General features: G+C 48.4%; 1 protein-coding gene and 1 long non-coding RNA gene across 3 annotated transcripts; both read right to left on the bottom strand.

Moving 5' to 3' along the window:
• SLC34A2 (solute carrier family 34 member 2) lies at positions 21,650–48,426 on the bottom strand. Of its 2 annotated transcripts, XM_005666562.3 has the most exons (13): positions 48,320–48,426; positions 35,896–35,977; positions 35,659–35,793; positions 34,067–34,195; positions 32,324–32,467; positions 30,872–30,983; positions 27,958–28,153; positions 27,158–27,253; positions 26,621–26,741; positions 24,719–24,886; positions 23,155–23,271; positions 22,938–23,062; positions 21,650–22,243 (listed from the first exon to the last, which is right to left on the bottom strand). In XM_005666562.3, exons 2-13 carry the CDS (start codon positions 35,972–35,974, stop codon positions 21,650–21,652), a joined length of 2,016 nt encoding a protein of 671 aa, XP_005666619.2. In that variant the 5' UTR covers positions 35,975–35,977; positions 48,320–48,426.
• On the bottom strand, positions 50,561–53,874 carry LOC102159780. Its single transcript, XR_002346592.1, has 2 exons — positions 52,092–53,874; positions 50,561–51,970 (listed from the first exon to the last, which is right to left on the bottom strand). It is a non-coding gene; the product is annotated as an uncharacterized LOC102159780 (long non-coding RNA).

The raw sequence follows: 58,130 nt of genomic DNA, 5'->3' as shown, positions 1-58,130 counted from the left end.
GGATGGAACCTGAATCCTCACAGACACTGTGTTGCATTTTCACTCGCTGAGCCACAACGGGAGCTCTGCAGCCTTCTTCCTCAGAAAGAGCGCTCTGAAGCTTATTACCAGCAGTGGAAGAAAGCAGATACTTGACTTCAATAACAGGATAATGGACTTGCAAACTACGCCTGGTAGAGATGAGTTTTATACAATATTTAGAATATCAAGGCATAGGTTTGAAGGACTAGCTCATAGATTTTTGTTGTTTGTTTAAATGGCCGCACTTGTGGTATATGGAAGCTCCGGGACCAGGGATCAAATCTGAGCCACTGCACTGGACAGGGGATAGAACCCAAGTCTCTGCACGCGATCTGAGCTGATGCAGTCAGATTCTTAATCCCCTGTGCCATGGCAGGAACTCCAGATTTTTCTATCTATGGTGTAGACACAGTATCCCTTCCATGTGTGACAAGCGTATAGTTGAAGGAATATAATAAGGGCAGTAAGAGAGAAATCCACTCCTTCCACCCTGAAGGATGGTGAGAAAGAGAAAGAAAAGAAAAACAGAGTCTGGGAGTTCCCGTTGTCGTGCAGTGGTTAACGAATCCGACTAGGAACCATGAGGTTTCGGGTTCGATCCCTGGCCTTGCTCAGCGGGTTAAGGATCCAGTGCTGCTATGAGCTATGGTGTAAGTTGCAGGTGTGGCTCAGATCCCGAGTTGCTGTGGCTCTGGCGCAGGCCAGCAGCTACAGCTCCGATTAGACCTAGCCTGGGAACTCCCAATATGCTGCAGGTGCTGCCCTAAAAAGACCAAAAGAAAGGGGGGGACAAAAAAAAAAAAAGAACAACAGAGTCTAGAGGAGGAGGATAGAGGCCATGGTTCTCCTTTTTTATACCCTCTCAAGGTCCCAAGAGGACTGATCCTCAAACTCCAACACCGAGGCATAGAGAGATCTACGCGGCTTCTGCTGGAAGGCCCCAGCCTTGCGGACCCCTCACCATGCCTGGGCTCAATCAGTGCCTCTGTTTGCCGTAGCCAAGGGGATGAGCCTGAGCTTGGCCTCACTGAGTCTTGCCAGCTTTCTGTGTGACCAGAAGGTGTCCAGAAACTTTGCGTGTCCCGAGGTGGAGACGTGGAAAGGCACTGAGGGTGCTGGCACTCAAGGCTTTAGCGGGGATGGCAGCCACGGGAATCTGTAAAGACCCGTGAGAGTGGAAGTGGAGCCCCTCAGGAAGAGGAGGCTGCAGAGGGTGCCCAAGACAAGGGAAGGGACCGCAGGTGTGCAGAGGCAGGTGTTTGCCTCAGAGACTGGTGCAGTGATTAGACAGGACGAAGGAAGACCTTATATGCCTCACCATAAGCATCCCACGGTGAAAGGAAAGGCAAAATGGAGTCATTATTGCTAAGAGAGCGCCCTGCAATGGAGCCGGGACATCGTTAAGGAAGCGTGACTCATGCACATCAGCCCACTTGGAATCTGATCTTTTGACCTGATGAAGTGACCTAGAAAAACTGGCAGAAATTCAAGATACTTATCAGATCCTTCCTAACCCTTAAATAACTCCTAACCGTCTATATATGTTTCAGACCTCTACCCTAAAATAATTTGTGATTCCTTAAGGACAAGTATTTCCTGACTCAAGATCAGATGCAGTCAAGATCAGATGCAGTTACAAGTCTCACCAGGCAACTTTTAAAAACTTCACGGCTTTTTTGTGTCTTTAACTCCCTCTTTCTCTTCCTCGGAACCCTCTGTCGCACTTATCCCAATCTGCGTCTCCTGAATTGTAATTCTTAAGGTCTGGAATAAACTCCTTTCTTATTTGCAGTCTCCCAAATTATTTTTTGGACCAATTCCACCAATTCCAACACTAATTCCATCTAACGGAAGAATAGTGTATGTATATGGAGCAGAACAGGGGGGCTTCTGAGAAAGCGGGCATTTTATCTAAAGAAACTAAACTACTCAGTGGCACTATATTGTTTTATTACCTTGGAATAAATAGTTTCCTGACCCCCCCCCCCACCTAGCCCACCAACACCCAGAGGACATATACCCAAAAGGAAGACTAGATTATCGACAAAATAAAATATATTTCCACATGAATGGAATATATTGGTAAACCACTACCGAGATTAGACAAGAGATGTTTCAAGGCATTCCGTGCTCGAGGGCAGGAGTAAATGTGAGATAGTCCCAGCGATGGGGCTGACTCTTGCTGGGATGGGCCCAACTGGGTGAGTCCGATAGGAGGGGGCATGTGGCTGAGGGGAACCTCCCGAGCAAGGCCTGCAGGTGAGGAGGGGCACTGGGGGCAGAGGCTCCTGCGAGGCCTGTGGTTCCCACCCTCACCCCCCACCCCTCCGTGGGTAACACAGCCTAGGGACTCAGCAATGAGTAAGCTCAGGAAAGGCAGGCTCTGAACAGACCTGGACTCGCTCTCGGGAGACTTTGCAAAGAGAAAGCCGGAGAATGGTAATGGGCCCTCAATAGGCTGGGAAGCTGAACATGGCAGTCCTTGACTTTAGAGGGTTCCTGGTGCTTGCAGAGTGGCACACAGCTTCGACGTGTCCCTGAGACAGACTGAGGTGATTTCTGTAGAGGGCATGTCGGAAGCACGCGAAACACCAAGGGTCGTTCTCTTAGGAGGTCGACCTAAGAAAACTAGGGACGCAGAACAAAGGCTAGTTGGCCCACCATAAGGAGAGCTCTTATTTTTTTTCTTAAGTGATTTTTATTGAAATATAGTTGATTTACAAGGTTGTGCCAATTTCTGCTATACAGCAAAGGGACCAAAGTGTATATATATATATATATATATATGTATATGCACATATATATGTGCACATTGTATATATGCATATATGTGCATATATATATGCACATTCTTTTCATTGTATTATCTTCCATCGTGGTCTAGCCCAAGAGACTGGATATAGTTCCTGTGCTGTGCAGCAGGACCTCATTGCTCATTCAGTCCAAAGGTAACAGTTTGCATCTGCTTGCCTCAAACTCCCAGTCCCTCCCACTGAGAGCTCCTATTTTCTAGTTTCCATTCACTCCAGGAGGAAAATGTACTTACTGGGTCCATCTTTGAGAATTAGCCAGGCTCACATTTCATGTCACCTCCTGAGGCGGAGCCACGCAGCTGGGCGGAACACCTTGCTGACAGGTCTCTGAATGGGAAAGGGTGTTGATCCTATGGGAGCAACAGGAATTCTCATTCAGTGCTAGTAGGAATGCAGAATGGTTCACCACTTTGGGAGACAGTTTGGCAGTTTCTTTTTCCTTCCTTTCTTTTTTTTTAATTTTTAAAAAAATTTTTATAGCTGCACCTGTGGCATATGGCAGTTCTCAGTTCCCAGGCTAGGGGTCAAATTGGAGCTGCAGCTGCCGGCCTGCACCACAGCCACAGCAACACCAGATCCGAGCTGTGTCTGGGACCTATACTGCAGCTTGTGGCAATGCCGCATCCTTAACCCACTGAGCAAGGCCAGGGACTGCACCTGAATCCTCACAGACACTATGCTGGGTCTTTAACCTCCTGAGCTACAGTGGGAACTCCAATTGTAGCATTGTTTACAATAGGCAAGATACAGAATTATGCGTTTGCTCAAACTCATCAAATGTACAAGCCAAGATCGAACCATAATGTAAACTATGGACTTGGGGTGATCATGCGGCAATGTAGCTTCATCAGTTATAACAAGCGTATCACTCTGATGGGAGCTATGGATAACAAGAAAGGCTCTGCATGTGTGGGGTGCTGGGGTGTATGGGAAAGCTCTGGAGCTTCTCTACAATTTTTCTGTGAGCCTGACATTGATCTAAAAAAATTAAGTCTTGGAATTCCTGCTGTGGCTCAGCAAGTTACAAACCCGACTAGTATCCATGAGGATTCGGGTTCAATCCCTGGTGCTTGCTCCGTGGGTTAAGGATCCAGCATTGCCGTGAGCTGTGGGGTAGGTTGAAGATGCAGCTCGGATCCTGCGTTGCTGTGTCTGCGGTGTAGGTCAGTGGCTGCAGCCCTGATTTGACCCCTAGCCTGGGAACTTCCATATGCTGCGGGTACAGGCCTAGAAAGCAATAAATAAATAAATAAATAAATAAAGTTTTTTTTTTTTTGTAAAGCTAACAGAGATCAGCACTAGTTTTAAATGAATAATGTTAACATTTGAAGAAGAGTCACAAATACAAGAAAAACATTACTCAGTAGGACTTAGGACACAGGAATTCTGGGAGGATTTAGTGTTATTAATTTCATCCCCAAAATGGTATCTTGTAGGACTCACAGGTCTGCAATTGCCCAGAGCAGGGACACCTGGCCTGTACTCCTTGCTGTGTAGCCCTGAGCAACCAGCAGGCTGTGGGGGCTCCCTTTACTGATCTAGCGGTTATCTCTGAGCTGTCTCCACAGCCTGATGGCCAATGACAGAGCGTTTTTCACTCCCACTGAGCATAGAGACATCTGCCCCTTCTCTTTTTCATTCTAGCTGCTCCATAATCAGCTTGAGTTTCCTCTCTTCCAGGAAGGAGAAGAGAATCAAGACATCCTGGCCACCCACCATTCACAGGGTACTTTCTACATATTATTTCTAAAAACAGGGATCCTGGTAGGATCCAGTCTACCCACTGGGACTGGTCAAAAGACATCTTATCTCTCAAAAAGCCAGCTGCAAATTCAGATTTGTGTGGAGGCTAGAATATCTTCTAGGAATATATCTTGATTTACTATTTGTGCCTGCTCAGACACACCTGATAGATTTGAGGGCCATAGGTTGGGACGGCCTGCTGGGAGCTGGGGGCGGGGAGGGAAATTGATCCTAAGGACCCCCAGACTCAGCAACAAGTCCTCAGGCAGGCTGGAGAGACCGAGGCTGAGTTTACAGGTGATGTCTTCTCTCTTTTTCTTTTTCTTTTTAGGGCCGCACCCGCGGCCTATGGAAATTCCTCAGCCAGGGGTCAAATCTGAGCTGCAGCTGCCAGCCACACCCACAGCCACAGCAAAATCAGATCCAAGCCGCATCTGTGACCTACACCAAAGCTTGTGGCAACGCCAGATCCTTATCCCACTGAGCAAGTCCAGGATAGAACCCTCATCCTCATGGACACTACGCCTGGTTCTTAACCCGCTGAGCTACAGCAGGAACTCCAGATGATTTCTTCTTAACGCTGCCATTCTAGAAATATTTCACATTTGAAAGAGCTGTTTTGGAGTTCCTACGTGGCACAGTGGAAATGAATCTGACTAGGCACCATGAGGTTGTGGGTTCGATCCCTGGCCTCGCTCAGTGGGTTAAGAATCCAGCGTTGCCATGAGCTGTGGTGTAGCTCGCAGACGCAGCTTGGATCTGGCGTTGCTGTGGCTGTGGCGTAGGCCCACGGCTGCAGCTCCGATTCAACCCCTAGCCTGGGAACTTTCTATGCCCCGAGAGTGGCTCCAAAAAGCCAAAAATAAATAAATAAATAAATAAAAAAGAGCTGTTTTACTAAATTCTGCCTCCTCAGGGTCCCAGCAGGCTGTAAAGGCCACTAATGGAGTATAAGTGCGGAGGTATCTCAGTCTCCTTATCAGAGCCGTTATCCCAGGTCGCAAATCCAGCTCCATGTGCCGCTGAAATACAGGGCTTGGTACTCTACAGATGTTTGTTAAGTGAGGAAATGAGTCAAGCCTTCCTGCATCATGAAGTTCAAATCCTCTGCTGTTTGTTACTGAGTCACCAAATGACCAGCCTGAGCTGATTGATCTTGAGGAACCCACAGAGTCGTAGCCTGGGAGAGTTGTGGGGACCAGGGGCTGGGGGGTGGGGGACACACCCCCACCCTGAGGAATATCGGGGCCACTTATGGACCCCTTCATTTCCTCATGAGAAGAGGGGCCCTTGCCAGTCAGGTTTCAATACTAAGGTAACCTCCGTTATGTATCCTTAGGATGTGGAAAGCTGAGACGTGAGGTTCGTATTTCACTTAATCCTCACGGTACCACTGCAGATAAGATACCCGATTTCCCCACTGTACAGACGAATAAACTCATTGCGATTATACCAAGGAACGAGAAACTTACTTCTTGCTCGGGCACCTGTGGGTTGGCTGTGGTTCGGCTGATCTAGACGGGGCTTGGCTCCAGGCTGTTGAGTGGGTGCAAGCATTCTCTACCTGTCTTTTATTCTTCTGGGATCCGCAGGCAACTGGGGCATTTTGAATGGGACCAGGATACGCAAGCCTGAAATCTACCACTTTGGCATAAGGAGTCTTGAGAATCAGCAGATACAGGAAGAATTCTCTGCTCTTTTCTGCTCAAAAGCAGGGCATACATTCCCCTTTGTGAAAGTGTCTCCTCTCCCGCACCAGGAAGAGGAGAGCAACTCTTTTCACTGAAGAGGGAGCGTCAGCCCTGAGATGAGTCTGCAGTAAAAAACATCTTTCTAGGAGTTCCCGTTGTGGCTCAGCAGATGAAGAGACTGACTAGTATCCATTAAGATGCAGGTTTGATACCGGGCCTCACTCAGTGGGTTCAGGATCCAGCATTGCTGGAAGCTGCAGTGTAGGTCTGTGGCTGTGGCATAAGCCAGCAGCTGCAGCTCCGATTGGACCCCTAGCCTGGGAAAGTCCATGTGCTGCAGGTGTGGCCCTTAAAAGGAAAAAGAAAATCTTTCTAAAATAACCCTTATATCCCATCAGTTTCCCATATATTTCCAGTTACTTTCTCTCCTTCATCATCCTTCAAATCCCCCCTTTCCCTTGTTAAAATGGCATATAAGCTTTTGAGTCTAATCACTTCTTTGTGTTTCTCTTTTTCAGTAAACTCTCTACAGTAGAAAAAGTATTTCTCTTGGAGTTCCTGTTGTGGCTCAACAGTAATGAACCCAACTAGTATCCAAGGGGATATGGTTTCGATCCCTGGCCTCTCTCAGTGGGTTAAGGATCGGGCATTGCCTCGAGCTGTGGTGTAGGTCACAGGCAAGGCTTGGATCCCAAGTTGCTATGGCTGTGGTGTAGGTCGGCAGCTACAGCTCCGATTCGACCCTTAGCCTGGGAACTTCCATATGCCATGAGGGCAGCCTTAAAAAGAATAAAGAAAGGATTAGTCTTTTCTCTTATTAATGTGTCTTTTATTGCTTTAATCTGCAGGCCCCTGTTCACCGTACTAAAGAGGTTAGAGGAAAAGTTTGTCTTCCCCAACCATCTCATGACGAAATGCTCAAAACCCAATGGGGCAAGTATATTTAAAGGCTTTATTCGCATCACCTCTGCTAATGTGCCATCAGCTAAGGCAAGTCATATGGGTTACCATGTGTGTAGAGAGAAGTTATGCCTCCTGTGAAGGTGGGAGGAAGCTTGCTGTCATTTTCCATTTGACACCAAAGCTGGAGCTGCTTTCTTGCCATCTTCATCAGCTTCCCCTTCCTGTGAGTTCCCCAGGCTCCTTGTCTTTCCCACTCAATGAAGCAATTAATTACATACTTTTGCCACATTGTTCAGGTCTTTGTACTTTGGTATTTGCTTCATTTCCCCAGTGAGAGTGTTCAGTTATTAAAGCAGGGCCATGTCAGGGTCACTCCTAGCCTCTGTACAATGCTGGTACAGAGAAGGAGCACAGTAAGTAGTTGTACAAGGACTGGCCAGGTCTATTGTTTCTATTTTTCCACCAAGAAGCCTGCAATAAGGGCCGTTGTGGGTATTCTGGCAGATTACATGAAAATGAGCCCAAAAGAGCTGAGCATGTAACTGTGGCCCCACAGGGCTGGAAGAATTTGACAGCTCTTCATTATTTCTGAGGATCTTCCACCAGCAGGTACAGCCGATTTAATCAGCACTCTATCCTCCTTGCAGACTTAATTAGCAGCTCTTGTCAAAACTCAGCCTCTTGTTAAAAGAAGACTTTAAAGAATTATTCCAAGCTTATCTCCTTATTTTCAGTTAAGTTTCATACAGACATGAGACCAGACTCTCACGTGCCTTTTTTAAAATTGAGCTATAATTGACATGTAACATTGTGAAGTTTAAGGTGTACAGCATGTCGATTTGATACAATTATATGTTGCTATATGGCTACTACCATACTGTGAGCTTCCATCACATCACGTAATTATCATTTCTTTTTGGTGGTGAGAACATTTAAGATCTAGTCTTTTGGTAACTTTCCAGTGTCAAGACGGTATTGTTAAAAATTAAAAATGGAACTGCCATGTGATCCAGTAATCCCACTTTTGGATACATATCCAAAGGAAAAGAAAACAGGATATGAAAAGATGTCCACCCTCTCGTGTTTATTGTTGCATCACTCACAATAGCCAAGGCATGGAGACAACCTACGTGTCCATCAATGGATAAATGGATAAAGAGACGTGGTATAAATATATCATGGAATATGACGCAGCTATGAGAAAGAAGGAAATCTGGCCATTTACATCCGTATGGATAGAACTTGAGGGCATTATATTAAATAAGTCAGACAGAGAAAAGCAAGTGAGATCATGTAGGTATGATCTCACTTACATGTGGCATCTAAAAAGGCCAGACTTACAGAGAGCAGAGTGGTGGGTTTAGGGACTGCAGGTGTGGGGACTGGGGAGATGTGGGTCAAAGGGTACCTATGGGCACTTAGAAGAGGAATGCATTCTGGGGACCTACTGCACAAAATCTCACTGTCTACAGTGAAGAAATGAAGAGTCAAAATGATTCAAGAATGCCCATCCTGGAGTTCCCGTCGTGGCGCAGTGGTTAACGAATCCGACGAGGAACCATGAGGTTACGGGTTCAATCCCTGGCCTTGCTCAGTGGGTTAAAGATCTGGCGTTGCCGTGAGCTGTGGTGTAGGTTGCAGACGCGGCTCGGATCCTGCGTTGCTGTGGCTCTGGTGTAGGCCAACGGCTACAGCTCCAATTTGACCCCTAGCCTGGGAACCTCCATATGCCGCGGGAGCGGCCCTAGGAAAGGCAATAATAATTAATACTTACTAAGCACTTACTATTTACCAGGATTATGCCTCCATAATCTTGTTTAATCTTTATCTTACCCAATCTTTTTTTTTTTTTTTTGGCTGCACTTGCAGCCTATGGAAGTGAACCTGCACCACAGCAGCAACCCGAGCCACAGCAGTGATACTCTGTCAGGTTCCTAACCCACTGAGCCACGTTGGGAACTCCTTTTTTAACTTTTTAACCCAAATATTAACACACTGTGTGTATAGTTACACATCTTGAGGGTTTTTTGACCCCTTTATATCTTGGAGAATATCAGTACTTAAGTAAAGATTTTTCTCATTTCATAGTATCCCATAGTCTGTATGTACAGTAATTTATATTTAACCAGTTTCTGATTAATACTGGGTTGTTTCTCATCTTTCTCTATTTCAATACTGCTCTGAGTAATCTTTTTCTTTTTATTTATTCTTTTTTTTTTTTTTTTTTGCTTTTTAGGGCTGTACCTGTGGCACATGGAGGTTCCCAGGCTAGGGGTCGAATTAGAGCTACAGCTGCCGGCCCACACCACAGCCACAGCAATGCAGGCTTTGAACCGTGTCTGTGACCTACACCACAGCTCATGGCAATGCCAGATCCTTAACCCACAGAGCGAGGCCAGGGATGGAACCTGCAACCTCATGGTTCCTAGTCGGATTCATTTCTGCTGCGCCACCACAGGAACTCCAATCCTGTTCTTTTATCTTTACACATGTGTGTATGTGTCTAGGGAATAAATTCCTAGATATGGAAATGCATGATCAAAGGATGCATGTGACTGTAATTAACAGATATTACCAAATTCCCTCCACAGGGATTGTAAAAATTTGCTCCTCATAGCATTGTAAGAGGGTCTGTTTCCTATGCTTTGGATAGTAAAGTAAATCAGATTTCCAGATTTTTACCATCCTGACTGGTGAAAAGTAGGATTGCAAAGTGAATTTAATTTGCATATCTGCTACTGTTAGTGAAGTTGAACTTCTGGTACAGAAATAATTAGATTTTCATTTTTTAATTATTTACTTTATTTATTTTTGCTTTATAGGGCTGCACCCACAGCATGTGGAAGTTCCCAGGGTAGGGGTTGCATGAGAGCCACAGCTGCAGGCTTACACCACAGCCACAGCAACAAAGGATCTGAGCCATGTCTGCAACCTACACCACGGCTCATGGCAACACTGGATCCTGAACCCACCGAGTGAGGCCAGGAATCAAACCCACATCCTCGTGGATCCTGGTCTGGTTCATTACCGCTGAGCCACAACAGGAGCGCCATATTTACCAGACTTTAAATGGCTGGATTGTGTTTCGTTATGTGTATGTATTTACTTGATTCCCTCGTACAGGATATTTATATCTGATTTGGGGTTATTGTAATAACTTCTGAGGAAAAAAAATCTTGTAGCCAAATCAGTAGTTTCCACATTAATTTCCTTGAAATAAATCCACAGACGTGAGACTGCCAAATCAAAGGGAACATTCAGTTTAAGACTTGCTGTACCGGGAGGTCCCATTGTGGCACAGAGGAAACAAATCCAACTAGGAACCATGAGGTTAAGTGTTCGATCCCTGGCTTCGCTCAGTGGGTTGAATATCCAGGGTTTCGGTGACCTGTGGTGTAGGCCAGCAGCTGTAGCTCTGATTGGACCCCTAGCCTGGGAACCTCCATATGCCGCAGGTGCAGCCCTAAAAAAGGCAAAAAAAAACTTGCTGTACAGGGCCGGCTCTGTTTAGCACCTCAGGGTGGGGTGAGCTTGACCATTCAGCTTAAGGTGCTTGGATTTTCAACAGGATTTTCGGCAGCTCTGGCCTGCAGGCTGAAGCTACACTTGAGGACTTAGTAACTGACTTGGCCTTTCCTGCGTGCTGCATTTTGTCTCTTGCTAACCAGACACTCCTGTGTCTTTAGCTCTCTCTCACCTTGAAGGATGAAAAGTAGAAGTGGTCGCAAGAGAAATGGTAGGTCTTTCTGGAGTCCTGTGAATTCTAGAGGTTCAGAATCTAAGAACGAGCTGGAATCTAGAACATCTAGAACCTGGAGGAAGAGCTGACAGGTCCAGATTAGAACCAGCTGTGAAGATCTCTTGGGGAGCTGTTTAGGGAAAAGAAAAAGATAAAACTGTCTGTTAAAATCATCAGTTTCAAATAAGGAAGTCACGAGTCTCTAGCAGGTGTCGAAACTCTACAAAATATTAGTTCTGATGGCATGTATTAGAGACCAGAGAGATACTCCAGTTGGATCAGGCAAAATATACATAGACAGGAGAAGCTCCAGCTAGATTAGTTGGGTTATCTCCCCACCCCCTTTTTTTTTTTGGCTTCTTTGGCCCATGGCATATGGAGGTTCCCAGGCTAGGGGTTAAATTGGAGCTGTAGCCACTGGCCTACACCACAGCCACAGCAATGCCAGATCTGAGCCACGTCTGTGACCTACACCACAGCTCACGGCAAAGCTGGATCCTTAACCCACTGAGCAAGGCCAGGAATTGAACCTGCATCCTCATGGATTCTAGTTAGATTCATTTCCGCTGCGCCACGATGGGAGCTCCTATTTTTCAGTTGTTATTTCCATTGAATTAAACTTTCTTTCCAACGATCTTTCAGTCTTTAAAAGAGAGCATGTAGGAGTTCCCGTCATGGTGCAGTGGTTAACGAATCTGACTAGGAATCATGAGGTTGTGGGTTCAATCCCTGGTCTTGCTCAGTGGGTTAGGGATCCAGTGTTGCTCAGTGGGTTAAGGATCCAGCGTTGCCATGAGCTGTGGTGTAGGTCCAGACTTGGCTTGGATCCCACATTGCTGTGGTTCTGGCGTAGGCTGGCAGCTACAGCTCCGATTCGATCCCTAGCCTGGGAACCTCCATATGCCATGGGAGTGGCCCTAGAAAAGGCAAAAAGCCAAAAAGCCAAAAAAAGAGTGTGTGGAGGATAATGTGAGAAAAAAATGTATATAAGTATGTGTGACTGGGTCACCTTGCTGTACAGTAGAAAATTGACAGAACACTGTAACCAGCTATAATGGAAAAAAATAAAAACCATTAAAAAGAGAGAGAGAGAGTGTGTGTGGATTTTGAGACCATGTAATCTGGGCTAAAGTCCTAGTTTTTACACTTTTAGAGATTTGCCTGGAGCAAGAGACTTCTTTGTGCCTCAGTTTTCCCACCTGTAAAGTGAGAATCCGAATACCTACTTCTCCCGCTGTGGCAAGGATTAAATGAAACAACAAAGGTTGTGAATCTGCGTATCTAGCATGAACTGAAGTTTCGCACTTGCCATCATCGTCTATAGGGATTAAGTCCTGAGCCGCTGCAGCTGCCGACCCGCAGCGCCCCCGAGCGGAGCTCAAGGTGGAGACCGGGAGCGAGGTGCTCTGTGCGCCGGGAAAACTGGAAGACCCGGTCTTCAGACAGTTCAGTTATTTTTAGGAGAAGATTTTATGTGCCCAATTCTTGCAGCTCCTCAGATCTAGAAAAACACTAAAATCCTTCATGATGAGGTCTGCTCCTTGTGACTGGTAATGACCTTCGCCAGACCAGCAACAAGCTTGTAAAATGTATGCAAGGCTGCATCCCCCTCCCCCTCCCCTTGGTCATATGCAGGGATATTATTTCCCCGTGCCTTTTGGGGGCGGTGATCCACAGTCATTTGCGAATGCAGCCACCTCCAACAGCCAGCGGTGAGCCCTGAAAACTCAGGATACTGGCCCTGATAGCTGAGGTGCATGTCAAAGGAAGGATTTCAGGGAGCCCAGACCTTTTTTGTTCCTTGTACCGGCTCTTTGTTGCAAAAAAACGCCTATACAGCCTCATCCCCCCCTCCGGCCCTCCTCCGAGCAAGTGGTTTCTCAGCTCTACCTGACATACTGTCTCCTGGGCTTAAGTCCTAATTTTGCCCCAAATAAAACTTAACTCTCAACTTCCAGGTTGTGCTTTTTTTTTTTTTGGTCTTTTTAGGGCTGCACCCAAGGCATATGGAGGTTCCTAGGCTAAGGGTCAAATCAGAGCTGTAGCTGCCGGCCAACACCACAGCCACAGCAACCTGGGATCCGAGCCACGTCTGCGACCTACACCACAGCTCACGGCAATGCCGGATCCTTGACCCACTGAGTGAGGCCAGGGATCGAACCCGCAACCTCATAGTTCCTAGTTGGATTCGTTTCCGCTGCACCATGACGGGAACTCCCACTAGCATTTTTTTCTAATGGAAAACAAAGTACAGGCAAGGATGTGGATGAGTTGGATGGCTTATACACTGTTGGTGGGAATGTAAAATAGCTCACCTGCTCTGGAGAACAGTGTGATAATTCCTCAAAATTTAAACATGGAATCAATCGCCTATGACCCACAGTTGTACTCCTAGGTTTATATCCTAAAGAATTAAAAGCAAGGACTCAAACACATAGATCCATGTTCTTAGCAGCAGGATTAACAATAACCAAGAGGAAGAACCAGTCCAAATGTCCATCAGTGAGTGAGGGGAGAAGCAAACTGCAGTCTATACAATGGAGCATGATTCAGCCGTGACAAGTAGGGATCCACACTTGCAAAGTGGATGAACCTCAGAAGCGTTACGCTTTGTGGAAAAAGCTGGAAACAGCAGAGTCACATATTATATGATCCACTTATATGAAAAAAAATCCAGAATAGATAAATCTGTAGAAAACACAGATAGATGACAGTTGGAGGCTGGAGAAGATGTAATGGGGAGGGAACTGATAAGACATTCTCCTTTGGGGTGGTGGCCGGCGCCGGAATGGGATAGAGGTGGTGGCTGCACAGTATTCTGGATGTGCTAAATGTCACTGAATTGTTCACTTTAAAATGGTTGATTTCAGAGTTCCCGTCGTGGCTCAGCAGTAACCAAACCTACCAAGTGTCCATGAGGACATAAGTTCCATTCCTGGCCTCGATCAGTGGGGTTAAATATCCAGTGTTGCCGTGAGCTGTGGTGTAGGTCACAGACACGGCTGGGATCTGGTGTGGTTGTGGCTGTGGCTGTGGTGTGGGCTGGCAGCTGTAGCTCTGATTTGACCCCTAGCCTGGGACCTTCCATAGCCCAGGGGTTCAGCCCTAAAAAGCAACAAAACAAAACAAAACCAAAAAACAAGAACCACAGGGCAAAGAGAAAGCCCCATGGGGAGGGATGGGGGATGGGCAGTGGTCCCCCCCCCCCCACTGGTACTCCCCACACGGCTGACTTTCTAATTGGCCTCCACCACATCCTTGATTCCTTTTATGATACATTAATCGCAAGCACCAGCCTAGGACCAGCCTGATGGGTCTCGCCTCGCTACATTAACTTGCTGATTTGAAAGGAGTTCTAAAATATTGGCCAGGACAGAAGCATGGGGAAATCGGAGGCCTCTCTCTGTCCTCTACTCACACCTCACCCCAGCTCTATACCCGCTGCATCACGGGTGGGCGATGAAGAGAAGCCTCTGCTCACGCTGGGTGTGAAGGGTCAAGACAGGTGTGTCTGCCTGGAGCACCTCTTCAGAGGAAGGTGCCTCGTCCCTGCCCTCTGCCATCCCCCAACATCCCAATATCCCCCCAGTGGATCCAGAGTTGCCTGGATAATCAGCCACGGAAATGGGTCAAGGTGAGGAAGAGTGACCTCAGCTAATGGGCATACGCTTCAGTTGCTTAGGACCACAACCAACCAAGAGAAGGCAGGGGGAATGACTCTCTTGCTGAGGCTGAGCTGAAGGGTAGGAGAAATTATAGATCCACTTTCTTTTTCTTACTTCCCCAGTCACCCCGAAGCATAGAGATTCCCCCAGCCAGGGATCAGAGCTGACCCGAAGTTGCAAATTATGCCACAGCGGCAGCAACACTAGCTCCTTAACCAACTGTGCCAGGCTGGCATTGAACCCGTGTCTCAGTGCTCCAGAGACGCCATCCATCCCATTGGGTCACAGCGGGATCTCCTGTAGATCCACTATCATGCTGAAAGATACCAGCCTATCAGGCGGCCTGTGTCTCTTCATTGTTGATGGCAGTCCCTATCCCTGGGCAGTCTGGGGCTTTGGGACACTGACATGCATCTCCTCCCTGGAACTCCCATCGCTGATGTCACTGTGACTCTAAACCACCCCTGGGCTCTCCCTCTTCCCCCAGCCCCTTCCGATTTCAGGGTACCTGGAGGGCTGCTTTGGAGCATGCTTGCTTTTTTTTTTTTCCTCCCTTTTCTTTATTCCTGTTTTCTTTATAGGGCCATGTGACCTATGGAAGTTCCCAGACTAGGGGTCAAATCAGAGCTGCAGCCATCAGCCTACGCCACACCCACAGCAACGCCAGATCTGAGCTGCATCTGCAAGCTACACCATGGCTCACGGCAACACCAGATCCTTAACCTACTGAGCAAGGCCAGGGATCGAACCTACAACCTCATGGTTCCTAGTCGGATTTGTTAACCACTGAGCCATGACAGGAACTCCTGAGTTGGGGTTTTAAAGGCCAGTATAGATTACAGAATGGGAGGGGGATATAATAATCATACCAAATCCTTACTGAACTATGTAACACGCGGTGTAGTTCAGCACTTCACGCTCGGTAGCACACGTCATCCCCAAACCCTATGAGACTGATAGATGAATATATTACCCCATTTGACAGATGAAGAAACTGAGACCTAGTAAGATTAAGGGATTGGTTTAGGAGGCTACAGCTACCTACGTGGAGGAATCCAGATGTAACCAGCTGTGAGACAGCAAAGTGAGGGATGAAGACGGTATGGATGGCAGAGCAATGGAAGGCAGAGAGGCACAGGATTTGATCTGTTTGGTGAAGGGGAAGCTGACAGGCTGCTGAGGGCAAGGCAGAGGAGGAAACTGAAGATCAGCTCCAGGGTTTCTGGCTTTCACCGCTAGGTGGGTGCCTGACAATTCTAACAGCCACAGGTCTTTGGGACAGTAGAAGCTGACATTGGAAAGAAAGCTCATTTCATTTTTTTTTTTTTTTTTTTTGCTTTCTTTCTTTCTTTTTTTTTTTTTTTGCTTTTTCGGGCCACACTCTCAGCATGTGGAAGTTCCCAGATTGGGGATTGAATCGGAGCTACAGCTGCCAGCCACAGCAATTCAGGATCCGAGTGGAATCTGCAACCTACACCACAGCTCACGGCAATGCTGGATCCTTAATCCACTGAGCGAGGTCAGGGCTCGAACCCGCATTCTCATGGATCCCAGTCGGGTTCATTAACCATTGAGCCACGAATGGGACTCCTAGAAAGTGCTCATTTCTGCTGAAGGAAATAGTTTCATGTGATTCATGTGGAAGCCCCAGTTCAAGAACGAAGGGATGAGAACCAGGAAGGGGTGAGGTGTTTTTACAGATCTATCAGGTCTTGGGGACCTTCCATCTGAAGCTACTCTAATTCTGAGATCTTCTTGGGCTGAAAATGGAAATGCGTGACTTCTCAGGGTCTCACTCTATCCCCCAAGATCAAGTCCGAATTCCCAGAGAGCATGCACGCCCGGTATCTGAGCCATCTTATCTGCCCTTCCGAGTTCTTCTCACACGCTTCCCCTTGTAGCCCAACCTGCTGCCCGGCAGGCAATTCCTCCAACAAGTTCTATTCTTCTTCCTAGTCTTTGTCCCTTTTTCTTGGAAAGCACCTCCCTTGGCCCCTCCTCCCTTCCTCAGGCTCTTTCACCCCTCAGATGACAGATAACTTCCACTTCAGTGCTGTGTTTATATGTCACCCCTTCTGGGATGTCACCCCTGCTGGGAAGCTTCCTCCCACCCACCCCCACCCAAACCCCAGCCCTAAGGCTTTGGATCTTCTCACCTACTTGCTGCATACTTCTCAGAATCAACAAAATTGTGTGTATTTAAGCCTCATCATGCACCAAGCACTATAATTAAGAATCTCCGTATTTCCCTACCTAAGAGGGGCATTTACGCCCCAGAAGGCACATGAAATGTTCTTAGGTGGACTTGAATTTTTACAGCTATGCATTTGTTTTGATGTTCATTAGAGGAAAAAAAAAAATAGGACTCTCACATCAAAACCACGATTTCACAAATATCACGGCTTCGTAAGCCAAACAGGTGGCAATGTTAATGAAATAATTATAGAGGCTGCAGAGAGATGGAGCAAACACTGTAAAGGAGAGACGGCTAACTCCTGAAGGTTTGGGGGCATCTCCGGTCATCCTGACAACCACCTGTGAAATCCATACCCTCACATTTCAGAAGTCGCCGCCCAAAGAGGCTTAGTAACTTGCCTTAGGTCACGGTCTTAAGGAGAGGCGAGAATGTGCTTTGGGGTTGGATTGATTTCTCCCGCCCTGGCAAAGCTCACACCCTGGCTTTGTCTAAGTGTCTGTTCCTCTCTCTGGGCAGCTCGAGTTCCTTGGAAGCAGGAAGGAGGCTTCACCTTGTCGCATTCCCAAGGCCAGCTCTCGCCCAAAGCACAGTAGAATTTACTAAGATTCTGGGCAAAGAACCAAAGGCTGCAGCAGTGACAGCTAGGCACAGTATGCAAAGCACCGGCACAAGTCACAAGCTTTTTCACTTAATTATCCCCACACTTTTTTTTTTTTTTTTTTTTTGGTTTGGTTTTGCTTTTTAGGGCTGCACCTTGGGCATATGGAGGTTCCTAGGCTAGGGGTCCAACTGGAGCTGTAACTGCTGACCACGGCCACAGCAATGCCGGATCCTTAACCCGCTGAGCGAGGCCAGGAATCGAACCCACATCCTCATGGATACTAGCTGGGTTTTTAAACTGCTGAGCCTCAACGGGGACTCCTCAATGGTCTTTTTAAAAAGCATGTTCTCTTCTCTTCTAATTACAGCTTTGTCAGGTCCTGTAGGGCTGCTGTGTGCTATGCTCATCCCTGCTGTTTTCTGTTTTCTTAAAGTTGCATTTTGGTTTCATTTTGACAAAAGAATACCTAGGAAAGAATTCCTATATTTTCATAGAGATAGGTCTTTCTGTTGATCCTAGTTGTAGTATTAATATTGATTTGAGTGCTCGGCATAATTTGTGCTTTGGGGAACTTATTAAAATGTTTTTGTTGAGCATATATAATTACTTTCAAAATTATCTGTGAGTACTAGAAGAGCTTATGTTTGTAGAAAAATATTTATCTATTAAATTGATCTTATTGGTTATAAAATTCAGACTTTTAGGGAGTTCCCACAGTGGTGCTGCAGGAACAGATCTGACCAGTATCCATGAGGATGCAGGTTCGATCCCTGGCCTTGCTCAGTGGATTAAGGATCAGGTGTTGCCATGAGCTGTAGTGTAGGTCGCAGACACAGCTTGAATCTGGCATAGCGGTGTATAGCCTGGCGGCTACAGCTCCGATAGGACCCCTAGCCTGGGAACTTCCATATGCCAAGGGTTTGGCCCAAAAAAGAAAGAAAAGAGCATAAAAACCCTTGTGAAGCGATGCCCACTACCGCGTTTTGGATTGGGACTAGAAAGTGAGTCACTCGTTAGAGGACAACATAATAGTTTGTTTCCTAAAATGCCAACAAGCGTGGGCAGTGTATCCAGTACGACTGCCATGCACATTCCCTCAATACACTTTGAGGCGTAACTCATGCCACGTAGAGTAAACCACGCCCCGGGGCTAAATGTTTACATACATTACCTTGTTTGAATAACATTTGGAAGCCAAGGGTTTCTGTCTCCTATTCCAGGTGAGGAAATTGACATTGAGAAAAGCTAATCGATGTTTTTGTAAGTGACAGAGCCAGGAATGGAACCCAACTTTTCAAATGATCCCAAACCCAAAAGAAGCGGAGTGTCCGTCGTGGCTCAGTGGTTAACGAATCCGACTAGGAACCATGAGGTTGCGGGGTCGATCCCTGGCCTTGCTCAGTGGGCTAAGGATCCAGCATTGCAGTGAGCTGTGGTGTAGGTTGCAGATGCGGCTTGGATCCTGCATTGCTTCTGATGTGGTGCAGGCCGGCGCTGTAGCTCCTATTCAACGCCTAACCTGGGAACCTCCATATACCCCGGGTGTGGCCCTAAAAAGACCAAAAAAAAAAAAAAAAAAAATCATAAAATTCATGTCACTGTTTTTGGCTGTGCCCATGGTACGGGGAAGTTCCTGGGCCAGTGATCAAACCCAATATGAGCCACAGCAATGACAGCACCCGATTCTTAACTCACTGAGCTACCAGGGAATTCTGCTTAAATTTTAAAATTTCAACTTAGAATAGTATTAAATAGCAGGTTTTGTTTGTTTTGCATTTTAGGGCCACACTTGGGGCATATGGAACTTCTCAGGCTAGGGCTTAAATTGGAGCTACAGCTGCTGGCTACACCACAGCCACAGCAACACAGGATCTGAGTCGATTTTGCAGCTTACACCAGAGCTCACAGCAATGTCAGATCCTTAACCCACTGAGTGAGGCCAGGGATCGAACCCACAACCTCATGGTTCCTAGTCGGATTCACTTCCGCTGAGCCACAATGGAAACTCCACGGACTTTTTTAAAGGACAAGAGACTGTGGAAGAAGGCAAAACTTGATACTTTTAGCACCTATAATGGGCACCTTCCCCACTTTTTGAATGAGGGGCTCCTCAAATTATGTAGCTGGTGCTGCTGGTGAGTAGTATCCTTAAGTGAGGGAAAAGACCTTGAAATTTCAGGAAAAGGGAGTTCCCGTCGTGGCTCAGTGGTTAACGAATCCGAATAGGAACCATGAGGTTGCGGGTTCAATCCCTGGCCTTGCTCAGTGGGCTAAGGATCCAGCATTGCTGTGAGCTGTGGTGTAGGTTGCAGATGCGGCTGGGATCCTGTGTTGCTGTGGCTCTGGCGTAGGCCAGCAGCTACAGCTCCGATTCGACCCCTAACCTGGGAACCTCCATATGCCGTGGGAGCGGCCCAAAAAAATGGCAAAAAAAAAAAATTTAGGAAACAGATCCAGAAGGCTGTTATTTCGGCAATTAAGTTTTTGTCACTAGAGGCAACCCACACTTTGTTGAGCTTATCTTTATTTTTCACTTCCCACAACCAGTAAAAAAATACAATAAATGCGGGTACGAAGATATAATTTTTAAAAATCAAGAGTACAAAGAGGGCTATAGCCCTGCCCAGGTTTAACTTACATATTTACAGGCTGTGTGGCATGGGTGTGGCTGCAGAAGCAGAATTACAAAATATACAAAGGTGGTCTTTCTCTTAGAAGGTCCGGGAAGGGTCAGTATCCCCAGCTGTTAAAGTGATGGAGAAGCTAGGAGGGGGGAGCACAGGGGCTTGGAGCACGGCTGCTCTGACCCTTTCCCAGACTCGGCTGAAGCTCACTCTCTTGGGAGAACTGGGTTTGAGGGGGAGCACACCCCTTGGGCCCAGACTCTGCCGTAACCTGATGGCCATGGGGCTGTGAGCAGTCCAGCTGTACCCCGGTTACCACCCTCAGTGAAAAGTTTGGAGCTTTGAAGGCATGGAGAGGACAGAAAATCAAAATTCATCTACCAGTGGGAATCTGGCGAATGTCTGGAAAGAGGTTCTGGCTAGATGGATGGATGGAAGGACAGCTCGGTGGATGTAGGATGGGAGGTGATCACCAAGAGCTGACCCAGACAGGCATCCAGCACAGGGAGGGGAGGGGCAGAGGGAGGCTAGAGCTGTCCCATGTTCAAGTGCTCAGTGGAGGGGACCCAGAGAACCTGCATGTCTTATTCCAAGATTCAACAGGGACGACTGTTATCCTAGCACTAAAAAAAGTGTAGCTCCAGGCTCTTTTAGCCAAAAAGTCTGCCAATCTGGCTTATAAATTAGCCAGATTGGAGTTCCCGTCGGGGCGCAGTGGAAACAAATCCGCCTAGGAACCATGAGGTTGCGGGTTCGATCCCTGGCCTTGCTCAGTGGGTTAAGGATCCAGCGTTGCCATGAACTGTGGTGTAGGTCACAGACACGGCTCGGATCCTGCGTTGCTGTGGCTGTGGTGTAAGCCGGAAGCTGTAGCTCCGATTGGACCCCTAGCCTGGGAACCTCTATATGCCCCAGGTGCAGCCCCCAAAAGCAAAAAAAAACAAAAAACAAAACAAACAAACAAAAAAAAACCCACAAAAAACAAAACACCCTTGGCGGCAAGTGAACCATCTTCCCTAAAGGTTGGTTATTCCCTGGTCTCAGCCTCCATCCATCTGCCCGCTCAGGGTCATCAGGGGTCAGGACCACTCTCTTTTAGGAAGCTGGAAGCACCAGGTGAGCCACTTGGTCTCTTCCGAGTCCAGTGACACCATTTCCCTTGAGCTGGGCTGTTCTGGGGCCAGGACAGCAGGGAGCAAGTACTCTTGGTTGAAGCCAGTGTTTGCTAAGACAGATGACTGAGCTGTATTGCAATAAAGAAAAGAATGTGTGTATGCATGCACCTTTGAGAACCTTCCCTTGGGGCTTTTCCTTTGGAAGAGGATGCATTGAGTCTGGGAAAAAATGTCCTATTGACCAACCCGGTGCGTGTGTGCAGGGGCAGGTGTGATTGCCTCTCTGGCCGGGTTTCACTGTCTAATTCTCTTTCGGTGTGTTCTGCACTTTCCCGGGTGTGGGGGACCCAGGGAGCAGGGGACTGAGGTGCAACTACTGCTCAGGCTGGTACACAGGGCTAAGGGAGTGAGAGTCAGGGTGGATGTCATTTCTCAGTGGGGGGGAACCCCCCTACCCGGTGGAAGGCACACAGAAGCCAGAGGGAGCATGAGGGTGTGGGCTGTGGGGACCTCCTCTGGTCTCTGGGCAGCCCCTTCCTACAAGGGTGTGATGTTGCAAACAGTCTCGGACCTGGGGGCCCCGTCCTGGGCTTCTTTGTCCATGGCCGGGTTATCAAAAGCCTTGGGGGACTTAACGGTGACGTCCTGCACCTCCTCCAGGTCTTCACAGCACTTGCAGCAAGGACAGCACTTGGAGCAGCCACACAGCATACAGCAGACGCGGCAGCAGCAGCAGCAGCGCTTCCCACAGCACCTGCCGAGCGCAGTTATCACCTTGTCCCAGGGCTCCAGCGAGCGCATCCACAAGGGGAGGAATTTCCAGTTCTGGAGCTTCTGGGGCAGGGCGCGTGGGCACCGGGACTGCAGGAGCTTAATGAATAACACCAGGAGGATGAGGAAGACGATGGGCACCCCCACGCCCACCAGCACCGGCCAACCAGCCTGCGAGAGGCCAAACACCGTCAGCGGGGTGAGGAAGAAGAAGAAGCCCAGGTAGACGATGGCGAACCAGCGGTAATTGGATGAGATGTTGCCCAGCCACTTGGCCAGGAAGACGGGCAGCCGGGCAAAGGGGATTGGGTACCACAGCACGATGCCTGTGACGTTGAAGAAGAAGTGGCACAGGGCGATCTGAAACGCAAGAGGTTGGACAGAGAGGTGAACGGTCTGTTGTATAGCGGGGTCAGGGAGCAAAAGGTCTCATAGCTTAGCCCAGAGAGGGAGCCCCATTATCTCAGGGCCTGTGCGTCTGGGCAAGGATGGTGACTGGCTGAATCAGGGCCCGAAGTCCTTTAGGCCAAATTTAACAGTGAACTTCAGGAGTTCCCGGCGTGGCTCAGGGGAAACCAAATCTCACTAGCATCCATGAGGACAAAGGTTCGATCCCTGGCCTTGCTCAGTGGGTTAAGGCTCCGGCATTGCCATGAGCTGTGGTGTAGGTCACCGATGCAGCTCTGATCCGGTGTTGCTGTGGCCGTGGTGTAGGCCAGTGGCTGTAGCTTGGACTTGACCCTTAGCCTGGGAATCTCCATATGTCACCAGTGTGGCCCTAAAAAGTAAAAAACAAAAAAACCCACAAAACACAAAAAAACGGCCACCCCACCTTGGTTCAAACAACCACTGGTGACAGGGGTCTGAGACCACTTAAGGAACAGATGGCTTTGACTATTCAGGTAAGTCTCTCTGGGGCTTCTCCACATAACGGTGTGGACATAAGAAAAGCTTGGCTTGGTTTCTTGGCTTCTAGAAACCACCTGCTTGCAAGACCCTGCATGGGGTTGGATCCCAGCCCACAGAGCCCCTGCCCAATGCAGCATGTCCTGACCTGGAGGGCGCTCTTCAAGGTATCTCCTGGGCTGGCCAGGGCGGCCAGGATGGCGGTGGTGGTGGTGCCGATGTTGGCACCCAGCATGAGTGGATACATCCTCTCGATGGATATCACACCGATACCTGCGGAGGGACAACAAGCCGCCTGTGACATCAGCCCGAGGGAGACAGGAGGTGGTCGTGGTGGCCAGAGGGAGACCCAGGAAGAAACTCACCCGCCAGCGGGGTCAGAGTCGACGAGAACACGGAACTGCTCTGCACGATGAATGTCATGCCTGTTCCCACGAGGATGGCCAGGTAGCCAGTCACCCAGCTGAAGGGATAAGGGAAATCTGGAAGACGGAGGAGGAGAGATGGGTCACAGTCCTTCTAGGAAAGGCGTGGGTGGGAGGCACTTTCCCAGGACCCCCAGGGGGCAGGCTGGGCCAGAGGGTCAGGGCTCTCAAACTAGATTTGTGTGTGTGTGTGTGTGTGTGCATGTGGGATCTGAGCCATGTTTGCAAAGTACACTGCAGTTTGAGGCAATGCTGGGTCCTTAGCCCACTGTGTGGGGCCAGATATGGGACCCACATCCTCATGAATACTAGTTGGGTCCATAACCCGCTGAGCCACAACGGGAACTCCCTCAACCTAGATTTTTAGCATTCTTTTATCTTGCATATTCAGAAGGTGGAACCAAGGATGTGCATATCTATTGCGAAGACTAAAATCTATTCACTGGAAGTCTGAACGCGGAACCCACCTGCTATGGATGGAAGGTGTGCCCCCCCCCACACTCTCAGACTCGTTATGTTGAAACCCCAAGCCCCAGTGTGACTGTTAGGAAGCGAGGCCTTTGGGAGGCAATCGGGTGTGAGGTTGGAGTTGCATGGGTGGATCTGTGCCCTTTTCTAAAAGGAGAGCTTGCTTCCCTCCGCTTTCTCCTCCCGCGAGGATGCAGGGAGAAGGCGGCCATCTGTACACTGAGAAGTGGTCCTCGGCAGAACCCAACTGTCCTGGCCCCCTGACCTCGGACCTCCCGGTCTCCAGGACTGTGAGAAATAAATACTGTTGTGGAGCCCAGCCAGTCCATGAGAATTTGTCACATCAGCTGAATTAAGACATCACCCAAATAACCACCCTCCTCCCCACAAAGCACTTGGAGTGCCCCGACCTCCATCGTTCCTCCTGTCCTGGCCTCCTACACCCCACTTAAAGGAGCACCAAGGACTGCAGCATGCAGAGGTTCCTGGGCCAGGAATCGAACCCACGCCTCAGCAGTGACAATTGTGGATGCCTAACCCACTGAACTGCCAGGGATCTCCAATAGGCAAGTTTGTTTTATTATGCTTTCCTAAACTTCCATTTAGCCTAAGCATAAATTTTACGATCCTAAAAAGATAAATAGCACCACAAGGGAACTGTTTTGGAGGGGGGGTTGTTTTGTTTTTTTCAGGGTGAACTTGTCACCCTTTTCCTAAGGGATCCTGACAGACCCAGTGAAGTCCCGAGCAAGCAAGCAGGAAAACTGCCAGGAAGGGAAGCGTCTCACAGCTCTCTGGATTTGCACTGGCTCTTTCTCAGGGTCTTGCAAACATGTGAAAGCTTGTGCCTTCTCCCCAGGCCCCACCCAAGACGCCAAGGAAGATTTCAAGGGCAGGTGACATCTTACCTTCTGCAATTTATCAGACCCAAGAGACAAACTCCTTGTAGAGACCATTGTTTGGGGAGAATCAGAAGGAGGTGCCCTGGTGGGAGAAGCCCAGGGATGCCCTCCCCTAGGAGGTTCAGGATGCTTACCTGTGTTGATAGTCTTCTTAATGACCACAGCTACCTGCCCTTTGAGCAAAGAGCCTAGGACTTTAACCATTAGGACCAGGCAGCTACAGAGGACCAGCAGGGCAGTTATCACCAGAATGGTACCCACAACCATATCCGGGAGATCGAAATTCACAAAGATGTGTTTGCCTGAAGAGACCGTGGAAAAACTCTTGTTAGGAGGGTGCAGAGTCCCTCTCAGCCACAGTTGTTTATTTCCTGTAATTTATTCCCACACCTCCTTCTGTCTTGAGTAACAAAATCTTGGTCGTCAGCTTGATACACACAATCAAGTAGCCCAGGATAAAGACAACACCTCCCAGCTTCCCTTGAAGCTAAGTGTAGCCCTGAGGGTATGTTCCGGCCAATGGAATCTTGTGAGGGTGAAGGTGAAGTGAAATCCAGGCCTCCAGCCCCATTCTTCTTTTTTTTTTTTTTTGTCTTTTTTTGTTGTTGTTGTTGTTGCTATTTCTTGGGCCGCTCCTGCGGCATATGGAGGTTCCCAGGCTAGGGGTTGAATCGGAGCTGTAGCCACCGGCCTACGCCAGAGCCACAGCAACGCAGGATCCGAGCCGCGTCTGCAACCTACACCACAGCTCACGGCAACGCCGGATCATTAACCCACTGAGCAAGGGCAGGGACCGAACCCGCAACCTCATGGTTCCTAGTCGGGATTCGTTAACCACTGCGCCACGACGGGAACTCCCCAGCCCCATTCTTCTATGTCTAAATCCCATGCTGTGCTTTATTCACAAAACCTACAACAAAGCGTTCAAGGTTCAAGGTGGGTAAGATGGGCAGGTCAGAGTGGGAGCTGTTGTTCACTGTAAGACTCCTTGTTATATTACAAAATCCCCGTGTCCCCATGGTGATTCCAGAAAGGCATAGGTTATATCAATGGGTGTATAGCACCGAGAACATGGGAGGTGAAAGTTCACTTGATTCTCTGAGGTACACCACAACTGGAGGATTAAGGTATGCTGCTTAGAATTCACGCAGGGATGCATGAGAGGAGGAGAAACAGAGATATATGAATGAGAATAAGAATAGTTAAAAGGAGTTCCCGTCGTGGCGCAGTGGTTAACGAATCCGACTAGGAACCATGAGGTTGCGGGTTCGGTCCCTGCCCTTGCTCAGTGGGTTAACGATCCGGCGTTGCCGTGAGCTGTGGTGTAGGTCGCAGATGCGGCTCGGATCCCGCGTTGCTGTGGCTCTGGCGTAGGCCGGTGGCTACAGCTCCGATTCGACCCCTAGCCTGGGAACCTCCATATGCCGCAGGAGCGGCCCAAGAAATAGCAACAACAACAACAACAAAAAAGACAAAAGACAAAAAAAAAAAAAAAAAAAAAAAAAAAAAAGAATAGTTAAAACTCATGTCTGGGCCATAAAAGATTCCAGGGGAATAGCAGAGCTTCTCAAAGAATTGGTGCATTGCATCACGCAGGTTCATGGCTTTGTTGAGTGCTACAGCCCCAGTGCCTGGGGTACATTGGGGATCATGACTCGAGGGTGAATATATCGTTCTGTGTGTGCTCCACCCCTACTTCAAATAGGGCTGTCACCTCCTGAAAGTTACTGCCAAAAGATACCGAAGCACACGGAGGGAGCACTTGGAATCTGTTGATGAGTTCTGAAATCAGTATGGAACTCCAGAACAACTCTGCCTCAAGTCCTAGTTCTGCCCCTTACAGGGGGATCTTGGGCCAGTCTGTCCCCTGTCCCTACGCTTTACTTGCCTCGGCTGGGAAAGCCCAGCTCCTTGGTGTAGGATTGATGCTCAGTAACCCTCATGGCCCTTCCTTCCTTCACTTACGGGGGCTCCACAGATAACAAAGAGCCCAGACGGCCCATCCCAGGGGCTGAGGCTGCATGAGGTCCACTCACACTTGGCAATGTTCTCCTTGTGGCTGATGTTCTTCATGGTCCAGGTGTACAAACCATCCGTCCAACAGAGGGAGGGGGAGGTGCAGTTCTCAGGTGAGGGGACGGTGACATTCTTTTCCATCTGGATGACAAACATGAGAAATGCTATGTATAGTTCACAACCCTCACTTCTGCTGAGGGAGTGGTGGGCACTGCGGGGCATCAGGAGAGCCCTGCATCAATTTGTGCCTCCATCGGTGTGAGGCACGGCTTCCACGGGCCCCTCCATAAACGGAGGTAAGGACCAGTCAGCGATCAGCCAAGAGACATGAAAATAACCAGGGATAAAATGTCCACGATGTGGGCTGGGTCTGTCCGTCCTTCTGCATATGTCTATCCATCTAGCATTCAAGGGTTTCAGGATTCTCACTGGCTAGTTTTGGTTCTCTGGGCGTCCTCAACTTTTCTTTCTCCTTATCTTTGATTTGCCCAGCCTGAATGCAAGATGTTTTGCTTTATCAGCTACACCCACACCCAGCCATTTTCCTAGAAACTTACCACACTGGTGAAAGTTTCACACCAGATCTTGATCATACTCTTGTTTCGGGCTGATTCATCACTTAAGGCAATTTGGTGGAGAACGGTTTTATCCAGCTGAGGAAGGCAATGGACAGAAGAGAGTCGGCAAGTCCTTCGGAATGACGTGGGACCGACAGCAGGGAAGCTGTTAAGAGGGGCTCTGAGGACTGTGAGCCCCTGCAGAGGCGAGCGGGGCGGGGATCACTCTATCTGCATTCGCAGGGCCCGGCACAGCGCCTGGATGTTGGTAGGTGTTGCATAAACACACTGAATGATGGTAGGAACAATGGACCAGTATCTAGGAAGCATGCAGTAGATATTGGAGGACAGAAGGTAAGAGTCAAAGAGCTAAGCTCAAGTTGGCCCCTTCTTCCCAAGGCAACATCTGCAAAGCCATCTTTCATTTATTTCAATAATATGGACAGAGCCTGTAGAGCGGTGGGATGAGATGGAAGCAAAGGCAGGAACCACGTCCTCTTTGGCGGGGAGCAAGGGTACTGTTTCATCAGTGAGCCCCGCCAGTGGTGGGAACAAAGGGCTCCCATGTCCTTGGGTAACCATCCCCCACTCCCACCCCCAAAAAGATGAGACACATGTTGAAGTCAAGGAGGCCAATTACTCCGTCCCACTGAGTGTCAATCTCCCTGGGCTTTTCCAGAGGCAGCCGAAGGGGGCAGTTCACAGACCCTCACCCATCTCTTCCATCTCTGCCTGGCTAAGCAGGAATGTGGGGCGGGGGTGGGGGAGTTAGCACCTTTCTCTGAAGGAACCCAGGTTACCTGGACGATGAGCTTCGTGAAGGGATCAGTGATAACTTTCAGAAGTTCTGGGGCATCCTCTCCACTCTTGAAGTGGAAGCTCTCCACCACCGTGCTGGTCAGGCGCTCCAGGTAACCGGTGGCTGCCTCCAGAGGCAAGAGCACCAACACGGAGAGCCAGTTGAAGAAGTCGTGGACAGTGGCCCCTGCAAAAGCCCTGCAGCAAGGGAAGGAACACCACCCCGAGCCAAATCAGTCAACCAGCCAGTGGGCACCAATCACCTAGGCAAGTCGTCACTTGTATCAACTGCCAGGTGTCACCTCTCTGTGTATGTACATGCGTACAATCCTTTCATTCTCACAGCAATCCCCAAAGTGGGTGGTCTTAATATTCCCATTCGGCAGATGGGGAAGCTGAGGGTCAGCAAGCGTGAAGGAATCGAAGACCACTGCATGTGCTCTGGTTCCTGGATCCTGGTTTTCCACTGTCTGGCAGAGTCCCTCCCACCAAAGCTGACAGTCCTTAGTTGGCTCCGCTTGGGAAAAATGGAGCTAGAGGTGGTCTGGCTGCAAGAATTAGCTCATCGAGCACTATTTGAAAAAAAACCTTCAAGACCACTTTTGAATCCACACATATTGAAGACAACCCAACCCTCCTTTTGGAAAGATGGGGGCCAGTCGTTAACCATCAAAGCCTCCTACATAACTGAATTCTTAACTTTAAGATCTTGAGACTTGTTCAAACATTTAAACAGCCTCCACAGGAAACAAAGCTGACATATACCACAATTTTCAACTGAGAAGGTTCAAAGATGCCCCATGAATTCTGTCTTATCTCCAGCTTAAGAAACTCATTTAAAAAATGGCTCAGTTGGAGTTCCCGTCGTGGCGCAGTGGTTAAGGAATCCCGACTAGGAACCATGAGGCTGCGGGTTCGATCCCTGGCCTTGCTCAGTGGGTTAAGGATCCAGTGTTGCCATGAGCTATGGTGTAGGTTGCAGACGAAGCTCGGATCCCGAGTTGCTATGGCTCTGAGGTAGGCTGGCGGCTACAGATCCTATTAGACCCCTAGCCTGGGAACCTCCATATGCTGTGGGAGCAGCCCTAGAAAATGCAAAAAAAAAAAAAAAAAAAAAAAAAAGAAGACCAAAAAAATAATAATAAAATAAAATAAAAATAAAAAATGGCTCAGTGGGTTAAGGATCCAGCGTTGCCATAAGTGGCAACAACATAGCTCACAGACGTGGCTTGGATCCAGTGTTGTTGGGACTGTGGCATAGGCCTGTAGGTGCAGATCTGATTCGACCCCTAGCCTGGGAACTTCCATATGCTGCCAAACCAAAGAGGACACAGAACATGAACAAACAGAAGCAAATAACACATGGGGGAGAAACCCTTGACCTCACTAGTAATAGAAGAAATTTGCAATTTATTTATGTGGAAGCACAAATTTCCACTTACCCTATTAACTAATACGTTACAATGTTAACTTTTTCTTCCTGGAGAGGATGGATTAAGTTTTAGGATTTTTAAGACATTTTCATACACTGCCAACACAAAGTGATACAAATACTTCTTCATAGTTTGGCAAAATATTTAAAGAGCCTTATAGTTGTTTGAGATAGTAATTATTGTTCTAGAAATCTATCTAGGAACAAATTACCTGGATGGAATGATACCTATTTCCCAAGATGTTACTGAAAGCATTGTATTTAAATATCCCAAACAGGGGTGTGTTAGGTCAATTATATTCCTATGTACAAGCACTTTCAAAGATTTTTAAAGGTTGTATTCCACGTATAGTTATTATAAAATATTGGCTATATTCCCTGTATTGTGTAATACATCCTTATAGCTCATTTTACACCCAGTAGTTATACACTTACTCCCCTCCCCCATCCGGCCCTTCCTGCTCCCCTCTCTCCACTGGTAACTGCTCATATCTGTGAGTTTTGCTTCTTTTGTTTTATTCACTAGTTTGTGGTATTTTTCTGTCTCCACACATAAGTGATATCACATAGTATTTGTTTCTGTCTGACTCATTTCACTTAGCATAATGCCCTGCATGTCCACCCATGTTGCTGAAAATGGTGAAAATCTCATTCTTTAAGGCTGGGTATAGATCATATGTATATAGCACATATAACACATGTACCACATCCTCTTTATCCATTGCTCTGGGGATAGATATTTCCATAACTTGGCAATTGTAAATAATGTTGCTCTGAATATCGGAGTGCATGTATCTTTTCAAAGAAGTGTTTTTGGGTTTTGGTTTGTCTTTTTTTTTTTTTTTTGGTTGGGGAGTGCTTCTCTATTTTGACAAACTCTGGAAAAAGCCCAGCACCAGTTAGAAGTGAGCCTGTGAAATGTGCTTAGTTTTCACATTAACATGCTGGAAGAAAAGGGTTCTCTTTGCCTGAATTCACCCCTCTGCGTCCCATTTTCAGATCTCACTCATCCACAATAAAGGCTCCTTTTTGCTTTTTATTGGCATGTGAGTGAAGAACAAAGAAAAAGTGGCATGGGTTGAACCGGCCCCAAATGGAAGCTTTTAGGAGCTTATAATGATTTCTGATTAAGTGAAACTATTCAAACTGGCCTTGTTTTAACTACACCACTCAGTAGGTCAAGCTTCGGGAGGGAGCCGGAGTGTGCAGGGCACCTTGCTAAGAATTTATCTCATGATCGTGTTCATTCCTTTAGACAGCGTGGTGGGTGAGAAATACGTTATCCCGGCTCTGCAGGTTGGGGAGCTTATTTAATCCACGGGTCAAAATGTGATCTCAGTCCCCAGCTGTACCCACCATGGCTTCATCTCACAAGTCTAGGGACAGCGACCCAGCTCCCATTGGCCACTTAACGGCAGTTAGGACAATGTGGTCTTGACACCGATGGGCCTGGTGGTGGCTAAGGCTTCACGTGAGCCTCCTACCTTCTGAACTCATTCCGGTCTCCTGCCTGCAAGAGAGCCACGAGGGTGTTGGTGATGGAGGTTCCGATGTTGGCTCCCATGATGATGGGGATTGCAGAGCGCACGGTCAGCACTGGAGGGAGAAAAGGCTAAGCGAGTTAGCAAGTTTAGGAAGGTCACTTGGCCATGTTTCCGATGTGGCCCAAGGCAAGCTGACATCTTTCGGGCTGGTAATCCACTAAAGCATCAGTTGTTTTTTTTTGTTTTTGTTTTTGTTTTTTTTTTTTTTTTAGGGCCGCACCCAGCAGCACATGGAGGTTCCCAGGCTAGGAGTCAAGTCGCAGCTACAGCTGCCAGTCTACACCACAACCACAGCCACGTGGGATCCGAACCACGTCTTCAACCTGCACCACAGCTCAGGGCAACACCAGCTCCTTAACCCACTGAGCGAGGCCAGGGATGGAACCTGTGTCCTCATGGATGCTAGTCATTTGTTAACTGCTGAGAACAGTTTTGGGAACTCCCTAAAGCATCAATTCTTGACCTCTTTAGGGTCTGCACCTCACTGTGAATCTGACAAAAGCTTGGAAAGCTCATTATAGAAATATGGACACATACAAAAAAAAAATTCCAGTTTATAATTTAGGGAATTCACAGATTCCAGGAAGCCCTTCTGTGGACCCTAGTTTTCAAGCTCCCTCGTATCCCTCTGCTCTCCTGCTGCAGGTGCAAGCCTGGCTTAATGGAGACCAGCAAATAATGTGGAAGGACTTGTGTGTTATAGCAAATTTGCAGCACTATCATTTTTTTTTTCTAACAAAATTAGTATACTGCCACACATTCTAACATATGAAAGTAAAGTATTTGAGAAGTGATGAATACTTTTTTCTAATCTGGCCAGAAAAGTTCTTCTACTTAGCATTCGGGCTGAAACGTAACCGGTTCAAACCAGTCCTCCTCCCAGAGTGTGTCTCAACTTAGGGCAAATGTTGAGCAGGTTCCAGTTTGGAGTATCAGCTGCCCAAGCGCCGCTGCCCTAAAGCTAACGCGTGATGTGATTACGTGGCTTTGTTCTTAGCTCTGAGAGCAGTGATAGAAATGTTCTAGATCTACCCGGTCCAGCATGGCAGCCACTAGCCCTTTGTGGGTGCTGATTCCATGAAGTTTAGCTGATGCAACGGGGTAGCTGGATTTGGGGTTAAAAAAAAGAAGAAAGAAAGAAATAGCCATATGTAGGTAATGACATTTTGGACTGGACGGCACAGTTCTAGAGAATTCAGAACTGAATCTTTAGGCTTTAGATGCAGCCATGGGAATGAAAGGGAGGGCTTCCTAGGACCTAAGCGGAGTACATCACAGTTGGACAAGACAGAAAGTAATGGTGACCAGTCTGGACACATTCAGAGGCAGCCCCAGCCTCCCCGGCTGAACAGGGAAATGCCTGGGTCTGGGCTTCTGGGCGCCTGGACTCACGGGAAGAGGCCACCATGCTGACGACGATGGACGTGGAGGTGCTGGAACTCTGAATCAGGACTGTCACCAACACCCCGATCACCATCCCGGACATGGGGTTGGACATAATAGAGTTGCTGGTGAAGAATTTTCCGGCCACCTTTCCTGAAAAACAAACCCGTGGCCACGTGATGGGGGTTAGGTGGGTGCTGAGTGACCGTCAAGGCAGCTGCTGGTCAAGGCAGCTGGCTGGGGGTTGGAAAGCCCAGCCTCCAGCCTGGCTGGTAGCGAGGGCATCTGGCTTCCTCGGGCTTCTCCCCAGGGCTGCTCTGACGCCACGTCTCTGAGTCTGTGACCTAGTCCCCCGCCCACTCCTGCTCCCCTTGTCCCCCTTACCCTGCACCCTCCCATCCTTCAACCACATCCACCTGTCAACGATGGCTCTTCTAGTCCCCTCTGATCAGGAATCTGGCTTTAACTCTACTTGGCCCAATGAGTCCCAGTCTATCTCCTGAGGCCCCTCTTGCCTCTGCAATATATACATATATATATATATATATTTTTTTTTTTTTTGCTTTGTAACAATTTTATTTTCTTGCAATATATTCTTAATTCCGAAGATTGATTCAAGTGAATCCTCCCATTCTTCTCCATCTGGCCCCTGAATCCCAGCCCCTAGTTTCAGCCTGAAACTGACAATTACTGGGAGCATCATGTTTCAAGGTGCCTCTAAGACCATCAAGCCATCTCCTAATTTTTTTTTTTTTTTTCGGTCTTTCATCCTTTTAGAGCCGCACCCGTGGCCTACAGAGGTTCCCAGGTTAGGGGTCGAATCAGAACTGTAGCTGCCAGCCTATGCCACAGCCACAGCAACACAGGACCCAAGCCTCGTCTGTGACTTAACACGACAGCTCACGGCAATGCCGGATCCTTAACCCAGGGATCAACTTGGTTCCTAGTCAAATTCGATTCAGCTGCACCACGATGGGAACTCCTAATTTTTTTTTTTTTTTTTTTTAAATGGCTTCATCTGCAGAGTATGGAAGTTCCCAGACTAGGGGTTGAATCAGAGCGGCAGCTGCCGGCCTACACCACAGCCACAGCACTGCAGGATCCAAGCCTCGTCTGCCACCTAGACCACAGCTTGCAGCAATGCTGGATCCTTAACCCACTGAGCGAAGCCAGGGATCGAACCCGCATCCTCACAGATACTAATGAGTTTCGTTTCCACTGTGCCACATCGAGAACTCCCAGACTCCACTTCTGGGTCCCCTCACCCTACACAGCCACTCAATTCTGGGAGGTGTTTAGGCAACTTCTGTGGACTCAGAGTCCCCCAGGACAGGGACCCCATTCTTCTCCAGCAAAAGGCCAGCTTTAATTTTGGGTCATTGCTTTAGCCGAAGCACACTGTTATCCAATCCGCTCCTTGGGTGGGGGGGCCCAGAGACAGCAGGGATCGATCTCTCACTTAAGTCTTGAGGTCAAACAGCTTCCTGTCTAGGGTTCATGGGCAAACGCAAGGAGCTGACAGCTTGGCACCGGCTCTAGCCGCCTCAGCCAGCCAGTCCTGGCCCTTTGATAGGGCTTGGCTCTCTCTTCTATAAAACGGGGGCAGGATGTTACAGATGATCGGAGGTGGCTTCCAGTCCTAAACCACTCCTGAGACTGTGGCTGGAGAGGGCTTGCTGAGCTGCGACCTTCGGAACCAAATCCGATGACAACACCTCCCCCCACCAGAGACCTTTGACCTTTCATCCGTACCTCCAACCAGGTGGAAGGCGCTGCTGAGCACATCCAAGGAGCACACGAAAAAGTAGAGAAATACCAGAATCAAGATGAACTTCCCAATCCCTTGGAAGACACAGAAAATCTTCCCTTTGGTGTCTCTCTCTGGGGGAGAGGAAAAGGCAGGAAAGTTTTGAGTGTCTGAAACACTGAGAAGGTGACACTGAGCTCAGAACCGCCCCACCTCCGCCCATCCCACCAGGCGGCTGTCAGCTCTTCTGGGCAGCAAAAGCTAGAGACAGACCGGCTTCATCCACCGGCTCACGTTTCAAAGCAATTACGACTGCAGTCCATCTGGCTGAAAGCTGTGGCGAAATGTCTCGGAGGGACCTGGCTCTGGGAGGAGGGGCTGGTGGGGTCTGGGGACACACAGGCCAAGCAGGTGCCATGCCATGCCCGGCTGAACCAGTGTCACTGATGAGCCGGTTAAGAGCACTTGCCCCCTGCCAAGTGTGGGGTCAGGGATAATGGCTCTTCTAAGCACCTGGAGAACAGCACGGAATATTTCTATAAAGTGGCCACAAGGTAGCAATTACAGCCTCCATCTGGGGAGGGTTCGGGCGCTCATACATCCTGGAAGGTTCAATCCTCGGTCACTGCCTTCTCTACCCACTTTCTGTGTGTGCTGTTTTAGGGCCGCGCCTGCAGCCTATGGAAGTTCCCTGGCTAGGGCTCGAATCAGAGCTGGAGCTGCTGGCCTACACCACAGCCACAGCCACAGCCTCACGGGATCCGACCTGCATCTGCAACCTACACACACCACAGCTCACGGCAACGCTGGATTCCCTATCCACCGAGCGAGGCCAGGGATCAAACCTGCATCCTCATGGATACTAGTGGAATTCATTTCCCCTGCACCCCAACAGGAACCCTTCTACTCACGTCCTCCCTCCCAGCCATCTGACCCTCACACACTGCAGGTAGGAAATGAACAGAGGTGCAGCGTAACGTGTCTTTGTAAGACTTCCCTGATGCCCCCTCCGCTGCTCTTGGGGCCTCATCTGTTTGCTGCGCACCCACAGCACCTGACAGGACCTGACCTGGTCCAGCACCAAATGGATTATGAGGAGCAGCAGAGGGTCTGGTCTGGTTATAACCCCAGCGCTGGCACATCTGTTGAATAAATAAAAGAACAAGAGACGGACCCCAGCCATCAACAGGCGCTTAACTCTTAAGCCTCCAAGACTGGCAGGTGGCATCCCCTAGTGAGGACCTTTGCCTGGACCATGGAAAGGGGAGGAGGACACAGAGGAGGTGACACTGCCTGCCCCGCTGGCCTCATTCTTATTTTTTTTTATTTTTATTTTTTTTGGTATTTCTTGGGCCGCTCCTGCAGCATATGGAGGTTCCCAGGCTAGGGGTCGAATCGGAGCTGTAGCTGCCGACCTACGCCAGAGCCACAGCAACGCGGGATCCGAGCTGCGTCTGCAACCTACACCACAGCTCACGGCAACGCCAGATCGTTAATCCACTGAGCAAGGGCAGGGATCGAACCTGCCACCTCATGGTTCCTAGTCGGATTCGTTAACCACTGCACCATGACGGGAACTCCAAGGCCTCATTCTTACCTGACCACTTGATCCCTGTGTTCTTAAGCTCGGGCAGGTCCCAGGGGTCCTCCACCTTTGGGGGCTCCTCCACCAGAGCCATGGCAGAATGGGACGGCTGGAGTTCAATCTTGGTGCCAGGGGTGCCGGTGTCATCTGCCCAAACAAGCAGCAGAGGCCATGAGCAATGTGGAACCAGGCCCAGATCTCCCGGGTCCTCCCTGGGGGCCAGCCCAGGCGGGGAGGGGCGGCACTTACCTTTGTGGGTCTCCTTGCCTTTCGTGGTGCACTCCTCAGAGTTAGGCTGGGCATTTTCCACCTCAGGCCAAGGAGCCATGGTCTGTGGTTGAGAAAAGAGCTTAAAGCAGCAGCTATGGAAAGCGGTACAGTCTTCATGACAAGAAGAGCCAGTGGTTGCAAAAACTTGGGGGGGCTAAGCGTGGACCCTGAAGCACCAAACTTCAGGCCTCCATAGGCCTCCCCCACCACCCACCCAGGCTGTCACCAAATCAAACCACTTCTTCCCACTTCTCCATTCTAGCCTCAAATCCACACAGCAGGTGAGTCTCTTTTGTTTTGTTGTTGTTGTTGTGTCTTTTTAGGGCTGCAGCCTAAAGCTCCCAGGTTAGGGGTCAAATCAGAGCTGCAGCTGCCACCGCCCAGCTCAGCCACAGCAACACCAGATCAGAGCCACATCTGCCGCCTACACTGCGGCTTGCAGCAATACCGGATCCTTAACCCACTGAGCAAGGCCAGCATCCTCTCAGACCCTATGTCAGGTTCTTAACCTGCTGAGCTGCAACAGGAACTCCAGGTGAGCCTCTCGACGGCTTGGCCTGTCTTGACTCTCTCCTTTAGTCACAAAGGGAAGTTGCCCATCAGCTTCATCCATTCAGAGTACGCCAAGTCCCCCCAATTTTCCAGTGGGTTCCCCATCTGCTTCTCATTAAGGGACAAGTTCAACTGCAGATCGGCACTAAACCTCCTTCGCCCCCGTGCTATGTGACTACTTTAGATCTGGTTCAAATCCCACAGACACCACTTATCAGTAGATGCAAATCCCTTTATGCCTGAGCTCAAAGCTGAGGGGGGCTTTCCACCATCTACAAGCTGGAGAGCACGCTCCATGCTTTGCAGGGTTATGAGATGAATGGTGCTGCCTGCAAAGTGCCTTAGAAACAGCAGCAGGGATCACTGGCCTGGAGTAACGACCCCTTCTTTGTCAGAATCACATTGTCCCCAGCCTTTGGCAGATGTCCTCATTACCCATTTTTCTCAACAAAGCCTTTCTCGGTTCCACAGAGAGGAAGGAGGAAGCCTGGCTCCCAACACGCCTGCACGTCCCCTACTCGAAGTCCTTGTCCTGGCAGACAATGCAGCCCAGAGGACTGGAAACAAACAACTCACAGAAGAGTTAAGTACAACTGGATAAAATGCTTGTTATGAAATACGAGCCTCGGAGTTCCCACCATGGTGCAGCGGCAACGCATCCAACGAGTATCCATGAGGTTGCGGGTTCGAAGCTTGGCCTTGCTCAGTGGGTTAAGGATCCGGCATTGCTGTGAGCTGTGGTGTAGGTTGCAGATGCAGCGCGGATCTGGCGTGGCAGCTATATAGCTCTGATTCGACCCCTAGCCTGGGAACCTCCCTATGCCACAGATGGGGCCCTAAAAAGCAAAAACAAAACAAACAACAACAACAAAACAGGAAATGCTTTAGACGGTATTAGGAATAAAAAGCACACTTATGTCTATTCACCACATGATTTCAATAGGGATCCAGAAAAGTTCCACGGTGTTCAGAATGGATGGCAAACATTGTCTGTGATTTTTATTTTCTTCTATCTGAAATGTCCACATTCTTCTAGGAGATGCAGCCCAGCCCTCAGTCCCACCAGAGTCGGATGATGGTTCTGGGGCCCCTGCACTGTTACTCTTGTTCATATTGACGAAGCTGGGAGCTAAAAGAAGCTGATTTTGTGAGTCCCCAGCGTAAGATGATTGCATGAATTTGTCCAGCCCAAGGAACTTTCTCCATGTCCCCTGTGCAACGGCAGAGCATGACAAACCAGCTCTTTCCTTTCTTCTTAAGCAGCACGCACGTGGCCTTCGCTCCTCTAACGCCTCTTACCAATCCTGTAATAAGTTAGTGCTGTTCCCACTGTTCAGATGAGACACCAAAGCACCCAGAGGGATGAAGCCACTTGGCCCAAGGCCACAGGCATGATTTGGGAGTTCCTCTGACTCCAGAGTCCATGCTGGCCGCTCAATTACCCCATGACCTGGACCACTCCTGGAAGGAGTTAGGTCACAGGTTAAAACCATTGAAACTGAGATATTTGATTAATGGCCCAATTCTAGGCACACGGAAAAGAGGCTGACACTCTTGGTGGAGGAAGTCGCCGTCCATTTACTGCACACAGACATCAGGGAGGAGGAACGAGGCTCCCGTGGTCTTGAAGCATTTCCCACCCAGACATCTGTACACAGCCCTCGACCCACATCTGAACCTCCCATCTGCACTGTACATGGGCTTCTTACAGCCGTCAGCACTCGGACTTCACCACAACCCAAATCCAACTCATCACCCAAATCCACGGCTCTGTGGAACTTTGCTGTGCATGAATCTTGCCATCATCATCCCAGAATCTCCACGTCTGACAGCCCCCAAGTCCAGCCAATGCCAGGACCTACTGATGCGTCTCCATTCAGGGTGTCTGGTTCCGGAGCCACCTCCCCAAGCGGAGCCTCGGTCTCCTGACTGGACCGACACAGCAGCCTGTTTAACTTGTTTGAGCACCAGCCTCTTTCTACAGGTTCACTTCCCCAGGAGACAGCTGTGATCGCGTGGACTCAACTCCACGCTCCCCCAGGGAGCCCTCTCTGCTGTTCACACCCTCCTAAAATTGGGACCCTGAATCCTCTCTGCTCTCGCCCAGGCAGGCCCTCCCCGCCCCATCTTCCATCCCTTAGGCTCGCCCCACGCCCTCCCTCCCGTTCCTCTGCCTGAGTTGCCCAGGCCTCTCGGGTCTTGCCTCCTCTGAGTGTCCCACACTTGGGACTCATCCAGCTCCATCGCACACCACACCACATCTTTTAGTTGATTCCTAATAACAGCAACTACCATGTAATGAGTGCCAAAGAGATGCCAGGCTTGTGCTGGTGCCCCACACATATTTCATTCAGTCTTTATGTAAGAATGGGGCCACGAGCATGGCCATCTGCAAATGCAAAAAACCTGGGGCTCCAAGATACTTAAGCAACATGTTCAAAGTCACTCAATAGGTGAAGTGTTAGACCAGGTTTTTTTTTTTTTTTTTTTTTCCCCCCTGTCTTTTTAGGGCCAAACCTTCGGCATATGGAAGTTCCTAGGCTAAGGGGTCAAATCAGAGGTGCAGCTGCCGGCCTATGCCACAGCCACAGCATGCCATATCTGAGCTGTGTCTGTGACCTACACCGGAGCTCACGGCAATGCCAGATCCTTTAACCCACTGAGCAAGGCCAGGGAGGGAACCTGCATCCTCAAGAATCCTAGTCGGGTTTGTTACCGCTGAGCCACAATGGGAAATCACCAGTGTGTGTGTGCTTAATTTTTTCATTTTATTTATTTATTTATTTATTTATTTATTTATTTAGTCTTTTTGCCTTTTCTAGGGCTGCTCCTCCGGCATATGGAAGTTCCTGGACTAGGGGTAAACCTCGTGTGATTATCGATGAACATATTAAAACAAGCATGGGCATATTATAGTACACAATGCAAATGCACATATATTACAAATTAAAAAAAGAAAACAGGCCACAAAGAACTGCTTTTAGCTTGCAATCAGCTGTTCTGGGTACAGAACTCCAATGATTCATCTATCTGGCTCACTGCTCTGGAGGGTATTTTGAAGGAAAAATTTAGAAATTGTGACCTTCCCAGTTCCCATCATGGCTCAGCAGAAATGAATCTGACTAGTATCCATGAATCTGACTTGTATCCATAAGGATGCAGGTTTGATTCCTGGCCTCATTCAGTGGGTTAAGGATCTGGCGTTGCCATGAGCTGTGGTGTAGGTCGCAGACATGGCTCGGATCCCGAATTGCTGTGGCTCTGGCATAGGCCGGCAGCTGCAGCTCCAATGAGACCCCTGGCCTTGGAACCTCCATATGCCTCAGCTACAGCCTTAAAAAGACAAAAAAAAAAAAAAAAAAGGAACTTGTGACCTTCTACCAGCTCTCTTCTATAATCTTAATTCACTCTGGAGTTATTCTCCTATTCTTATGTATATTTACACTGTCTTGTCAACTAGAATTCAAGTTTTAGAGGGCAGGAGTCCAGTGCTCAGTAGACCACACAGAAGGCATGAACATTCATGAATGGAAGTCAACACATGGGGTTCGACGAAGGAATGTAATGAATGGAGTTCCCATCATGGCTCAGTGGTTAACGAATCTGACTAGGAACCATGAGGTTTTGGGTTCGATCCCTGGCCTTGCTCAGTGGGTTAAGGATCCAGCGTTGCCGTGAGCTGTGGTGTAGGTCGAAGACTCAGCTCGGATCCCGCATTGCTGTAGCTCTGGCACAGGCCAGTGGCTACAGCTCCAATTCGACCCCTAGCCTGGGAACCTCCACATCTGCGGGAGCAGCCCTAGAAATGGCAAAAAAAAAAAAAAAAAAAAAAAAAAAAAAGGGGAAGCTGCAACCTGGACGTTACAGCAGCCCCCGCTTGGGAAATGCCCATTAGCAATAAGATCTAAGAGCGGAGATTATCTGCTTTACTTGTTTATTTACCTCTTTCATTTTTGCTTTTTAAGGATGAACCTGCAGCATAATGGAAACTCCCAGGCTAGGGATTGAGTCGGGAGCTGCAGCTACCAGCCTACGCACCATAGCAATGCCAGATCCTTTAACCCACGGAGCGGGGCCAGGGATCGAACCTGAATCCTCACGGGTATTAGTCAGGTTCATTACTGCTGAGCCACAACGGGAACTCCTCTGCTTATTTCAATTGCCTTCACTGACTGGATTTATTTCCTAGTGAATTGGGAAACACAGTTCCATCTAAGTAACTCATAATGCTAAGCAATGGCATAGACAGACACCCATTTCCACTGATCTGGACAGAAAGGAGTTCGATATGGTCTCAAGGGACCCAACAAGCCAGGATGCCTTGAATACTTCCTCTGTGTAAGGCCTGTGCCAACTTCCTTCCTCTCCAGGTCCTTATTTATTTTTCATCAGCATCTCTGAAGCAAAGACACCTTGGTTTTTTTTTGCCACCCTGTCGCACATGGAGTTCCTAGGCCAGGGATCAGATCCAAGCCAGTTTTTTCTTCTTCTTTTTTTTTTTTGGTCTTTTTAGGGCTGGACTAGCAGCATATGGAGGTTCCCAGGCTAGGGGTCTAATCAGAGCTATCGCTGCTGGCCTACACCACAGCCACAGCAACACCAGATCCAAGCTGCATCTGCCACTTACGTGACAGCTCGTGGCAATGCTGGATCCTTAACCCACTGAACAAGGCCAGGGATTGAACTTGCATCCTTATGTGGATACTAGTCAGATTGTTTTCACTGAGCCATGATGGGAACTCCCAAGCCACAGTTTTGACCTGCACTGCAGCTCTGGCCATGCCAGATGCTTTACCTCCCTGTGCAGGGGCCAGGAATCGAACCCTCTGGGTTCTGGCCCTGCAGAGCCACCCCCGATCCCGTTGTGTCACAACAAGGAATCATTCAAGGGCAACTTTCTAATGAAAGTCTCTTCTCCTTCCTGAAAATCTTGCTTCCCCTACTCCAAGTTCAGCTGTTTGTCACGAGCCCCAGCCCCCTTTAGAAATACTTTCCCGATGAAGCAACCATTTCCTCTCCTTCAGTTGAGTAGGCAGGCCCTCCTTATCCTCAACTTCTGCAGCCAAGGATTCAACCAGCCACAGACGGAAAATATTCAGGGGAAAAAAAATATCCCAGCAAGTTCCAAAAAGCAACAGCTGAATTTATGGTATACAGGCAACAATTTCCATAATGTTTGCATTTTATTTATAACTAATTACATAGTATTTACATTATATTAGGCATTATAAATAATCTATCTAGAGATGATTTAAAGTTACACTGGAAGGGACTGGGAATGGGATATGATATTCTCACTGAGGTATGTGCAATGATTGGCCACCGGGGCCCTGCTGTATAGCGCAGGGACCTCTACCCAATATTCTGTGATAACCTATGTGGGAAAAAATCTGAAAGAGAATGGATGTGTGTGCACGTATAATTAAATCATATTGTTGTACAGCAGAAACTATCACAGTCTTGTAAGTCAACTGTACTTCAATAAAACCTAAAAAAAATGGCAGTTCCCTGGTAGCCTGGGGATCACTGCTTTGGATCAGATTCAATCCCTGGCCCAGGAACTTCCACATGCTGCAGGCATTGCCAAAAAAAAAAAAAAAAAGGTATACCAGAGGATAGCATTATATGCAAATATTCTCTCCCCCTCTCTCTGTCTCTATATACATATACATATACATGTATTTTATTTTTTTGTTTATTTGTTTATTTATTTATTTATTTTTGGCCACCCCTCAGCATATGGAGTTCCTGGGCCAGGGATCAGATCCCAGCCACAGTTGTGACCCAAGTCACAGCTGTGGCAGGGCCAGATGCTTCTTGGGCCGGGATCGAACCTGCGTCCCAGCACACCCAAGATGCCACCGATCCCTTGTGCCACAGTGGGAGCTCACAGTACTACATTATTTTATACAAGGGACGCTAGCATCCGCAGACTGCTGTGTGGAGAGGCAGACAGGGATAACAATACTTCATTTTCTGGTATATTCTTCTACTCCACCATCATTCATGGGCATTCACTGTGGTAGAAGCTGCAGGTAAGGAGAGGGGTGTGGCTCCACACACCTAAGGGGCAGGCAGCCAGGACTGTGATCTGACCCATCACAGAGCCCAGCACGGCCCCAGGCCCTGAGTGGGGGGACCCCGCAGATGCGGAGCAAAGGAACACATGGAGCAAACGCCTCGTGATCAGCCCTGAGACCAGGTAGCTGTTCTCTGCTGACCCCATGGCACCTGGCACACAGCACCCAGAGAGAGAACCTCAATGGTGGGCGAGGGAGGGCTTTGCAGTGACCCTGAGCCTCGCCAAGCTTCAGTTTCATCATCTCAAAAATGGAGATATTTCTTTCTCATTGAGTGTTTGTAGGACTCAGTAGTGATTAGTGATTAATGTAGTGATTAATGAGCGTAGGCGAGGCCCTGAGCAGAGTGCCTGGCAGAGGAAACTCTCAGAACTTTGTGAAATGAGCCGCGTCAGAACAATGAGCAGCCTCAACTCCACTTTGCCTTCATCTCAGTGCGCAACGGAGGGACCTCAGTAAATAATCTGTGCAAAAGGGAATCCAAAGCATGAAGAGAAAAAGATGTGTTTGTTTTGAGATGAGGTTCCTAAGTGATCTGTGACCTCATTTTTTTTGGATATTTTATTTATGTATTTATTTTCATTACAACTGGTTTACAGTTATAAGATAGCTCTTCCCCTTTACGAAGAAACTGAGCACAAAGAAATTAAAGCCTCACAGCTACCTGGTGATGGAGTCAGGGCTTGAACTCAGGGCTGCTTGCTGGCTCCAAAATCTGGGGCCTTTTCCTAGGACTCTTGGCCAGGGAGGAGTTGGTTATCCCCCAGGCCCCAAAGCAGCAAGGCGCCTCAGGCCCTGGCTCTGCGGGGCTCTGAAGGTGCCTGGGAGAGAGGGCTGGGCTCCCATCGCCACAGGGGTCACGCGTGCCTCAGCCAGACAGCTAGAAGTGCCAGCCAAGAATGCTCTAATGACAGCCTGCTGACTCCCCCCACAAGGGCTCAGGCATGTCCTTGGATTTGCCTGGAGGCCTGGATTTCAAAGCCCTAGATTTGCCAAGTGCCAAGACTCTTAGGAGGCTCAGCTGAGCAGGACAGGCTGACACTGAGTGGGCAGGACAGACGACGTAGCCTGAATCTGAAGCCACTACTCTCAGGGGAGTGGCAGATGCTGGCCAGTCTAGAAGCCAATTCCCTTGGGAGGGGACTTTGGAGGCCAGCAGGGGTCCTTGGAGCCCTTGGCCCCCTCCAAAGGTTTTGTCCCATCCCCGTTTCTCAGACCCAGCCATCCCCGTTCCCTCTCCCTGCCCCCCCCCCCCCGGAGGCCCTTGCCCTAAGGCCATATTCGAGCATCCTTTTGCTACCTGCCAGGGAAAATCATGGCTTTCAGCAGTTTGGTACTAATACCCAGGACAATTTTTATTGCCCAGGCCCCAAATTTCCTGCTATGATTGCACATCTGCTCCCTTGCCGCCTCCCCCTCCCCAACCCCAAGCGCCTCCACAGTTGAGCTGACAATGGGGATAACTCTTCTGGGTCAACTTCCTGCATTCACAAGTGTACTCGATGCCAAGAACTCTTGCAGGCCAAGAGAGGGAAAATAAAAAAATGCCCGGTCTTTCTTGGACCTGGGCAGCGAGAAAATAGAGAGCCCCTGGCAGGCATCCAACCCCTACACTCTGCATTGTTTGAGCCTCTCCAACCAGGACCTGTTCTAGGGCTGCCCGCACTCAGTACAACAGCAGTTCAAGGGCATCTGAAGAAGGCGGGGATAGGAGGGGGCATGGGGGTGGGGGCAGCGTCCTGCAGAGAGACCAGGACACGCATGTATTTGCCCACCAGACCGTGACCTCCACAAGCACGGAAAGGCTGACCTCAGGCCGCAGCACGCAGGTCAGGGTCTGCCAGCCAAATGCTTACTGAGCGTCTTGTGCCAGACCCGGTACACAAACTTGTTTAATCTCACGAGTCCTTGATGTATTTGTCAGTTCACTTGAAGTATTCCTACCTCCGTACCAACGTTATCCCCACTCTACAGAAAAGGAAAATGAGGCACAAAGAAACGAATTGCTTCCACCCACACTAAGCCTTCAGACGCAAGGCAGATTCGGGTCGTCTGACTTCCTTGTTCCAAATAGGCTCAAGAGAACATTGCTTGCATTTGGACCCTGGCCCAGGAACTCCACACGCCATGGGACAGCCAAAGAGAAAAAAAAAAATCTGGGGGAGTCCCCACTGTGGCTCAGTGGGTTAAGAACCGACTAGAAAGAAAAAGAAAAAGAAAAGCAATATTTTCTTTCTTTCTTTCTTTTTTTTCCATTTTAGGGCCAAGTCCATGGCATATGGAAGTTCCCAGGGTAGGGGTCCAATCAGAGCTGTAGCTACTGGCCTACACCACAGCCACAGCCATGCAGGATCTGAGCCGCATCTACTAACTACATCACACCTCAAGGCAACGCCGGATCCTTAACCCACTGAGCGAGGCCAGGGATCTCACAATGGGAATTCCTAAGAAATATTTTCTTATACAAAGAATGACCAAGACTTCAAAAATTCCTAAGAGGGCAATAGTTGCTTCCTTCAGCTTCCTTTAGTCAGCACAGAGCACAATAATCCCTGGAGGACATGGTGGTGGAATCAGAGACAAGGAAGCCATTGGCTCAACTTTGTCTTAATGAGTTTAAAGACATGCACTAAGAGGATTTTAAAGACATTTACTCTATGGCTTTAAACTAGGGCCCTATTACCAAACCACATCTGCCCACCCTAATGCCTTTTTCTTTTTTTGCTTTTTAGGGCCCCACCCACGGCATATGGAAGTTCCCAGGCTAGGGGTCCAATCAGCGCTACAGCTGCCAGCCTACACCACAGCCACAGCAACGCCAGATCCGAGCCACGTCTGCAACCTACACCACAGCTCATGGCCACACTGGATCCTGAACCCACTGAGTGAGGCCAGGGGTCGAACCCGAAACCTCATGGTTCCTAGTCGGATTCGTTAACCACTGCGCCACGAACAGGAACTCCTAGTGCACTTTCAATTGGTATTTTTGATACTTTAAAATATATCCTCTAATTAACATATAGCTATATTAATAATTTTGCACTATACCGAGGAGATTAGAAAAGCTAATTTATAAAACCTAAACATCTTAAACATATTGTAATCGTTTTTCTTTTTGTGCTTTTTTGCTTTTTAGGGCCACATCTGCAGCATATATATTAAAGTTCCCAGGCCAGGTGTCAAATTGTTGCTACAGCTGCCAGCCTACACCACAGCCACAGCAGTGCCAGATCTGCACCACACCTATACCATAGCCAGATCCTTAGCCCACTGAGCAAGACCAGGGATCAAACCCGAGTCCTCATGGATACTAGTCAGGTTCATTACCACTGAGCCACAATGGGAACTTCCACTTTTTGCATTTTTTTCACTGGGATGGCCTGACTACTCCCTGCTGATAATACCTTTCTGTCTCCAGGGTGGAGGGAGGGGGAGGAGGAAGGCAGGGTGGAAGGTGGCTAAAAATTAGGCTTATTCCAAATCACTGAGAACCTGTTTTCTTCAAAGTTAATTTAAGCTGAATTCTGTCTGTTGTGTGTCTAAAACAAATAACCCAGATGTCTATCTTCCAACCCCTGAGGACTTGTTTCCATGAGAAGGTTGAGTGACTTGGGGTAGATTTTAAAGGGGGCAGTTTAACACCCAAACCTTTACAAAGCAGGCCCTTCCAGCTACAGTTCCCAGAGTTACAATGCTAGAGACAGATCATTATCGGCTGGTTGGCTGGCAGGGGCCAGAGATTCAAACACGCCCGACAATCTGAAACAATGGTCATTCCTGTTCGGCACAACTTTTTCCAAGAATACCCAACACAGAACAGGATCAAGAATCCCAGCACAAGAGCAGGGGGGAAAGTCACAGAGCTGGAACAAGCAAAATCTCTAACAGAAAAATCTCTCGGTGAACCTAAACTGTGAGGAAGAAGGGATTCTAAGTGATAAAATCTGCAAGCTGCTTTCGTGAAACCAACAAGTTTGAGGAAGTTGCCTCCTCACCAAGAAAAAGGAGGGTTTCTTTTCTTTTTCTTGTCTTTTTGCCTTTTCTAGGGCCGCTTCCATGGCATATGGAGGTTCCCAGGCTAGGGGTTCAATCGGAGCTTGTAGCCACCGGCCTACGCCAGAGCCACAGCAACGCGGGATCCAAGCCACGTCTGCAACCTACACCACAGCTCACGGCAACGCTGGATCCCTAACCCACTGAGCAAGGCCAGGGATCGAACCCGCAACCTCATGGTTCCTAGTCAGATTCGTTAGCCACTGAGCCACAACAGGAACTCCAAAGGAGGGTTTCTTTTCACCTTAGTGCCAGCTGCACAAGGAATCTGAAGACAGAATTACCTCCATTCCACATGCCTTCTTTCTGACCTGCAGATGCTTGGTCCCCCCAACACAACCACACCTGCACACATCTCCCCAGCCTGCCTGCCTGGTACCCTCTGACTCTCTAAGGCAGGCTGATGGTCAGGCTCTTTGCCATTGCTGCTTGCCTTGATGGGACCAGCAAACTGGGACTGTATCTTGCAGTCACTTTAGATAAATAACTCTGCAAACAAGAACACCAGCACGTGGGAATTCTCGTTGTGGCTCAGCGGGTTAAGAACCCAACATAGTATCTGTGAGGACGTGGGTTCAATCCCTGGCCTCACTCAGTGGGCTAAAGGATCCAGCTTTGCCAAAAGCTGCAGTGTAGATTGCAGACTGGAAGCTTGGATCCCGCTTTGCTGCGGCTGTGGGGTAGGCTGGCAGCTGCCACTCTGATTCAACCCCTAGCCCAGGAACCTCCACATGCTGCAGGTCCAACCATAAAAAGGAAAAAAAAAAAAAAAAAAGGAGTTCCCCTCGTGGCTCAGTGGTTAACGATTCCGACTAGGAACCATGAGGTTGTGGGTTCAATCCCTGGCCTTGCTCTGTGGGTTAAGGATCCAGCGTTGCCGTGAGCTGTGGTGTAGGTTGCAGACGTGGCTTGGATCCCGCGTTGCTGTGGCTCTGGCGTAGGCCGGTGGCTACAACTCCGATTGAACCCCTAGCCTGGGAACCTCCATATGCCGAGGGAGCAGCCCAAGAAAAGGCAAAAAGACAAAAAAACAAAAAAGAAAGAAAAAGAAAAAAAAGAAAGAACAGTAGCACGTTGAAGTCACAATGAGGGAGGCACAGCATCCCTGGACAGCCACCCAAACTCTGAACTTTCTGTACAGGAAAGGCTGAGACCCTTCTGTTCCCTTTCTTGTAAAGAGAGGGGAATTGAGGCTTGTGGGCTCACAAAAACCTGCCTCACTCAGTTCACACAGCTAGTTAGTGACCAAAAAGAGCCCAGTCGTGGAGTTCCCTTGAGGCACTCCAGGCTAAGGATCTGGCGTTATCACTGCAGCAGCTTGGGTCGCTGCTGTGGCACGGGCTTGATCCCTCACCTGGGAACTTCCACATGCCATGAGCTGGGCCAAAAGGGGAAAAAGAAAAAATAAGCCTGGTTGTCCTGACTCCTAAGTGACTGGAGTCCCCAAACATTTCTAAGTTTAGAATTCCAAAGCGCCACTACTAGAAGTATATAGTAAGTTGAAATACTAGCAACAGCAGCAACACTAAGGAAAAAAATCTGAAAGTTCGGAAAGGATCAATTATTATTCTTTTTCTTCCGCAGCCCAAGGCCAGCCAAGTTCTCTGAAGTCAGGATGGAGGGAGACCTAGACGAATTCCGTAAATGAAAAGCGAATTGAGGTTCTTTCAAAAGCCAGAGGGGAGGAGGAAGCGCCTGACCCAGGCGTTGGTACTCACCGCGGCGCGGCGCACTCTGGAGCGGAGCAGGCAGCCAGCGGGAGCGCGGAGCCGGGGAATTTATAGCGAAGGTGTTACGCAAAAAGCCCGGCGGCGGCTGCGGCCGTCATCACGCCCCTCGCACATTCCAGGACCGCTTGCTGCCTCCGTCGGGGCACCGCCTACCTGCGGGCTTAGTGAGCCCATCCTGATCTCGCCCGCTGCGCGCGGAGGAAAGAGGCGAACCGGCCGCGGGAGGAAGGCTCCGACGGTCCCTGCGAATGTCCCCGCGCCCTGCGCCCCGGCTGCTGCGCCCCCGCCCCGGCCAGCCGAGATCCCAGCCAGGGTGAGCTAGCGGGGCTCCCCGGCCCCCGCTTTCTCCTGCCCAGGAACCTGGATCTTCTAGTTTAGCTCCGCTGAGGCTGAAGTGGTCAGACATTGAGACAGAGATAGACGCCAACTGGAAACCCAGGGACAAATCCTTCCCAAACAAAGCCAGGATTGTTCTGCCTTATCAGGCTCTGGGATGCTCTGTGCCCTAGTAGTTTGGACTCAGCAGTTGGACACTTGGCCCGCTGGAGCCCTGGGTCTGCGGCAGGATGGGGCTGGATTAGCCAGGCTGAGAAAGGCAAAGGCAGAGGAGGGCAGCTCTCAGCTGGAGAACATCCTGCCTGCCTATCCCAGCTTTGGGTAAACGTGGACTTTATATCACCTTCTGCTCTGCCCCTCGTTTCCTGTGTTCTCACACGTTTCTCCATCCTGGCTTTGAGAAGATCTGCTCCAGGGAGAGCCCATCATGGCCCTTATCAAAGCAGCAACCCTGAGTTCATGTTGTGGCTCAGCAAGTTAAGAACCTGACTAGTGTCCATGAGGATGCGGGTTCGATCCCTGGCCTTGCTCAGTGGGTTAAGAATGCGGCGTTGCCGTGAGCTGTGGTGGAGGATGCAGACTCCACTCGGATCTGGCGTTGCTGTGGCTGTGGCATAAGCTGGCAGCTATAGCTCCGATTCAACCCCTAGCCTGGGAACTTCCATATACCACGGGTTCACCCCCACCCCCCAAAAAAGACACACACACACAAAGCAGGAATCTAGTTATGTGCCTACATACACTGTCTCCAGTGCCCACACTGCACAGTCTTTGGGGTAAGAGGAGCTCCCTTTCCTGCTGAGGCTAGAGGGGTTAGTGGGTGTGACATAGGATTACTTAGAATTGGCTGAGCTGCGATCAAAACTGGGTCTCATTCCAACACCCAGGCCCTTTCCCTCTGCCAAAATGGTCCTGGTTTTACAGCTGAGGAGAGGCTTAGCCAGTTTCCTAGTTGCCCACAACTAATGGTGGAAGCGCCCCATTGGAACTAGGTTGGGTTCATTCCAGAACCAGAGTTCTCCCCACCGTAAGGGGGAAGAAGTCAGAGGTGCTGTTTCCAGGAACCCATGGAACCAGAGGTGAGGAGGTAGAGGCTGCACACACTAACTCCGACTGATTTCCTGCTCCGCTCCATTGCTTTTTCTCTGCCTTCCCTTGCCTGTGTGTCAAAAGGGAATAGTGGCCTCTACGTGTTAGAGGAAAATGAGCTAAAATATTTTTAGCACATAGATTAGTACCTGGCTCGGGACGAGTCCTCAGTACATATTAACTGTTAAAGAGTTTCACTGGGAACCGATGGTGTTCAGAAAAGATGAGTGGGAAGCTTTGATTAGCTTCATCTGGAACCTTGGGACTCTGAGGTCATGCCACCACCACAGCCTCCAATGCTGGTCACGTCAGTCCAAGGGCCAGGACATAACTGCTTGGCAAGAGTGAGCTAAAGAAATCAGATCGGGCCGGGCTGTCCTCATTAGAGGGATAATGATTTTGCTGGTGGGCACTGGACTTAAAAGCCAGCCCTTGGAGATGGTGATCAGCCGGCACCTGTCCAGGGAGTGATTTCTAAAGCAGAGTCCACCGCTGATAGGCATCCACTGTTCATGGGCTCGGCTCCGCCTCCAGCCCTGCTCAGGTGGGCTGCAGACATCCTCTCGGGGTCTGCTGGGCAGGCCTTAATGGGACAGCCATCCTGACGAGCCTCCCCCCTGTAACCGTGGGCTTTACACAGGGTATGGATCTAACCGCGTTCACGCTGCCTTCTTATCACTCCCAACCAGGAAGTGACAGACAGAATGAAGTTTCCAAAACTTGGAGAGAGGGAGAGAAGGTCTCAGGTCTCCCTTTTAGGTTCCAGTGGAAAAGGCATACACTAGTTCAATCAGAAGGCTTTCCTTTTTTTTTTTTTAAATGGGAATGGATTTCGTTTACAGGTCAGGGATGCTGTCTGTTTGATTCTAGTTTGGACTGTAGGATTTTTGTATTACTTTGCACGGGCGAGGAGAGAAGGGTTGATGGCGTGTGTGTAACTCTCGAATCTGTCCCTTTAGGGGAATATATTTTCCTATCTTCCTTCCATCTCTGATAAAGCAGGTCATGGCCGTTTCGCATTTTAAAGTACAGCCTGTGTTTACATATAAACTTCTCAAGTACCTTCCTTCAGCATACTTTTTGGCGGTCTGCTGCTGTCCTAGAAGGTAGAATTGACTGGTTTAGAAAGCATTATTCACATGGATCTGAGGCCCGCCTAGAGCCACAATAGGGTCTTGGCCAAAGCTACTTATCACCTAAGAGAGGTCTGGATCCCTTAGCTAGCCCCAGGGGCCAGATGTATTTCAGAATTTTGAAAGTTGCATTTTTAGAAAGTAAGATGCACACACTCTAGAAGGACTTGGTCAGCACTCTGTAATCAAAGCCACTTGTTGATATTTTTATTGTAAAATTGTACAAAGATTGATTTGATTTGATACGTCAATTCAGGTTAGGGCAGTACATGAGTTTTTAAATTGCAGATTAGAAATGTGACCGCTTTTTTTTTTTTAATTTTTTTTGGTCATAGCCAAAAAAAGTTATTGGGCTATAAACTTTTTACACATGTAGGGTAATTTACATGATATATACATGTGTTCCATTTATCTATATTTTTATTATAAATATTTTTGAATATGTAAAAAAGTGGAAACCTTTTTGCACTGAACACCTCTATACGTCCTACCTAGACTTTGCAATAAACATTTTAGGATACTTCTTGCTTTTCTAACCTATCTATCCATCTAGTAATTCTTCTTTTAATCCACTATTCTTGAGAAACTGCAGCAGCAGGACACGCAGCGGCGGCAGGACACGCAACAGCTCCAGCAGCTCAAGCACCTGGGTCCTTAGTGAAAGAAAATGCCTTAATTAAAGCCCATGATTGGTAGTCTGCTGTTTAGGAGAAAAAGAAGAATTTGATCAAGGCTGTTTGTGTTTGGCTGATGCGGACAATACCGGAACTGGACAAGGAGGAAACCATCCCCTGCTGGTACCCTATGATACACTTACAGCCAAAGAGAAAGCCAAGGATTGGGGAAAAGTATAGGACATGCTCAAGTGCTGAAGATCAATGGCTGTGCTGTATCCAGAGGATTCAAGGCCCTCGAATTGGACACACCCTCTATTGAGAAGTGATTTGCCTCTAGATTCCTTCAGCACCTCTTTCGCTGTGTGGATGAAGCCCATCAGTATCTTCTGGAATTTGGAAATGATGCAACATCGGTGGTCAACTGTCTTCACATTTTGGGTCAGACTTCTGGCACAAGCTGACTCCTGATATGAACACAATAAGAACGAGATACAGAAGTCTCTTGAGACAATGATGGGAAGAATCACACTTGATTTACCAATTTCCCCCCTGCCACCCTCCCCCAACACTGAGCAGATAACTGACCAATCCAGGATGGCAGTTGCTGGCTGGGTTCCAGGCGGAATCTTGGGGTTTGTTGTGCCTGGTGGATCCACGGTAACTGGGCAGAGCCCTGTGCTGGATCAGTGCCATGGAGGGGCTGCCATCCTCTGTGGAGCTTGGCTTTGAGCTGATTCTTGGGCAGCTGAGTGAGGTGCTGGTGTTGCTGCTGCCCAATGGCTTTGGTTCACGGTCCACTTTCCAGAGCTTCCAGTGGGAGACAGTGGTGTGTCTGTATGTCATCATCCCCTTCTTGGTAGGACTCGTCTTTACATTGCGACTGCTTCGGTCTGTTCGAAGTCGACTTTACCTGAGATGTGAAAAGCAGCTCGCAAAAACATTGGCTGCACAGATTGAGGAGAAAGGCCAACTCATTGAGAAGATTTATGCTGCTCAAAAGGAGAATGAAGAGATGGAGACATCATTAGAGAAGGCCAGGCTAGAGAGAGAGTCATTAAATATACCCAGCCTCACGGTCACCTACAGAGAGATGATGAGAATCAACCTGATGTTGATGGAAGAAGTCAATTCTCTGGCTCAAGAACTGGAGAAAGAGAGAGTCATGCAGTCTAAACAAGAAGAGGAGATGGTGGAGATGCTCAAGTTCCTGGAAGATGAGAACCACCACCTCCCAGGGGGTCTTTCCAAAGCATCCTGGAGGCCAAGCACCAAGCCTTGATGGCCCTTTCCCCAAGAGTGAGCCTGGGGAGTAAAGTCATGCCATTCCCTCCCCACCACTCAGGCCTCCCCAGCTGCCAGGTCACATCCATCCCCTCTGATGGCTCCCCACCTGAACTACACTGAGGCCAGTGGATGCAGGATGGCTTGTCCAACTTGACCTGCTGAGCATGGCAGGGAGTTGCTTCCCAGTCATCTTCTCCCATCTAAATGTCTTTCCATTTTAAGAATACACCAAGAAATGTGGGACTTTCTCTATGTTCACAGAATGCTTGGGTTCTCTTTCGTTAGTGGTGAAAGAAATGTCATACTGAAGAGATATTTGTCTCTTTGACTTTTACCTATTTTGAAGCTTCCTTAAGCCACATTTCTCAAAACAGTTTTGTAACTATTATACAGTGATCTTATAAGTGAACTATATATGTATATTATTTTCTGTACAAATTGCTTTATAAGTTTGAACGTATATGCAGTTTATCAATACAGATTTTTAGATGACATAGTAATATTATTTTTCTAGAGTTAAATTCCCAATGATTGTAAGTTGGTGAAAGCAACATTTTTACCTGTGTTTGTATCATTTAAAAAAAACAATCTGTTTTGAAATAGTTAAATGGCATGCTTAGAAATAAATGTTATCATTTAAGATTTATTTTCTAATATAACAACAGTTACCTTTGAAAAATTAAACTTGATAAATTTCAAAAAAAAACCCCACTATTCTTGCTTTATTTTAAAGTCGTATAGGCATCAGTTCATTTTAGCCATAAATACATCAGCACGCATATTATTAACAGAGTTCAATATTTGTTGCTGGTTTATTTTCTAGGTAAAATTTACATAAATGAAAGGCAAATTGTAAAAATATGTGATACATTCTAACAAAAACAGATGCTTGTGAAACTCAAACTCCTAAAGGCATACATAAAATTGCCCAGAAAAGAGCTCAGATGTCCATTTCCATTAATAGAATGAGGTATTAACTGTGAAACACTCCTATAAGGAAATACTATTATGAAATTGCCATTTTTTGGAGGAGTTCCTGTCATGGCGCAGTGGTTGACAAACCCGACTGGGAACCATGAGGTTTCAGGTTCAATCCCTGGCCTCGTTCTGTGGGTTGGGGATCTGGAGTTGCCGTGAGCTGTGGTGTAGGTCACAGACGAGGCTCGGATCCTGCATTGCTGTGGCTCTGGTGTAGGCCAGCGGCTGCAGCTCCGATTGGACCCCTGGCCTGGGAACCTCCATATGCCCAAGAAAAGACAAAAAGAAAGAAAGAAATTGCCATTTTTTTGTAGTCAAAATATGTCAAATAACACACATCAGTGAAAGTGAATGATTTTATTGTTCCATGGAACTAAATGGCTAAGTGTCATCTCACAAACATAATAAGTTAAAGAAGCTAGATCTAAAGGTTCATGCTGTTTGTTTTTCTTTTTTTTTTTTTTTTTTTGTCTTTTGTCTTTATAGGGCTGCTCCCTTGGCATATGGAGGTTCCCAGGCTAGGGGTCCAATCAGAGCTGTAGCCACTGGCCTACACCACAGCCACAGCAATGTGGGATCCGAGCCGCATCTGCAACCTACACCACAGCTCATGGCAACGCTGGATCCTTAACCCACTGAATGAGGCCAGGGATCAAACTTGCAACCTCATGGTTCCTAGTCGGACTCGTTAACCACTGAACCACGATGGGAACTCCGAGGTTGAATCCTTTTGAAGCCAGTAAGTTTGAGCCCCTTACTGGCTATGTCACACAAATGCTTGCTTAATCGTCGGCATAGCTGCTGCTTATTTGTGACTTGTTCCATCCAGGATGCTCGTCCCATTGCTGGTTTGTCAGCTGACCCCGTGCACAGAGGGCAGGGAGAAACGAGAGGAAGAGGGAGCCACTTCAGACTGGTAGGTGGTAGGTTTAATAAGCAGGGAACTCATGGAGCTCATTTTAGGTGGCTACAAGACAAGCAAATTTCTGCATCCACCTGCCAGAATCTTACCAAACGTTTATACGGAAGCCTGAACTAGGCTCAGTAACATAAGCCTCCCAGATGATCTCAGCACCCCCTGACTCTCTGAAGGCGGTGTCCTTGGAACAGCTCCCACTGTGGGAACGGTTGTACATTCCAAGAACAGGGGAGGGGATGAGGAGCCTCCAGTTGCCCAGGTCCAGCTGGTGGGTCACCTGGCGGTCATGTCTCTATTACCTCCTCCAACACCAATTATGTGATAAATCATGGGAGTTCCCGCTGTGGCACAATGGGATTGGCAGCATCTTGGGAGCCCTGGAATGCAGGTTCAACCCCAGCCCGGCACAGTGGGTTAAGGATCCAGCATTGCTGCAGCTGTGGCTTAGATTAAGACTGCAGCTTGGATCTGATCCTTGGCCCGGAAGCTCCATATGCCAAGGGGCGGCCAAAAATGAAAAAGAAAAAAAAAAAAATAGAACTCACAGACTTTCCTGTTGGGAATAAAACTGAATTAACAACCTCCTGATGATGTACTGACTTATGATCATCGTACAGACTCCAGTGACAATCCTGTAATTCCTAAAGACCTCAGAGCTGTTTTTATATCCTAAATGCACCCAGGCTGCTACGATGTTTTGAAGTTTTTCCTGTGTGTGTATGTGTCTGTGTGTGTATATCTGTGTGTGTGTGTGTACATATGCATACATGTGTAAATATATATACGTACACATGTGTGTCCATATATACATATGTAATTTTTCTGCTTCTTGCTTTGTGCCCTGGTGTTGGCAGTGAGACCATTCAGGCACTTTCTGAGTTACCACTAGAACTGTCTGTAGCAGTTATCCTATCATCATTGTCATCATCCATCATTATTTTTTTATTTTTTTGTCGTTTTCCCTTTTCTAGGGCCACTCCCGCGGCATGTGGAGGTTCCCAGGCTAGGGGTCTAATCGGAGCCAGAGCCACCAGCCTACTCCAGAGCCATAGCAACTCGGGATCCTTAACCCACTGAGCAAGGCCAGGGATCGAACCCGAAACCTCATGGTTCCTAGTGGGATTCGTTAACCACTGCGCCATGACGGGAACTCCCATCCATCATTATTATATTGCTATTTCCAACTGTTGTGGATTAAAAAAGCAGTTCACCTCATTTATATGTCCATTCAACTGACAGTCATTAAAACGCGGTGTGTAGATAAGCCTGGAAGCTTTACTTAAATGCATCTTTTGCTACCCAGACTTGATAACATTTACTAAGGACAATTAGAAAGCTTTTCCTTCCTTGCCTACTGAGCTAGGTTCTAAATAGTTGAGGCCTGGAGTTCCCATTGTGTCTCAGTGGTAAGGAACCTGACTAGTATCCATGGGGACACAGGTTCGATCCCTGGCCTCACTCAGTGGGCTAAAGATCTGGCGTTGCTATGAGCTGTGGTGTAGCTCACAGATGCAGCTCAGATCCCTCATTGCTGTGGCTCTGGCGTAGACCGGCAGCTGTAGCTCCGATTCAACCCTTAACCTCCATGTGCTGAGGGTGGGGCCCTAAAAGGCAAAAATAAATAAATGAATAAATAAATAGTGAAGCCATCGGTACTAAACTCCCATATTAGGAAGACTAACAAGTTGGTGCCAATGTGGACCAGTGTGTGTATGTGTGTGTGTGTGTGTGTGTGTGTGTGAGAGAGAGAGAGAGAGAGATGCATATATATATACATACATACTCTGAATCTCACAGCCTGAGTGGTGGCCAGGAGTCCAGGGCAGAGAGAGAGGTGGCTTCCCTGCCATTCTGGCCTTCTTTCTGTTTCCATCATTCATTCCCACCCCAGGGCCAGCGCTCTTGCCATCCCCTCTGTTGGGAACTTTCTCCCAGATTTTCGCGAGGACACTCCTTACCATTCAGGTGTCAGAGACCTTCTCTGTTCATTTTCTTTGCCCACAACCATTGTCGCCTATTTTTATTTCCTTACCAGATCATCATATGGCTTTTTTTTCTTTCTTTCTTTTTTTAATCAACAATAGACCTCCAAAGAGACAGCTTCTTCCCAGGCTGAGGGACTGGGATTTGGGGTCCCAATTGCTCCCTAAATGTTTCTCTTTCAACTTAAACATTTTTTTTTTTTGGCTGTGCCTGCAACATATGGAAATTCATGGGTCAGGGATTGAATCCAAACTACAGCTGTAACCTGTGCCACAGCTGCAGCAATTCCGGACCCTTAACTAGCAGGAACTTCTACTTAACCTTTTTTTTTCTTTTTTTTTTTTTTAAGGGCCACCCAAAGCATATGGAAGTTCCCAGGCTAGGGGTCAAATCGGAGCTGCAGCTGTTGGCTTACACCACAGCCACAGCATCGCTGGATCCGAGCTGCATCTGTAACCAACACCAAAGTTCAGGGCAACGCCGGATCCTTAACCCAATGAGTGAAGCCAGGGATTGAACCCACATCCTCAAGGATACTATATCAGGTTCTTAACCTGCTGAGCCACAACGGGAACTCATTTAAAACATTTTTATCAGTTCCATGCCCTTTGTTTTACCTGAAAACCTGCTGAAATACTAACACAAGTTCTAGCCATTTGGGCACCTACTCTCATGCGTATACGGATATGAGGTGGGCATAAGGGGAGGCCTGGCCTGGGCCAGGATGACACTGTCCTGTCTTTTCCTCCTGAAACCCTCCCTGCACTCATGTACCACGTCAGCCACCTCACACTCTACCAGCTAACAGAAGGCTTTTAGATTGTTTTTTCCCAAAGACAATGTCTTCTCACACTGCTTCTTTCTCAAAAGATCCATTTTCTGGAAATGCAGCAGGCTGAGGTAGCCTCCCCAAATGGCCCTGCCTTCCGGCAAACCTCTCCCTCCCCAAAGGTCCCTGCCTTTGGAGGAGCAAGACCCACAGAGCTAATACTCCTTATCTTTCTACAGTGCTGCTATTTTTAGAGTTCGGTCCTGCTGAACTGTTAAAGAAAACAGATAAAGTGCCTGAGCTCCACGGGGCAGGAGTCAGTCCCTCAGGGGCAGACCCCAGCAGGGAACGCTTGGGGAAGCCAGGTGGAGAGAAGACGGGTGTGTCCTGTGCTAGTCTGAGCCAGAAACACCCAGTCCGGGCCTCAGCTCCAGATGTTGCAGGGGGACACACTGACCAACAGATGCTCCCAGATCTGTGGACTTTTCTGGAGACTCCAGATACCTAATTTTTCATGTGAAACTTACCACTAAAAAAAAAAAAAAAAAAAAATGGGTGAAGTTCCTGCAGTGGGTTAAGCATTGCTCCAGCTGTGGCGTAGGTTGCAGCTGCAGCTCAGATTCAGTGTCTGGCCCAGGAATTCCATATGCCGTAGGTGTGGCTAAAAAAGAAAAAAAAAGAAAAAAAAAAA

This window comes from Sus scrofa, chromosome 8 (genome assembly GCF_000003025.6).
Source record: "Sus scrofa isolate TJ Tabasco breed Duroc chromosome 8, Sscrofa11.1, whole genome shotgun sequence".
In the NCBI taxonomy this organism is placed as follows: domain Eukaryota; kingdom Metazoa; phylum Chordata; class Mammalia; order Artiodactyla; family Suidae; genus Sus; species Sus scrofa.
This window is presented reverse-complemented; position numbering and strand designations above follow the sequence as displayed.

Bases quoted from the DNA above. Each gene is read 5' to 3' on its own strand.
- SLC34A2 (XM_005666562.3), bottom strand. From the start codon at position 35,974: ATGGCTCCTTGGCCTGAGGTGGAAAATGCCCAGCCTAACTCTGAGGAG. The intron at 23,272-24,718 runs GTAAGCATCCTG...TCCGTCTTCCAG, and splicing joins TAAGAAGACTATCAACACAG to ATTTCCCTTATCCCTTCAGC. The intron at 22,244-22,937 runs GTCAGGACATGC...CTTGCGTTTCAG, and splicing joins CCTTGAAGAGCGCCCTCCAG to ATCGCCCTGTGCCACTTCTT.